Source organism: Numida meleagris, chromosome Z (assembly GCF_002078875.1).
Source record: "Numida meleagris isolate 19003 breed g44 Domestic line chromosome Z, NumMel1.0, whole genome shotgun sequence".
Lineage (NCBI taxonomy): Eukaryota > Metazoa > Chordata > Aves > Galliformes > Numididae > Numida > Numida meleagris.
The window spans coordinates 68,789,097-68,861,185 of NC_034438.1; the positions used below are offsets into that span (position 1 = coordinate 68,789,097).

At 37.7% G+C, this 72,089-nt stretch overlaps 1 long non-coding RNA gene across 3 annotated transcripts; it reads right to left on the minus strand.

Annotated features, from left to right (window-relative positions):
• Positions 5,130-32,185, minus strand: LOC110390046. Of its 3 annotated transcripts, none has more exons than XR_002433505.1 (5): positions 32,042-32,185; positions 11,397-11,511; positions 10,743-10,874; positions 5,255-5,351; positions 5,130-5,171 (listed from the first exon to the last, which is right to left on the minus strand). It is a non-coding gene; the product is annotated as an uncharacterized LOC110390046 (long non-coding RNA). The 3 variants fall into 3 exon arrangements; XR_002433504.1 differs by lacking the exon at positions 32,042-32,185 and adding an exon at positions 23,222-23,306; XR_002433503.1 differs by lacking the exon at positions 11,397-11,511.

Below are 72,089 nucleotides of genomic sequence, written 5' to 3' on the forward strand. Positions count from 1 at the left end.
AACAAAAGGTGGGTTTAATTAAATAGTGCAGGAAACACTAATTAACTGCTGCTCTGCTCTTTAGCAGCCTCTCCCACAATGGCAAGATGAGTTGAGAACAACATCAATATAGTTTGAAAATATTTGAATTTTGCCACTCATTTCTTGTCTGATCTATGATAGGACAATGCATCAGGCAGATAGAATCTTCCATTTAAAAAATGTGGAGTCAGCTGTCTATTACAAATTGTTGCAGATCTATTGAATTCATAGTATTCTGGATCTAAAAAACACACTCAAGAGTATGATCAGAATTTCACATTGTGACATTTTCTCCAACCCCATACGCATATACTGCATTTGGCTCTATGTCAGCTACATAATCAGTTATGGATAGTATAAACACTGGTAAATAATCATTCTGAGCCAAAAATATACCAAGTGCTTTACTCATGACATCTAGACTAAACCTGTAAATCACAAAGCACAGCAAAGTCAGATAGAAATTGTCCACATCAGCTGAAAAGATTATTCCAGATTCCTCTACTGTTCAAAAAAAAATGCTTAAGTTATTCTTTTTAACATATCCTATTATGAAAATAACTGGAAGATCAGTCTCGTTCTGTAAGTATGATGCTGAGTTTCACCTAAGTCTTGTAGAAACTTTCAAAGAAGTTAAAGTAACCTTCACCCTTTCATAAGAAAAAGTTATGGAGAAAGAAATGTTGTTTTTGCATAACAGTGAGATGTTATGATGCCAAAGAGGCACTGTGGAGCTCTATTAGAAGATAAATTCCTGCTTGCAGAATTGAAGATCTGCATTTTTGAGTAACAGCAGGAGATGTGTTAGTACAATTCATTTGTTTGGTTTGAGTGACGGCTAGAGGGGAAGGTTAACTATGAGAGGTTGTCCTAGCATACCATAATAAGTAATAACTAAACAAGAATAGGAGGAGAACAGGGAGAGGTTAACAAAGCTGTAAACAGAGACAGAACATCCGCTCAGGGAATTAAAAGTGCTGGATAGGCTGTAAACCCTGGAGTACTCAACCAATGAGAAACAGGAGGGAATTTGCACGAGGATGTAGGAAATATAGACTGTTGCATCTCTCTTTGGTCATGGTCACCTACTCTGAAGATAGCCAGCTCTTGCAAAAGTGTGAAATAAGTTGTGATTCATAGCAAATTCTGCCTGAGCCTGGACTGTTGGACATGAGCATTTCTCACAAAATAATTCCAGATTTATACAGTCAGCTTATCTGGGGCAACCTTATTCTTTTTTTTCTGAAATATGCTGCAATGTTTCTGGCCCTTTTCTTTCCTCTTCTACTTTTTTTCAGTTTTTATTTATTTATTTGTTATTCCATAGAATGTCCATGCAATATGAGTAGCTCTTCCCATTTCCTGCTCTGTTAGTTTGAATATCTCCATAATATCAATGTACCTTCCTATTAAAAAAAATGTTTTTGTTTCTTAACTTTTAGAGTCAGCCACTAACTTTTCCTTAATGCTTTCATCTTTCTAACATCAACGTTCTGTTTTTCACAGCTGATGTGTTCTAACTGTTTCACCTTTTTCTGTTTTCCCTAGGGATAACAAATAGAATATATATTTCTAATTGTGGCACCCTCCCACTGAATTAAGATGTGGTTGTACTATCTTGACCTTTCCTTTTTTACACTCAGATTTATCAGTTGCATTTTTCATTCAACCAGTTTAACTCCAGTTTTTGTTTAGAATTTATACCCCTGAACCTCTGAGATGTTACCTAATAATTCTTGTTCTTGCCAACAAGAAACGTTGTTGCGATTGTATCTGTAGGCATAGTTAAGTCCAAAGAAAGACCGTCTGAGGTGATCATAACTTTTTTTGTGTTGGAAAGTTATTAAACAACAACAAAATTATTTAAGACTCTGTACTTATATTGAAACACTGAAAACAAAATATATACAAGGTTCTATGCTCTGATGAGACGCTGCTGAGTACAAGAGAGAATGACACCTCAGAAATGAATCAATCTATAGGGTAGTTCTGCAGAGTCACCAATCTCATCACATTTACAGAATATGCAGGACAGAATATGCTCTTTCAGTGAAGAGTTTCAGGTAGCAGAAGGTTGTTGATGAGGTAGTGAGTTTTGGATAACAAATGATTTTGAAAGGAAAACTGATGAAAGATGTGAGAGATGGGAAGAACAATTATGTATTCTGTCAGAAGGAAAACAGTCCCCAGCTCTCTGACAGAAGACTCCTAGCCAGTGGTGCAAACCACACTGTGGTTGCTGTTTGCACGGAAAATTTCCAAAAAAACAAGCAGTAAAAAGCATAGAAGTTGAATGATAACAAATCTCAAGTAGCAGTAATTGACTCAATCTGCGTTCCAGTGAGAATCAGTTGTTGAGCACTGCTCTTGCCTCACTCCCCTACAAGGCACTTCATGATGACAATATGCACCCATGCCCAGCTGCACGAACCCTGCTATCTGAAATTTTAATTTTCCAAGCTTATTCCCTTCCCCCCATGCCAATCAAGACTGTTAAGGATGAGTTAAAAAGTAAATCTTGCATAGTGCAACTACTCTTTTACTTTTTATCTGCTTTTGAGAGTAAGGCCAGAACCACTGGGATAAGTGATGTATTCTACTAAATGGATATAGGCTTATACTACAGGATGTTTCTCTGCTACCTGCATGAAAAATGTGTTACAATAAACCAGGGCAATAGACTGTCACATTTTTCATTATTTATTCATTACATTTTTATAGCAAAAATCTTACACAGGTTGTCAGCAAAGCTCCAGCCTTCCGCATCATTCATCTCCCAGTGGGTCTGACTAATCTATGTTAGTAGCAGGCCTTTAAAGTCGAAACAAACCAGTGTATTATATTTCTGGAAGAATCACAGCTCTTCTTCTGTAAAACACTTCTGATACAGGTGCCAAAAATCTTCCTTTACCTTAACGATTTGTTTTAAATGACAGAATAAATAAAGAAGGTTTTTAAAAACATGTAAAGTAGAACTGGTGGAAAAATCCAAGGTCCAGATTTTTCAAATTATACTTCAAGTATACTTCAAGTAGTTCCTAATTACAGCTTTCTGTCCTACGAGCAGAAATCTCTGCATTAAAACTCTGTTCCTTGAATATTTTGGTTTTAGTTTGACTAAATGCATCCATAAAGAAAACACACATGCAAATCTAGACATATGTGCACAAATTTTGTGTTTGGCAATGATTTGCATATCTCAGATGTTCCTTAAGCAAAACCTTAAAAAGATAAAAAAGAAAATCATGGTAAAGACACAATACCTGAAAGAGAGGTAATGGGACAGAAATGTTATTTTTGATTTTGTGACTGGCCCCTCACTAAAAGTTAGGAAATTATGGGATCTTTCTTTAACCCCCTTTTTCATACTTTCTATGTTTAAGCTGTGCTTGGAGACAAAGAACCCAAGCACAACTTCTGCCAGTTAAGGAATTACTGACTCCGTGAACTCTGAAGCTAATTTTTTATGCCTGCTTAATTCTTTGAATTTGTATTAGAGTAAACTAAATCTACTTTAAAAGAGGATAAAGAATTTTATGGAAGCAGTAGAACCCAGCAGTAAATTAGATTGAGCAAAGACATTTTTTCTAGGTTACAGTTCTCATCCCCAAATAAATGTTGAGACTTTCTTCTGTCTGGAAAGAAAAAGCTGAAAGGAAAACTTTTATGGGGCACCATAAAAATAATCATCACTCTTAACTATTTTGAGGTTTAGTGAGAGACATGTGAAGGACAAAAAGGTGATTGGGAGTAGTTGTCATGGATTCAGAATGGTTCATCATGGTCAGCTAGGGGTGTTGGGCAAGATGACCTTGAGGGGTCCCTTCAAAACTCAAAACTCAACTATTCTCTGATTCTTTAATACTTGCCCATGAATCATAGATTCTTCTTAAATCTGAAACTGTGAAGAGCAGTTTGTAGCACCCAGACTCAAATAAAAGTAATCTTATATGTTCCTGGGAAGAAAAAAGAAAAAAGTCCAAGATCTTGGAAGTATCATAAGGCTCCCTGTAACTCTCAGACAGCAAATGTACAAACATCAATATTCAAAAGTATCAAGAAAATCTTGTTATTAAAGAACTAAAACTGACAACACTGATATCAGGAAGAAAAAAGAAGCAGCACAAGGTTTATGGTGCCATTCCAATGATACTGGAGCTGATGGATGAGACGACAGAATCAAGGAACGCAAAATAAAGTAGAGAATATGGATCTTTGAAACTCTTGTTGGAGATGAGATGTAAGATCTCAGACAGCTTCATTTACAAGTTTGCCATTTAGATGAAGACTAGAAGAGTTTTGCAAATGAATTCATATGTCTGCACTTCATTTTTAAGGTCTGTCAACGGTTTACGGGCGTTAGGCCCGGATCCGTGACGAAGGGGACAGGGGATCCACGGGTCCACACCCTGTGAAAAGGGAAAAGGGAAAAAGGGTAAGGAGATGGCCCTGAGAGCAAAGAACAGTGGCAACAATCTGAGGAGAAACAAACTAATTTACTAAATAAAATATCAGAATGCAAAACAACACACTATAATACAATATAATTACAATTTAAGCTGATAAATCCAATACAGAGAGAGAGAGAATGTCCCAAGATCAAGGTAGGCCTTACTCTACTACCGACGATAAGACGGCTGGAGATCGAGGTGCTGCCAAGACGAGAGACGGCGGAAAAAGGAACGAGGTCTCGTGATCTGCAAGTTTTTATACTGCGAGCTTTTATCTTTTCCCTCCGGCTGGAAAATGGTAACAGAGGAGCAAAGTACCGTGGGGAATGTAGTAGTCCTTCTCTTCTGAGGACCAGGTACATTCACTACATGATGTTATGATGTGGAATACCAATAACCGAAAATCATAAAACCATGACAAGGTCAGCTGCTCTTTTCCATCAAGATTTAAAAATGAATTTTAAAAAATCTTATTTCAGAGCTGAAGTACAGAAGGCAGAAGAATTAAGTATATTAAATAGTTTAAATAGTAAATCTTAGCACTTGAGAATACTTGTTGGTAAAGACAGCTGTCTCAAAATCTACCAGGTAAATGTTCATGACCTTGTACATTTATTATAAAATGCCCTTCTTTAATAATTGTAAACAAATACTGTTTGTCAGCTGCAGAGATTTATTTTTAAAGTCAGCTTGTATAGCCTGTATGAAAGGAAAATTTCAGTTATTATATCATCTTAAAAATATAAAGATCATCCAGAATTTTCTGTGTTTTGCAGTGTTACCCATTGTGGCATCTTCTGGACAGTTGGAAGAATCTGGTTTTGATGTTGAATTCCAACATGTGATTCATGGACAAGTCTTCTTTTCTCCCCCTATAATCTAAAAAAAAGAAGAACAAATAGAACTCTGGTAACATTCGAAATACCAAATTCAACATACAGTGTTTCACCAGGGAAATTGTACTGCTCTGTAGCCTCAAATTCATCTTTTACTTGCAGAGACTCCAAAATAGTGTAATACCTATAGTGCATCAAGAAATTACAAGCGTCTGTATGGGCTGTGTGATGACTGAGTGCTGTCTCTCTTGAAACACTTTTGCTTCAACAAGCTCTGTCTCTAGCATGGCAAATTGTTCCAGAGTGATCACTTTTCACAAGAAGCCAGTTCCATTAAGATGTGCTTGCCATACACATGTGATGTTACAGCTACAGTCTCTGTAGCAACCATCAGTGCTGAAAGTCTCAGAGATGTGAAACAGAAGTATATTTAATTGCCTTCTGAGCCATTACTGAAAGCATCAGGGAGAGAATTACATTTTCAGCATTATACAGACGAAAATTAAAGCAGTCTGTAGCGTATCGTCTTGAGTTGAGAAAAGAGGCAAGTCTTTAAAAACATTTTAACCCTGTTTGTCACCATTCTGCTAAAGAACATCCAGCACAAAACCAGGAGCTGAAATTGGATATCCTACAAGTATCTGATAACAAAAACTACCTGTGGAGTGCGGGTGTTCAAAGTCCTGCAGTCAGCAGAAGCATCAGATGCATTAATAGAAAGGAGATGACTACGCATATAACAGTGTTAGCATAGAATGGGTCATAATAATTTCTTTGCATGATGGGTATTTACTACCAGTTTTCTGTTTTCTAAGTGGGCTCACACCAAACCTGATATTTATCATACTTGCACAGATCCTGAGCACTCACTCAATTGAATAATGTTTTTGCAACTTAAAAGAAATGTTTGCTTTTTAAAAACTGCAGTCTTTACAGATAAGTGTTGTTTTCTCATTGTGATAAGGTTTTCTTTGCTATGACTTCCAGCATCCAAATTTTAACATTTTACTGAACCTTAGACAACAAAAAAATCCTTGTTGTGAAAAGTCAGAGGAGTCACCCAGAGTACAGATCTTGAAGTATAATGTGCCTGCATGTATTTATGCTCATTCATGATACACACGTCTGATGGACAACATTAAAAAACATGTTGATTTCTTGTCAGCAGTGTCATCATTCTTGGCTGACTAGTCAAAGCACTAAAAATGATTATAAAGCTCTAAAGGCTTTACTAAGGCTCACTTTAGCTTCCATGTGAAGGCCTTGATGCAGTTGATATCTTTTGGGCCTTAAACACCAATATGCATTACAAAGGACTACAGCGGAACAACAGGTACTGGCTTAAATTTGAGTTTCTAAATAGCCATATAACTTAAAGGAACTATAAGAACTTGCCAATATGCATAAGCAGCACTGCAGGTTCTGCAGACGGTTACCGTCCTGCTGTGATCAGAAGATGTGACAAACTTACTAAAAATATTTGACCATGTTATGGAAACTACAGTATTTCTTGACATTCTTATTAAAGGTCTTTGTTACGACATGCTGACTGAGGATGCCATTAGAATAAGTGTTTGTTAGTCTATGTAGATAATCAGTTATGTAACTTAACAGGATGCTACTTCACAAGATTGGGCTGGAAAACAAAAACCCTCCTGAGCTCTGAGACTGACTCACAGAGAGGACAACAGTGCTGACGATACCATCATACCTTTTGTGGGACAAAGCCCTCAAGTCCCAGCACAACATCATGATACTCTCTTGGGCAACCTTTTTGCCTCACTTTCCCTCTGAAGTGGAGTTACAGCCAATCAGTTAGTCAAACCTGAACTACAGACATTTGAAGAGCCAAGGCTGGACTGCAGAAGTAGGTCATACCTGAAGAAGGATGATCTCCAGCTTGATTTGCCATACCTCTGCTGTTTCCTAGCTTAAATTTTTTCAATCACCGTAGAGCACTTTCACAAATTATAACTCATATGGTAGAGTGCTGCAGCAGAATTGCCAGGTCACAGCCCGAACAAGTGGGTGAACACCAGGTGAGAAGGCATGACTAACCTAGGGAGCTTGGGTGCAGGCAATGCACCTGGGTGACAAGAAGGAGTGGAGACTGGATCCAACCCTCTTCACTCTCATTTAAGGGCTAGCAGCTGCGAAAGTACCGTCTCTCTGAATAGAGAATGGACTTCTCTTGAGCTGTCACCAGTTGTCAGAAGGGGTGAGCCAGTTTTTCTTTGTTATTTGCTATTGCTCTGTACTGTTTGTATCCCATTGGAACACACTATCATCGCCTTCTTTCACCACACAAGTACCTAAACTGAGTCTGGTTGTTGACCAAAAATATTCCTACAAAACTCCACAAAACATTTAATTTTTTGGGGTGTAGTGAATTCCAAAATATATGCATAAGTTTTTTTTTCTTTCTGTTTTTAAACATATTGTGAAAGCGTGTGAAATTACTGTGTATTCATGTTTTAAGCTTGAAGCTGAATACTTCTGAAATACTGAAGATTTGTCCCTCATAAATGGTTTTATATATATTTAGTGTCTCCTTTCATGTGCGTGCACACAAATATGTAATTGATTGTATGTATGTGTATGTACAACTTAGATGAATTAGACATATGAAGTTTCTGCATGTGTTCTTAAACTGCTCGGTGTGTAAATCAAAGACTGATTGCAAATTAAATGCCTGAGCTTGGCAGCAGTAGCTACACTTACAATTGTAGAAAAGTTTAATAAAGAGTTTGGAAGAGGTCTTATCTGCCTAAAATCACATAAAACGCATACTGCTGTTGTAACAAAGCAATCCAATTACAGCTTATTTTACTATGAAGCCTATTTTGCTTGGCTAGAATGAGGTGTTAGTGTTGTGGGTTGCCCAAAGATGCCTTTTATAGCCAGGGACAAACCTATGGATTTCAAGAGCACTGTGCTCTTCTGGGAGCTCAGGATTGTGGGCAGAAAGCTGGGAGAAGAAATTTTAATGTGATTCTGAAAAGCATTGAGTAGGACACTTCTGAGTGTGAATCTCACTAGAATGATGACCTTTCGGGCTCATGGAGAACAGATTTGCATCTTCTTTGTCCACTCTGACAGTCTTCAGTGAATATGTCCCCCCAGAAATGTTTGGGGAAGTGAGGGGGTAAATGCATCAAGAATGTACTTGTCTCACATCAATGACTTTTCCTGTCAATAAAGCTGTTTGAGTCAAAAGGGCAGTGCCATTAAGCTTCTCCTTGGCTTTCTGGGAGAAGCAAATTCAGTAGTAGTCCGTGAGTCACAAACATAACATTTTGTCTTGTTTAACTGTGGCCTGCAATGCTAGTAGATTAAAAACTGTAGGAATTGAATAATGTGTTTCTTAAATGATGAAAGATTGATTTCTCTGTTTTTGTTCCTCTACAGTGGAGGGAAGCAACTGGACTACTTTTAGCAAAGGTGTATATACATTATTCAAACTAGGCCACTCTTTGCATGAAACACTGAGTATGTTTATAGTATATACCACTCAGGCCTTTAGAAAACCCTCTGACAGAGAAGGGCTTTAATTCTGTGAAAATGTTTTCAAGTAATGTAGCTTTCCAAATAACCTCTGTCCTCAATGGTCATTTAACTATCCCCGCAGCCTTTAAAAACGTTACTGCCTATTTAAGAGATCTAAACCTCCATTTCAGTGTTCAAGAAACAATTTTAATGCTACTGCCCTGATCAGTGCTCAGTGTCACCATATCAAAATAAGTCCCTAAGCATTTTTAAGAAAATTAGACAGCACTCCAATACTGTCTCTGGTTCTTCAGATAGGTCTAGTGCATTTGGGCTGAAGTTTTGTCCCTTTCCTGTTCCTTTGGCTTAACCAAATGAGCAGGGAAAGTTGCTTAAGATTCTTGGGTGTTTTTCCTTGCAAATAATGGTATTCTTGCTGTCTGCTATGAAGAAGGGTTAGAAGAAGGTTATAGAGGATTAAATAGTTCATTGAGCATCTTAACACTTGAATCAAAGTGTTTTGACAAGTCTGCACTGACAAGAAGCAGAAGGGGGAAAATTAGGAGCTTTTTGTTAAGGAAATATCTTGGATGCAAAGACTCTTCCCTGCTTTGGGTTCCTGCTTTCTTTTCTTTGCTCTATAGTTCTGGTCAGGGAAATAGAAAAAGTCTGGTATGAAAAATTAGCAGTGTAGGCCATGTGTTCCTTCCACTCAACTTCAGATGAGCTCCCTGTGAGCGCTGCGTTTGGCAGATAAGTAATATCCAAAAGGTGAATTTGCCATTACTTACCTTTACTAATCCCATACATACATTTACTAATCCCATAGAAGAGAGATGCTTCCTTCCTCTACCTTGAAACCATGTTTAGCCAGCAGAAGCTGCACAGCTAGGATTGGAAGTCTTAATGAGAAAAGGCTGAGGGGTTTTACATGAAGTTACAGACATAGTCACTCTGAGGGATAAGTGAAACTCTGCTTCCTTCGCTGTTCCTCTCTGCAGAAGGGGAATGCAGCTGGGAGATCCACTGGAAAATTTTAGGTCTAAGTAAATATACCAAGTATTACAATAATAAAAATTATACTGATAGATAAGTACCTTGAAAGTGTCCCTGTCAGCAAGCTGTAACTCAGAAGTAAAATCTCTGGAACTTGATGCCATAGCAACACAATTGGCTCGATATAGTTAGGTCTTTCATGAATCTGATTAAAAACATTAAATATAAGCCACATTGTTTGATATCAGATCTCTGTTTTCAGTTCTGTGTTCAGATTTATTTGCCTGAAATTCACAGAAAGATGTTCACAATAACCAGAAATGACAATTACAGATATTCCTGAAAATAAGGTCAGTGATTTCAGGCGCACAGGCTTTCAAAGACTTTATAAAGAATTTTGCAATGTAAACTTTAGAGAATAATCTTCAAAGAGATCTGGATTCCGAAGACTGCTTCTGTAAAGTTGACAATGTGTCTGTATTTGGTTGTAAGAGTAACATCTGTATGGAGATGATAGTTAAATTAGGCTATAGGTAAGATGGAGAGGTTATAGAGACTGTCTTGTAATGAGCATCACCTACTTTTATTAGCATGAGAGATACTCCACACTTTTATTTCAGTGAATTCTGTTTGGCTTTTTCTTACTATTGTTTTTCTCCATTATTTTCCTTAGGAATTTCTGTTCCTTGGATTTAATGGAATGATTTTTCAAACAGCAACTGTTTAGACATTAGTATTTAGTCCTTCTGTGGCACACTGTTGCAGTCCTGTACCCAATCTTGTTAAGAGTGATGTTGCTCTGCACCAGCAGGAAGCCTGTGTAGACTGAGGGCTTGGCTCTAAAGTGGGTGAGGCAAATCACAACTGTGCTGCTCATATAAATTTAAGTTTCCCTATCAGGAAAACCCAACATTGAAACTTTCTCAGATTTATTCTGATGCCTATTACTTACTGCATTACAAATACTGTAGGTCTCCTGAGTACTGTAGTCAGTAAACTCCAACCAGAAGACAGCTCATTTACTCTATCAGTTGTGTTTCTTCTTGTCAGTGTCTCATGGTAAGGTGGTATGGTATTTTCACAACTGATGGCATGAAAAATAGAGAAGAAGGAGGGCGTAGATTAAGCATACTTGAATGGAGGCAATATTTCCAGTATGTTTCTTCACACCACTGTCTGTCAGAGAATAAAATCTGAAGTTCCCAAAGAGCTAATGTTACTGATTTTGTTGTAATCAGTTTGAGCTTGCAGTGACTTTTTTGTTTGACTGGAGCATTGTATTACTGGAATTGATTTTTTTGTATAAGACCCTCTTTTTCATGCTACATATTTTATCTAGTATATTTTTGTAGCTTCGTATTATCCTTTTTCATGGTATGTAATGTCTCCCCTACTTCACTGAAATCTGGTACGCTATGTAAGCAAGTAAGTGGCCAAAGTATGAGATTTTGCATCCTTCATTTTGAAATCCTTATACATTCTGAATAATAATCAAGAAATATGTTAGTGGAATTCATTGAAACAGTAGCATTAATACCATCATTTCACCACTGCATTCAGAGCTGCAATGGCAGTACAGATCTAGCTGTGAACTCCAAGAACTCACCTGGGGTCTCTGGGCAGATTTTTTGTGCACATGCTGCAATCCTTTTTTGTAGTCCAGTGTACATCTAGTTCATAACCCTGTCTTGCGATAGGTGTGGTTCTAACTGTATCTCAACCTAAGGTGATGGGGCAAACTGTTAAGGGCAGTAAACGCATACTATTTTTTCCTCAAAAATGTCATGCAAATTTACAGTGATATATGTATATTTCTCACTAAACAGTTCTTTTCAAATATGTCCATATGATGCATATGCCATTTGATTTTGATGTTCAAACAAGAGAAGCAATTTTATCTCATTGCTTTCCTCATCACTTCAGTTGAACTTCATCTTATTAAACTGACACAATTTAGCACTAATCCTCTTTTGAGAATATTTCATGATTAGAAGATAAAAATTTGTCAGTATTATGAAGATCCAGAAAGGCATAACAAGGGGAATAAGAAAAGAGGGAAAAAGAAAATATATGTGTGTAGAGTATTTTTGAATATACATACAAGATACCTAGACATCTGGCTTCTAAATTATTATTATTATAAATTATTCTAAATTACTTAATTTAGAATACCTGGCAGGAAATAAAATTTGATCTAGTTTCAAAATAGCAAACTAGATTTGATTGTTCAAGGAAACTTGTTCAAGACTTGGCATAACATTGCATTGCAAAAACACACATCAGCAGTCCTGAGATTATTGTTCCTATCTGGATGGAGCCAGTAGAAAGAGCTCAGAAGAATGCAAAAGTGTTCCATAAATAAACACACAGTAGTCAGTGTAACGAAGTAGTCAGTAGTAGTGTAACTATAGATCTCCTCAGCTCTATATAAAGTATTTCTCCACGGCTGAGGGCAAACCAGAGTAAAACAAATAGGCATATATGTATACATGAAGGTGATGCCAGTTTGTAGTTCTCCAGCTACTAAACGTAAATGCTATCTGTAGTATAATCCTATAATAATTTAGTATTTCTCTGCTTGTGCTTTTTGTGTATTAGTTTATTTTTTTTTTATTGTCATGTTTTGTTTTCTTTTTCTTTTGGAAACAAGTCAGAATACGTCTTGGTGAAGAGATGGCAGCTGGAGAATTTATGCTTCTCCTATGTGTAGAAATCAGAAAAACAGGACTCACTCCAGTTTCTATTGGCAGGATTTTTCTTGACATCCTAAAATGTTCACAGTTATCTGTGACATGTAGAATTTTGTATCTCCTTCTAAAATCTGCATTTCTATCCTGAAGTGAATTTGGGAAACACAGCCCAAATAAACACACTGTGCCCTCTTTAATACTCACTGTAGTCCCATAAATGTGTGGGTAACAATTACTTGGTCCATATAAATATATGATATGACATTTGAATCTAGGTTCCCATTCTCTTAGTGATTTGCTTGCCATGTGGATCTACAGCTATAGGGTAATGATAATTTGGTCATCTCTACACAGTGCTTCATGGCATAGTAGAGACATGCCTTTAGGCAGCAATACTTCTCCAGACCATATTTGAATGACGTTAGTGTCAGTCTGATTGAAACAACTTTGTCTTCTCACTTAAACTGCATTGCTGCAAAACACTACAAAGTTGCTAAGCATGAAATAAGACATGAGCTAATATATCAAAGCAAAACAAGATAGGAAAAAAAAACCAATACTCCAAAAAGCAGCCTCACAACCTTCTGCTTTTCTTTCCTCGTCAGACATAAGCTTTTGTGCCCTAGCCATTCATTTCAATTACTAAATGGAGACATGGTGCCCTGGTTCAAAAGTCTGAGAAGCTGTCAGTTCTGCTACATTTAAACATTCAGTAGTATATATGAAAAAGATAAAGGGGAAAAAAAAAAGGAAAAGTAAGCACTACTGTATCTGAAAAGTCAGAGAAGTAAGCCCTAAAATTCCTGAATTTCTTCAGAACTAGGAAGAAATAATTTCCTTTAAATACATTGCTGTATAGAGGTGTCCAGTTTTCTTGCCTTCCCATTTGTGACTTATTTTTCTTCCATTCTGTCTGCAGTAAATCAGAATACGAGAATGTGCTGTGTATGTTAGCTATGTGCAAGTTGTAAGTACAAAAATTGCAGTAAATCTGAATATTAAACATGCAATTAGAAAATAGCTGTAATTAATCCTATTGGTGACATACTAGAAGATATTTAGCAAGTTGAAGATGGTTCTGGTTAATGATTTGGATGATGCAAAATAATATGTGCCTGTAATGTGTATATATAACTTGTTTACACCAGGAAGAGTTACAAACAGTTTGAAAGAAAGGCTTAGATTTGAAGCGATTTTGATAAGTTGCCAAAGCACTCAAAAATTAATAATATGAAACTCAGTACAGACAAGTAAAAAAGGAGACAAACAGGAAGGAAAAATCAAATATTCAAATACAAAATGCAAAAGCTAGCTAACCACTTCTGTGGGAAACATGCTGTAGATTATGGAGGAGACAGAATGAATTTTAGATTACAGACCTGATTGTGATGCAAAAATTTGGGGCCATAGTATTGGGAGATCTTCATACTGGAAGGTATTTCTTCTGCTGTAGCATCTAACAGGAATTCTAATGTCAAGGCTATTGATTTATGCAATATAGACCTTTTTCTCTTTTGTGTTTTCCCAAGAAGTGAAGGGATGAGGGGAGAAAAAGACAGTCCAAAAGAGATATTCAGTTGATACAGACAGAAATAATATATGGAGAAAGTGTGAAGAAAGCCATAGGTTGGAGCTGCATGGACATAGCAAATCTGTCTGAAGTTGTGGGTGGTTTAGGGATATGAACATAAACATGGACATTCGTAACTTTTCATTCATCAAAACTTCCCTGTGCCCTGAATAATTCATGTTATGTTTCAAAATAAGGTGGGTTTTTTTTCCACATAAATTTAAACAAATGGCCAAATACTCAAACATTCGAACCTACTGATAAACATCTGCATATTGAAGATTTGAGAGCAAATATGCTATTTTCAGAGGTCCTGATCATGGATGGAACTATATTTTCAGTTTTCCACTTCTTATCCAACTTGAAAATTTAGGCCAGATCATCTTAGTCCATCATGACTTAAGCCAATTCTGAACTTGTGTTACCACCCAACATAATCTGCACAGCTCTTGAAGCATTAAAGGAAAGCTTTTCAGCTCTTTTCTACTTGTTTGAATTTTATTCTCTATTTCTCTTTTGATATCTCACTGCTCTCATTTTTAATGAAACAGTACTAGAAAATAATCACAGAATCATTTAAGTTAGACAAGACCTCTTAGATCACCTAGTCCAACTGTTAACCTAGCACTACCACTAAACCATGTCCTTAAGTACTCCATCTGCATGTCTTTAAAATACTTCCAGAGATGGTGACTTAACTACTTTACTGGGCAACCTGTTCCAATACTTCACAGCCCTCTCTGGGTTTCTGGAATTCCAAGGTGGTGTTTCTGCAGACTCCCCTCTTTTCCAAGAATCAAAGACTCTGTTAATGATTGGTATGCCCAAGATGACCTCCGACCTTCACGTCACCCATAAGTTCTCTGTTTGCAAGCAAAAGTCTATGGAGTTTCTTCCCTACTTAACTCACTTGCCAGCTGTGTCGGTGTCAACGGTTTACGGGCGTTAGGCCCGATTCCGTGACGAAGGGGACGGGGGACCCATGGGCCCACGCCCCGGGAAAAGGGGAAAAAGGGAGAAGGGTAAGGAGATGGCCCTGAGAGCAAAGAACAGCAGCAACAATCTGAGGAGAAACAAACTAATTTACTAAATAAGATATCGGAATGCAAAACAACACACTATAATACAATATAATTACAATTTGAGCTGATAAATCCAATACAGAGAGAGAGAGAATGTCCCAAGATCAAGGTAGGCCTTACTCTACTACCAACGATAAGACGGCTGGAGAGCGAGGTGCTGCCAAGATGAGAGACGGCGGAAAAAGAGATGAGGTCCCCTGATCTGCAAGTTTTTATACTGCAAGCTTTTATCTTTTCCCTCCGGCTGGAAAATGGTAACAGGAGAAAAGTACTGTGGGGACTGTAGTAGTCCTTCTCTTCTGAGAAACAGGTACTTCACTACATGATGTTATGATGTGGAGTTCCAATGACCGAAAATCATAAAACCATGACAGTCGGAAAGTTATCTTCCACACACTCCTGAAAAATCATAGGCTTATTCCCTCTCTGCCGTGTTGTAGTTACAGAAAGCATCAGGAAAGTTGAAGTCCTGCAGAAGAGAATGGTCTAGTGATCATGTTGTCCTAACAATTTGTGGAGGGACTATCAAAAACTGTTAGGACTACAATTATTAAAAACAAGAAAAAACCAACAAAGCTAAAACCCCACAAATGCTTCCATAAAAAACATTTTGTGAAGAATAAACAAGTAAATCCTTAACTTCATAAATACATTCCTACCTTTTGAGCTGTTGAATCTTTCAGTGGAAACAAGATATATAGTGGGGATTTTTGTGGGTTGTTCTTTTTTTTTCTTTTTTGAAGGGGAAAAAATGTAGTCCCCTTTTTATAATGGGACTAAATTGAAAGATTCCTGACAATCTAATCACATTAAGTTTTGGATTTTTCACATTAACAGTTTACTGTCATATAAAACAAATTAATCAGATTTATGAAATTATATGTTTTCACTAACACAAGCTGAATGTATAATCACATCATGTCTTTTCCTATTACAGAGAACAAAGAGCTAATGGTAATGTTATACTAACTCAATACAATAAAAAGTGGTAATAAAATCTAATGCTTAAATTGAGTTAGTGCTAGAATACACCGTACTTCCTGCTCATTTTAGCAGAACACGGAGCTAGTGTTTAATGGCAGTTTGAATTTGTGATAGTTATTTTACATGTTGTCAAAAAAGAATAGAATTAGCTACCTAGAATTCAGATCTCGTCACAGAAGTATTCCTAGGATGATGATGACAATGGCGTGTGAGTTACATACGCACACACATATATAATAAAACTACAACTTAGGTTAGGTAGAAAATGACAGAAAAAAAGATACTTGAGCATGCATACAAATATGTATATAGGTACTATTTTTGATGAAAATATATTGACTTTTTTTTTTCTATTGATTTTCTCCTTTCTCTGATGTTTACCCTGCAAAAAGTAATAAAAAATATTGGAATTTTCCTGTGATTTAGAAAAAAAAATTTCATAGCTAAATGGATGTTAAAAAAAAATAGACCGGTGGTAACTTCAACTCCTATATAGCACAATCAGAAGAACAGAAAACAAGGAAGGAACTTCCTTCTACCTTCTCCAAATGACATCCAATAAAAATGTACAGCTAGAGATGTTAGAATTATTAGATTATCACCATTGAGTGGGTTTCAGAGGTCCCCTGGAGAGGAGAGAAAGTAAGGAGAAAGAGAAGAAGGGAATGTCACTTGTAAAGAATCCAAAGGGAGAACACATCCTGACATGCACCCTTACTTTCCAGAGGGAAATATAATGCATTAACCTGTTAATTACCTTGATGGATACCACAGGGGAGTCTCACTGATCTTATCACATGTAGTGCAGACTGGTAGCTGTGGTTTGGGCTGGGGACAGGCTCCTAGTCTATCTGCTTTTCTGTTGCCTATACATACTTCCAATTGTATAAAGGGAGACAGATTTACATGGATAAAGTTAGTGGGATCACAGAATCGCAGAATTGCAGGGGTTCGAAGGGACCTCAAGATCACTGAGTCCAAACCCCATTGCTAAAATAGGTTCCCTACAATAGGTCGCAGAGGTAGGTGTCCAGCTGGATCTTGAATGTCTCCGTAGAAGGAGACTCCACAATTTCTGTTGGTAACTAGTTCCACTGCTCCATCACCCTTACCATAAAGAATTTCTTCTGTACGATAGTATGGAACTTCCTATGTATGAGTTTTAGGCCATTACTCTTTGTACTATCACTGCACACCACTGAGAAGAGCCTGGCCTCATCCATTTGCTTCTTCCTTCCCTTTAGATATTTATAAATATGTATCAGATCTCCTCCAGTCTTCTTTTCCCCAGGTTGAACAGTCCCATGTTACTCAGCCTCTTCTCATAAGGGAGATGCTCCAGGCCCTTCATCATCTTTGTGGCCCTCCGCTGGACTCCTGCTAGGAGATCCCTGTCTTTTGTGAATTGGGGAGCCCAGAACTGGACACAGTAATCTAAATGTGACCTCGCCAGGGCAGAGTAGAGGGGGAGGATAACTTCCCTCAACTTGCTGGCCAGGATCTGCAGCTGATGGTCGTAACCAACTGTAAAAACAGAAGGTAGTGTTGGAAAAAAATGGAGAAGGGAAAGGGGAGCCCCCCTGTTGTGGGCAGTGTGGCCCTGGATGAGAATCGCCTTGTGAGTGGATCTGCTTGGGAAAAATCTAGAAAAAATATTCCACGCATATTTCAGAAACAAAAATAACATCAAGCTATGCACAAAGATGCTGATTTTGAAGTAGTAAGCAAGAGAAGACAGTGGCTAGAAGAAAGCCTATGGTTTATATTTGGTTTTTGCTTCATTTTTGTTCTTTAGAAAAGCGTGATTCCACAGTGAAAAAAAACAAAAGCTTTTTGCTATGCAGCATCTGAATGGTGATTTTATGAACTGGCACCTTTGCTGATCTGATAACCATGGGTTTGTCTCCATCAACTGCTTGATGTGCAGCACAGAATATTGTAAAGCAAGAATGTCTTTTGTCATCCCATGAAGCTCAGTGTAGAACAGTAATGCCCATGAATATCACCATGATGCACACAAAATTGATGCTTTTTTTTCTTTGCTAGCTGTCTGTATTTGAGAGTGTAGTCTTTCCTACACCTCTGTTCCCATTTTTCCCTTCCTTTCTTCTTAGATTCTCTTTCATATTCCAAGAGAACTGTATTTTTTCTTTTTTTTTTAATTTTATAAACTATAATACAGTATCTCCCAGTTTAATGTTTTGTCCTTCCACGTATTTTATTATACCTGGCTAGAAGATACAAAACAGTATTAAACTTTGAAATACATCACGAATATTGCAGAAACCTGTAACTGTAACACAGTGATTTGATTAAATTGTGTTTATTCAATTACTTTAGCTTACTGCTATAGTCCTCCTCCAGCACACTGTTAAGCAGCATAAAATTATAGCAGACAAGCCATGCCACTCTTGGTTAATGGTCCTCCAGCACGATGATTACATTTATGGTATTTTGCCTGATTGAGGCTTCTATTTCACACTTAATTGAATGTAAAAATTCCCTTTGGTTTGAAACTTGTTATAAGAGACGATCTTGGCATTTGAAGAACTTCTGTCTCTGCATTTCTGAGTAGTAGGTAGAACAAATGTTCGAAATAGCTTCACTGTGGTAGGTGTTATTCTCCAATCAAACTCACAGCCTAAGACAGTTAGGTTATATGGTCATCCCAACAATGTACAGGGAAAGAAGCTGAAAAAAGCCTCAGTTTTGGTCCCTTTGGGCTGTAGCAGGAGATACCCAGCTCCAGGTAAGGGGACCCATCTCAGGGGGCCACCAGCACTGGTTTCTGGTAGTACCTCCCAAACCTGTGGGGTCACTGCATGGGGTAGGGAACATACTGTGTCACTAGGGCAATAGAGATTGGGGGCTGCACAGGGGTTATCATGGAATGTTTTGGAGAAGAACAGTAGGTGTGGAAAGGAAGGGATTTAGATTGTTTACGGGAGAAACAGGAAAATAGAAGGATAAGGATATGGCTAAAAAGTAAAATACTGCAGTCCAAGGACAGCTACTGGCAGACTGAATGTCTAAGCCTTGCTGCTAGAGGGATCTACCATATATGTACGCATATATTAATATGAGTCCCACCAGCAGACATCCGTCCTGCTTAGAAAGAGATGGGAACAGGATGAAGTTGATGGTGGTGTTTGTGTTTCTGTAGTGCTCTGCGTGCCTGCTCATTTTAGTCTGTGTGGATGGTTATGTGTACATATTTATGCATGTGTACATATGCATATATCTGTGTATATGTCTACTTTGTTCATGTACTTGTCTGTGTGCATACTGGAATGTATACTCAGCCTCACTGTTTTTTGGACCTGAGGATGTAGAGCCTCTGTTGGGCATCTGGATCCAGTACCTTCCTAGCCAAAAGCACCTATGAACAGAGATGGAGGTGAGATTACATGCTGCTCCCATACATCCCCTGCATTACATCTTGTAGTGATAGGGATGGGGGGATCTGTGAACACCTAAAATCTCATTGGCACCAGGAGTACTTCGGGCAACTTGGGAATCAAGGACAACCTGAAACAAACTTTAGTGACACTAAACGGGTAAGATCTGTCCTGCAAGACCTCTGGGACCTTGTTACAAATGAATGTCAAAGCTGGCTGATTTTAAGCAAAAAGACTACAAGAAAGCAAAGCAATGATTCCAGAAGAGACACTTCTCAGAGAGCTGAGTAGCCTGTATCACAGAACAGAAATACCATCTCATCTTCAGATTTCCTGAGGAAGCTGCTGAGTGGGTTTAAAGGGGAAAAAAGAAATAAACTTTGAAGCACACTCAGAAATGCTCAGAAGAGGAGTCAGGGATGAAATCTCAGTCTCACTCACCAGAAAAGCAGCCTTGAAAAGCAGTTCAGACTGACAGCATAGGAGTCTGAACAATTTGGGTCACAAGAAGGTTACTATAATAGGACATCAAAGCCAAACAGCCTTTCTGAAACTGGCAGCAAGATTAGATAAACATGGAAAGGATATTTAAGTGTTATTTCTTTTCCTGTTCTCATTTGTAACGTTAAGTATTAGATTTGTTTGAGGCCTGTCTAGTAACTGCGCTCACCAGGAAAGGGTGAGGCAGTTATTATGTCCTGAATAAGCAGAGTGGCTGGAGGGCAGACCCAGTACTATTGACTATGCCTGTGAACAGAGGGACTGCAGAACTTCAAGCCAAGTCTGATGTCTGGGGAACTTCTGTTAGGAGGGGAATATTAGACAGCTCTGGGAACGTAAAAGTTAGTTAATCTCATTAATATATTTTTATATATTGACCCTCTGATTTTCAAAAAGGTGGCATCTTCTCTGTAAGGGAAGATGACTTTATTCCACCTACGTCCATTTGTCTTGCCAGTAACTGTGAATCTGGAATTACTAGGGAGTCTGTGGGAACTTCACCTCTGGAGGAAAAAAAGAAGTTAGGAGAAACTCTGTGTGATTGCTATGGATTAAAATGCTCTAAATTTGGAAGAAAAATAAATTGGATGGGTTCACACATTCCCTATGGAGAAGGGAGGTATCTGTGGCTTTTCTTGAAATACAAAAGATTTTTTGTAAGTGCCTTTTTTTAATAGGGGTAGTCTATTATGACCTTATATTCAGACTTTCAGTAATATAGTAGTAAGTATTAGCAGAGTATTGGTTATCATGGCTAATCTTTGTCTCCTAGGAGGGACTGTTTTTTGTCACATCCAATGTCACATAGCTAAGTATGCTGTAAAATGTAATATTTCTACGATTTATCATTTTATTCCCTGATTTCCTTTTATATATTAAACCTTGAATTTCTTTTGAGCAATTGATCCTTACGTTTCACAAGTCACTGATTTTAAGATAGTATGTGTTCACAGAGAACAATGTAAAATGGTTTAAACATCAGTCACTTAAGAAGTTTCACTGTTGAATGACTATGTAGAATGCGTTTTGGATCTTAAACATTCCAGTGGTATGGAATGTTACATGATCACTAAATCTGCAGCAATAGGCAGTATTTTTTCACTGCTCGATTTTCAGGTAGTAATAATCATAAGCAGAAATTATACTTAACCATAAGGTCGAGAAAACTTTGATATGCACCCCTGTTTAAGAGTTACAAAAGAGTCCAGTACCAAACGTTTGTCTAGCTGTCTAACTAATAGAGCAGTATTAGTTTCTGTGAGTGAATCATAAAAAGGTGCTACTTCAGCTGGGTCATTCTGAAGTCTCATTTTCTTCTATTTTAGGACACTGTTCCAGACAGAGTCCTCTTATTGTTGCTCAAGAGTCACAGCTGCACATCAGTTCCTCATTTAACTTGACAGCAAAGCAGAAATGTTAAATCAATACATGTTAGATACTTGAAGTTCCAGGTAAGAGCTATGGACAACATTGCTTGAAGTGAACAGAATTTATGCTATTATCATAAAAAATTGTGTTAATTTTATCATGCCTTTTCCTTAAGCTATAAAGTGTGGCATTTATGTTATCTACCCTGTGTCACAGATAAAACTGATCAAGAAATACAAGTAAAAGTTTTTGAAAACTAGCACGAAACTGGTACTTATTAGAGAGTAAGTATCAACAGTTCAACAGAGGATGGTTAAAGAATGTCAAGTGAGCCCTCCAAACCTTTGTCTTGTATCTGACAATTGTTCTGTACAATTTAATGTTTTCAATATAACTTGGATGACTGAATATATTGTGTGCTAACAAAATTTGTGGGTGACACTGAGAATTGAGGAACTGAAAGCAAGTGGCTGCAGGAATGTATGGGGATGGAACTCAAAACTGGCTTAGTAAGAGAGAAAAAATGCCATGAAATAAAATATTGCAAGAAGATTTCATGTGTTCTTGAGAGGGAACGCTAACATGCACAAAGATGGAAAGAATTGTGAATGGAAAGCCATCTATACTGCAGGAGATCTGTGTGTCGTTTTGAAGTAGGAATGTAATGGCGATGTAATGCTCTTAACAAAATAGCTGGAGGCAGAGCAAGGCCAAGGTACATTTGGGGAGCAGGATTGTGGTGTACATCTGAGGGCAGTTTTGCTTTAAAGAGAAACTCTCTCAGCTGCTCTGAAGGGAAATTGTAATGTGGCAGATACTTCGCAATAAATGTCACATTTAGATATATATACATACCTGGATTTTGCAGGTAAAGATCTATTAATTAAATATTTAATTAAAGATTTAACTTCAATGAAGATCAAAAATAAACACTTGTCCTTAATTGTTTATCACTACTGAACCTAACTCCATCCTTTAATATATTGCAATCAGCATCTCATTTTGCAGTGATCTTCTTCTGATTTTCTTTAGCAATATTAGCTGAAAGAGGTGTTCTAGCTCATCATGAATAGACTTTGTTGCTTGTAAACATAAAATCAGTTTCAGATTGTCAAACCACTTCAGAAAAAGGTACGTTCCTTTTGATATCAGCATATTTAAAGGTCTGCAGAACAGATACTAAGTCCTTAAGTACTGATGATCCCACACTTTTATTTTTTTGTGATGAAGCAGACAGAAAGTCTACTAAAGAGCTCACATACAATGGACCTGAATCTAGAATCCCTTTATCTACATGCAAAACCCTTTCTCATAAATATGAGAAATTAATGGACTGAGAAGGATTTGAATGAAATAATACTAGTCTTATACTGATTCACTCAGTGTATAGTAGAGTACTTTCTAGAAAGTTAAAACCTGCACTTGACTGTGAAAGAATGAGAAAGTCTATGTTGGTAAGGTGCAATCACTATTATATTTAACTCGGATTAGCATAATAGTATTATTTTAATAGATTTCTAAAGAGTTCAGACCCCTGAATTTATGGTTACATGAATATTTTATCTGATACTATTTGAAGGTTTAAGTAGACAAAATGTCAGATCACAGAACAAAATAAAGGCATTAATCCGAGGAGAAGAAATCAATAAACCTGCTAATGTTGTCTTAGGATACTCTTATTTTGGAAATATTTAGAAATCTGATCTTCCATATTTAGCTGAAAACACTATTGTTTTATTGCATCCTCTTCAAGTTACATTGTCTAAGCACAATATTTTCGACAAGTTTAAGGAACTTCAAGCTTTTTATTAATTAGTTAAATCTAATTCAAAGGATACCATCAGAAACTTGTTTTTTCTCACAGATTTGCTATGAATATGGCTGGCGTCATTGCTTATTTTCTCAGGGAAAATGACTACATAGAATTTTCCTGTAATAAAAACAGTGGGGGAGATGGAGAAAGGAGAGAATTGATTCTGAGGAAGGAAAAATAACAAAAGCTCAAGTAATATGTACATTTGCTAAGAACGGATTAAATATTTATGATGGAATCAGCACACTTAAAAAAAAATAGTGATTACCTGAGTTGGATGGCGTAGCTTTCCTGGCACCAGCCATGTTTAAACTGCCTTCAGGCAATTTTAATAGTAATTTAAAAGTACTCAGTACTCATCATTTTATGGCAGGCACTCATTTGAAGACATTACATAAAATGATATGGAGCTCTTATATCCTCATCTCAAACTACATTAGTGATTTCTGCTTAAGCATTTGTAAAATACAGAGCTGAGATAAAAACAACTTATCCAAAGCCCCTTTCCTGTTATGGGTTACTTTTCTGTTTACCCCGTGGATACAGAAATACATTCCTCCATTTAATAAATAGTTTAATCATCATTTTACTTCCTTTCAACAACCAGTAAATTGCTGTAATGTAGGGTGATATGCGGAGATTGTGTATGAAAAGCAGCAGTTTAAAAAAATAACACACAAACTGATTCTAAAATGTCTGTTCAGATTTTTTAAAATAAAATAAATTAACAAATCGTGGTTTATTGGTAATGCTCACCATCTGCTTTAAGTCAGCGGAGTCCCAGGAATAAAAACCAAACTCATACAAACCCGCTGCTGAGATCTGAGCCCTAATGATTTTGAAAGGGGTTTAGAAAAGAAAATGAGCATCATCTCTTCCAGTACTTGGTGGGTGCAGCCGTACTGCAGGACTCACAGGAACCTTCAGAACCATTTAATTTTCTGTTATGACTTTCTCTGTGTCTGCACTTGCTTGGATTTCCTGATCTGTGTTTGGATACAGAAGTAAGGTTTACTGAGAAAGCAAAGCTATTCATGTTTCCACATAGAAACAGTTCACACTTTGCAATGAAGCAATTTTATCCACTTTTCTGAAGGTGCTTTCATGGATAATGTGGTTGCAATGTTTTAATCATAACAGATTATCAAAGGTATCTTTGATTCCAATTCCTATTCACACTGCCATTTTTCTTTCCCATACAGTTTTCTCTTTTTTTCTTTACCCATTCTTTTACTGTTTCTAATTAGTCTCGTAATGCACTCAATTAAAGCAATCAAAATTACATTATATATAATAGTCTTAGGAAGGTTGTTTATGGGAATGGAAATGAAAAAGGCCAAGAAAATATGTGGTTACAGGGAGAAGCTGTAAAGACAGTAATTTCTGACACCTATTTAATATTATCAAAGAGAGGGATTTTTTTTCCTTACTGAAAGCATTCCTACCTTCTGCTTTTTTTTTCTTTTTTTTTTTCTTTTTCTTTTTACTCCTGTAAATGCTTTTAAGACTATTTTGGAAAAGCTGTCATTTTCAAAGTACCCTTAAGAGCATCTATGCCTTACATAATTTGAAAAAAATTGCTCTCTGCTAAAATAATGGCAATTTTCTAGATAACTAGTTTACACAATAAGGAAATACCTCAGACTTACTTTGGAAAAGGTAATGCAGTACAGATGGATGGTTTATTCCATACTTTCGAGGGAGTATATTACCAGCAAGAGGAGAAATACCCAGACTAATGTGCCTTAGTGAGTAATCAATACTCTTATCTGTAAAGAAAAGAGGTAGAAATCTTCCCAGTATCTGTGGTTTGAATACTGTTGGCAGGAAAGTGTAACAGTATATCTCAAGACTTTAGAAAGGCTTTTCAAAATAACTGATATGAGAGAGCTAACACTCAATGACTGTTTTCAAAACCCACAAAATTATGAGAGGAACAAAAAGAAAAGAGATTTCTTATTTCCATAAGTTAATTCCTTGGAGTCCACGATCATATGGATTGGAAAGAATCAAATTAACATTACTTAGCACCAGGTTTTCAACCTTCCTTAGCAATTTGCTGGACTTCTTACCATTTTGATACAGAATTATGGAATTGTCAATCATAGAAAATTCATGTTGGGCAGTTGGTGAACAAAAATTTTTGTATAATTATATTTTATGGGAAAAAAAAAAAAAAAAGTTTTCCGTAAGGAAGGGAGTGCAGAAATTAAAAAAAAGCGATGTCAGACTGTGAGATAACATAAATAGCAGGCCAAAAAAAAAAAAAAAAAAGAGAAAACATAGAGAATGAAGATAACCTGGAGGGACATTCAGGTATGTCTAGTAGCCTCTTTTTGTTGTCTTATTGTTGTAGTCCTCCTACTTGCCAAAGTTTGCATTCTCTTCCAGGCTGTGACACACTGAGACATGCTGTGGCCATTCCAGGTTAAATCCTGAATTATTATTTCTGGTTGGAAAACCTTGCAACGTACCTGCTTGTGATGTATGTAAATAAAAAACCTCCTGGATTTGAAATAAAGTTACAATTAAAACCAATAAAATAATGTATTTTTATGGTAAATAAAAGCCAGGGAAAGGTGATTGGAGTTTCCAGCTGAAAATTCTGTAACAACTACATTATAATTAATGTAGCTGGGAGAAAAATAACCACAGAACAGAACTAGAAATAAGCATTCGCATATGATTTTGGCATCTACTATTTTATTTAAAATCTATTTTATAGATTTTCAAGGCAGACACTGAGCTCTGCATAATACATGCAAAAAATACCATGTCCTATAACAGGAGAAGCGTTATGTTTTTCTGGTGGATGTGTTTTTTTTTTGTTGTTTTGTTTAGATAAATGTGTTGGCAATCAGAGGCATACCAGTAGTTTCTCCTATCTAGCTGATCATATCTGTACATACAGTTTATTGTTGTTAATTTGATACATTTTCTTTTCTACAGGAAGAGAGTAAGAGCAAACTAAACAACAATGTCCCAGTCTAAAACTACAGGTATGCAAAAAATGAAAAATAGACCTCTTTTGTTTTAAAGGAAATATTACAGGGTGGTTGTTTTTTTTTCAAAATTATTTTATAAAATTACGCTGAAGGTGGTCATTCGAAAAATGAAATAATTAAAAATAGAAATAAATTGGTGGAAAAAAGTGTTTTCTATTCACTCAGAACTATTTCATCCTATTTTCTATTTGAAATATGCAACGTACATTATCTAATGTATATGAGCATAAATTGAATGATACTTTGAGAAAACTATTTTTAAAAGTGCGAGGCATAGTTAGATAGCCAAATCTCAGATTATTTTTCTATTTATTTTTCTAAATATTTTTCTATTTATTTTTCTAATTTACTTTTCTTAATAAACATTTATTTAGAATGGGCTTGAAAAGATGGCATAAAATTAAGATTTAAGATACAAGGACTATTTTCCTTACGCTGACAAAGTGGTTTGTCTCCATGGGATTATGATTCATTACAGTAAAATATTTAAATTTGAAATCTTTGGAAGCATTGTCTTTTACGTTATGATTATTTTTTAAGATTGGCCATTAATGTTCACAGGAAGCTAGAAAACAAAGTAGGAGAAAGAGCTTTTATCAATTTTCAAGAATAAGTGAAGTTTATTTAATGAATACTTATAATGTTTAAAATAACATGATTGGATTAAAAAAACAAGCGTCTTTCCCCTGTAGTCTCAAAAACACTTGAAAGTTTTCTACTTTTCAGAAGGCTTTTAGCTGCTACTACTGCTGTTATTATCGTTATTAGCAAGTATTTTGGAGGAAGTCTTTTAGCGAATGCATTTGTGCAATTATTGCTTTTTCTAAACAGAGCAAAGTGAAGGATAATCAATGTTTATATATCACTTTGAAACACCTGCAATACACTCTTACATGGGACTCAGAGCTAGTGATGAAAAAATTAAGAAAAAAGATTTCTAGGAAAAACTATGATCTTTGTCTTCTCTCCTGTATATTTCATTAAAGATGAAGTAACAAGAGCTGGGAAAGTATATTATTCTGCATATAATTTGGCAAAATTGTCTGGCAATTTGACTATTTACCTTCAGTATACTTTTGATTTAAATTCAAGCCTTCCTATCTGGCAACATGTAAACAGTGTTCTAGCTTTCGATGAAGAAACTTCAATACAAGAGGCTGTGATAGTCTCTGAATATGTATATCTTTCTGGATGTTCCTGTCTCAGCAGGAACACCTATAACACGTGCAGGCTGTTGTTTTGATGGATGGTATCGTTCCATCTTGCATACTGTCAGGGGAAATGTGGTACTCCAGCGAAGATGATTCCTTCATGTGTCCATGTATCTCCTTTCCCTCTCCCTCTCCTCTCGCTCTCCTCTCCTCCTCTCAACTTTATATTAATCCTTAGTCTTTTCAACTGTAAGCACAAGATAAACCTCTTTGCATTTGAGTAATAATTGTTGCACTAATATTTTCTGACACAAGTATCCCATACATCCATATATATCAGAATGTTACTCCTTTTATTTAGAGGTCACTTATAAGAAAGACTGATTTACTGACATTTGTTAATTTCATCACTGGAAGATAACATGATGCTATCAACAGATTTGATTGTATCCATGGAAACAAATGGATTGTAGCGAAAGAATCCTATTCAGAAGCTCAATAAAATTGCATGAGATTTTGAGATAGGTATGAAATTGGCACAGGTCAATACAGTTTAATTTGCAATGTTACAAACACATTTCCTACTTTCTGTATTATTAGGGATAATAATAATAAGCTACCCATAATTATTCCTTAAAATCAGTTTAAAAAAATGGAATAACTTAACAATACTCATTAACTCTAATTTCTTTCATTTCTTCAGTCCAGAAGTTTCTGTAAAACTTTGTTTTTTCTTTCTTTTGTGGCTGCTTCGAGACAGAAAACCTCCCTTCCATTTCCCTTTCCTTTTCCCCTTTCCCTTCCCCTTCCCCTTCTGCCCGTTCCCCTTTCCCTTCTTCTCCTTCCCCTTTCTCTTTCCCCTTCCCTTCCCCCTTCCCTCTTCCCTATTCCCTTTCCGCTTCCCCTTTTGCCTTCCCCTTCTCCTTAATTTTCCCACACAACATGATTTGAAAATATCTTCCACAATCCAGAGTTGTTCTGTTTCACATTTGTTGCAATATTGAAAGGAACTGGGGAAAATTCAGTGGAAGGATGAAAGATATAATACTCTCTTGTGCATGCTATTAAACTCACATATTGCAAGTTTTATTTTTCATTGCTATTGGTCTCCACTTACGAGTCATTTAAAATGGACATATTCTGTTATTTTTATGATAACCTCAGCAAACAGTTCACATTCCAAAATTTATTGCTAGCGATGTTAAATAAAGTTCAATAACTGGAAGGTTATAATCAACAAGGGAGAAATGATGCACTGATAACAGTGTTAAATGCTTGTAATGTAACTGTTCTATAATGCCTCATTCATCCTCTTTTGGTAATACAGTAAACAATCTGCTCTAACAGACCAGGAGAAATAAAGTGTCATCAGCTGAAGAGTGAGCAGCTGCAGGCAGTCTTTACATGAGTGAAGAAGGGAAAGTTTCGAGATCTCTAGGTGTCCTTACACCTGAAGTGTTAAGCTCAAGAGAGTCACTGCCTCTAGCAGAAGGGGACATTTGCTTTCCAAGTGGGAGCAGAGAGCTGCTCCCCTGCTTGGCCCTACCCAGGGACCTGATGTACATCTGCCTCTTTGCTGAGTCCTCCAGCAGCGATGTGGATGTTCCGTATTGACAGAAAAGAGGTAATGAGTTTTGTTGTTTCTTTGGTACAACCGTGATGGGGTGAAAATTGACCAGTTCTCTTTGGTTATACTTCATATGACAGTGGCTGCTTGTAGCTGTGACAAGGATAGGAATGAGACAATGTCAATGAGAAAAGGCAATATGTTTTATCAGAAATATTAATATACCTATAAAAACATTGGACAAAGGAAGCAAAGAAAAACAAACAAAAACAGCTTTGATCCTGAATGCTAGCTAAGAACACTTAGAACAATTCTAATTTCAACTTGAATATTTCTGTGTGTTGCTTTGTTTTGTTTTCCAATACGGGGAAAGACTCTCTATTCCCAGTGATGGGCTATCTCGTTAATCCACATTTTGTGGTCTAATGGGATGCGATATCAGTGCTAGGACTATAACTCAGGTGGAAATGGCTGCTAGACACAATTGCCTACAAAATACCAGATAAGTAGCAGAGACATTTTGGGGTACAATAGTGGACATTCTAGATGTAGATATTTTTCTTTGAAATATTCACTACAGCTGGAATGAAATACAGTGTAATACTAAACATTCATTTGATACATTCTAGGGGAGCCAGACATGCCTTTCCAAAATAAATAAATGAATGAATAAATAAAATTATAGAACATAAAAATAAATCCAACAGAACAAAGTAGGAGGCATGACATCCTGTGCAATCAGTAAGATGTCTCCTTTTTCTTTCTAGGATTTTCTGAAGCCTAAGTCTTCCTTCAAATACAGCCTGACACCTCTGATATTTAGGAACGCTGAGTGAAGTCTGCCCAGAAGAGGCAGATCAGGATTCACTTATCTTGGCTTGAAGTGATGAAGTTAATTTTCTCAAGCTGGTAACGTATTTGGGAAGAGAGAGCAGAGGGGACCAGAGAGAATGGTAGCACTAGTAACTCATAGCACCACAGTTTCAGAGCAAGATCTTTCAGTAGAAGTCTCAATCCATAAAGCTGTCCCTATCCTATTTAGTAAAAACCCGCACTGAGGGTGATGTGGTTCTGCCCTTGCAGCTTTGTCTGTCAAAACATCTGAAGCATGGTGGTGAGTCTCTTTGGATGGATAGAATGAGATGTGCTGTGCATTTGGGTACATCTTTGTGGAACCACCGTCACTGCTCAGATTGCTGCTGGATCAGACCAGAATAACCCAGAGCAGAATTTGTCCTGATGTGTTTGAAGGATCATTTCTGGGACAGTGATAATAATGAACTGTAAATCGAAGAGAGATTTTCACAGGTCAGATAGTGATTTTCCTAGCTGTGGAGGCACAGAAAATCAAACTTTCTGAACAGAGTAACAAAAGCACAAACATATCTGCTAAGTACAGAGAATAGCAAAAATCACCTCTTAAAATCTTTGAGCTTGGATTATTGTATATCAAACATTAGTGGTAAAGCAATTACTGTGGATAAATAATTTTTGAGCTATTATGAGTGCCCCTGGACTCAGTATATAAACCAAGGAGAAGCAGACAGTGTCTCCTCCTCATTGGTGTAAATACCAGCCTGTGTTTTGATCCTCGTTACAGTTATCAAATAAGACTGCCATGCTTGTTTATCCTCATCAAAATGGTGCTTGAGCCAGGTCCAGACTAGTTCTATTAAATTATAAAATCTGCCTGTCATTCTGTCATCTTTTTACCACCAGAGCTTTTTGTATGTTATTGGCACAAAGTGCCAATTTGGGATCACAACTGAAGCACAAACAACCTCAAAACCACTTTGACAGTTTTGCATTGATGCAGTAAATAAATATAAAAGTAACATGATTTTAAATAATTTGACCAATAATTTTATGTAGTGTATATATGAAAAATGTCACTTCCTCTTGTAATCATTTCTGAGTCTGAAAATATTAGAGAAATTTTGATTTATAACTATTTTTTGTCCTTTTTACTAACTAGGAAAACCAAAAGCAAGAGACTTTCCCAGTCACACTGTGTATTAGCTATGGTTTAGAGAGGAACAATGGCTTTCTTTCTTTCTTTTGTTTTTCTTTCTTTCTTTCTTTCTTTCTTTCTTTCTTTCTTTCTTTCTTTCTGAGAAGAAAGAAAAAATATTAAATGATTCTTTTTTTTTCTTTTTTTTTTTCGTTGACAGTGGATAGAGGGATTAATTATAGTTCTTCACTCTAAAGCAGCTGTGTTAGTATCATGCATGCTAAATACGTTTACAGTTGTGTAATATCATAATTGGAATTTAGTAAGCTTTGAACTACCCACGCTTGAATTGAGCTCTGTGAGCCTCAAGCAAAGCTTTTGATAGTTTAACTGCTATAATGGAAAACTGTGAGAGAATTACAATATTCAGAGTCTCCTAGATCCCTTTCTGCTCTTCCTCTGACACTACAAGTTATCTCCAGTATGAGAAGACAAGGCTGTGGTGTGGGTCATGCCACTGCATCCCATGAAATCTTCATTGCTTGTCTTTCACAGCTTATAACCACTGGAAAATTTACCATGCTAGCTAGAAGTACCCAGTAGCCTAAAATTAGCACATTGCAGTCAACTAGGATTCTACAGTGGATAGTTATACAATGAAAAACATGTTTTTGTTGTTGATGAAGATTGATAACAAATTAGAAGGCTATGGAGGGTTGGGAACTGTGTGGTTTATACTAGAGTGTGCCTTTTCTGTAAATGTGTGGGAGAACAAGCAAGTTTGAACTTCCATTTTGAAGGAGATCTGTCTGGAGGCGATAATATTCATCCCATCTCAGATTACAGAATAGCTTGGTATGGAATGGTCCTTAAAGATCATCTAGTTTCAATCCTCCTGCTGTGGGCAGGGTTGCCAGAAACAAGATCAGGTTGCCTAGGTCCCCATTAAACCTGATGTTGAATTCCTCCAGGGCATCCACAGCTTTTCTGGGAAATCTGTTGGAGTACCTCAGCGCTCTCTGAGTGATTTTTTTTTTCTTTAAATCCAATCTAAATCTCCCCTCTTTTAGTTTAAAACCATTCTCCCCTTGTCCTATCTACCCCGTGACATACCTACTTTTAGGAAGGATAGTAAGAACGACACAGAGAACTACCAATCTGTTAGACTCACCTCTGTGCTGGGGAAGATCATGAAACAGGTCCTCCTGAAAGCTATGATAACACACATGGAAGAAGTGGAGGTGGTAAAAGCAGATCAGCATGGCTTCATCAAGGTTGCCTGACCAACCTAGTGGCCTTCTATGATGTCATAACTGCATCAGTAGACAAGGTAATAGCCACTGATATCATCTATCTGGACTTTAAAGTAAGGCCTTTGACATGGTCCCCCACAAAATCCTTCTCTACAAATTTGAAAGATTTGATGGGTAGACTGCTTGATGAACAAGGAACTGGTTGGAAGATCATACTCAGAGAATCTTGGTCAATGGCTCAATATTTGGATAGAGATCAGTGATGAAAGGTGTCTCTCAGGGGTCAGTACTGAGACCAATGCTGTTTAATATCTTTATCACTGCCATTGTCAGAGGTATCAAGTGCACCCTCAGCAAGTTTTTGTGTGACACCAAGCTGTGGGGTGCAGTCAACATGCCCGAGGGATGGGATGCCATCCAGAGAGACCTGGACAGGCTGAGCAGTGGGCCCAGGAGAACCTCTGAGATTCAACAAAGCCAAGTGCAAGGTCTTGCACCTGGGTTGAGGGACTCCCCACTATCAATACCAGCTGGGGGATGTAAGCATAAAGGATCACCCTGCCGAAAAGGACTTGTATCGGTGGATGGCAAGCTGAATATGAGCCAGCAATGTGCTCTTATGGCCCAGAAAGCCTACCATATCCTGGGCCACATCAAAAGAAGCATGGCCAGCCGGTTGAGGGAGTGATCCTGCCCCTCTACTCTGCACTGGTGAGACCTCACCTGGGTAGTGCATCCAGATGTGGAGTCCTCAAGTACAAGAGAGTCACTCTGTTGTAGCATATGCACAAGAGGGCCAAAAAATGATCCCAGGGATGGAACATCTCCATGAGTCAGCTGAGAGAGCTGGGGCTGTTCAGCCTGAAGAAGTCTCCAGAGAGACCTGACAGTGGTCTTTTAGTATGTAAAGGGAGACTTTAAGAAATATGGGAATAGACTTTAGTTGGATCTGTTGTGTTAGGTCAAGGGGAAATGCTTTCAAATGAAAAGGAGAAATTACTTTGGATGTAAGAGTTTTGGATATAAAGTTTATTATGATGAGGGTGGTGAAACACTGGCACAGGTTGCCCAGAGATATGGTGGCTGCCTCGTCTCAGGAGACATTCAAGGTCAGACAGGATCGAGCTCTGAGCACCCTGATCTAGCTGTAGGTGTCTCTGCTTATTGCTGGGGAGCTGGACTGGATGACCTTTAAAAGGTCACATCCAACTCAGAACTTTCTTTGATTCTATGATTCTAAAAGATTTGTCTTACTCTTGAGCACTTAAAGTCCGCAATGAGGTCTCCCCAAAGCCTTCTTTTCTCAAGACTAAACATCCCTGTCTGCTTCGGCCATTTTTCATAATAAAAATTTCACAACTCCTCTTTCAAATCACCTGTATTTTTTAGTAATTCAACAAAAATTTATTTTAATTCATTAGAAGTATTCACAGTTTAGGCAAATTAGAAATAACAAACACTTCTCAGACATGTACCTTATGCTGTCTTGTAGTGAAGTGAATCAGTGCTTCACCTGAAGTTTGGGGCTACTTTTCAGAATAGAAAAGTAGAAAAATAGAATCATGGAATCACCAAGGTTAGAAAAGACCTCCAGTGTCATGCAGTCTATCCATCCACTTATCACCTCACAAAACCATGTCCTTCAGTGCCACATTCACAAGTCTCTTGAACACCTCCAGGGATGGTGACTCAACCACCACCATGGGCAGGCTGTTCCAGCGCCTGACCACTCTTTTGGAGAATAAATTTCTCCTAATATCCAATCTGAACATTGGTGGTGGAAATTCAGGCCATTCCCATTCATTTATGTCTTTAAGATAGGCAAGTGTAATCCAATACTTTTCTTTCAGAAAATGCTTTCAAATTCAATTTAATAGATTGAGAGATCAGATGGATAACATCCAATAGTACAAAAGTGAGAAAAGCAAATGAGATAAACGTGTCCATTTATTTACTGGAATGAAGTGACTTCATGTACTTTTACACCATATCAGATATTATCTGAAAAAGGTGACAAAAATAATTGAATTTAGAAGTGTTTTTGTAAGACAGGAATTTCCCAAATCTGTGATTTCAAAAAACTATTTAAATTCAATCGCGTTGAATGAAAGATAAACAACAATACTCTAGAAACTGAAATTTCCCTTTTTCCTTACTAAATGGACAAATTATTTGTAGTTGAAAAACTAAATTACTCTAGAATTCATTACAATATTATTCTTTTTATTTATTTATTTATTTTTTTGCTTATTCTCATTTTTTTCTTTAACTATTCTCTATTGGCTGTTTTTAGAGATACTGAGTTAGACAGACATTAATTTCACCAAAATTGCATTTTCACTTTAAAATGCCAGGAACTTTCACTGCAGAATAGCTCTTCTCACATGCAACCCTATAACTCTTCCAGTGTTTGGTCTGTAACACTTCTTTGCTTTGCATAAAATGTGGTTAGCAGTGATTGGACTCTAAGAAGAAGCTGTTTCCTATCAATTCAATAAATCAGAAGGACATATTTTAGTTTAATCAATATGTATTTGATTTTAATAAACCAGTATTAAGAATAGTTTAGTCCTGAAAAATAAAAATTGATGAAAATTTTGTGGCTATTTTCAGAATTCAGGCTTTTATTATAAATGTATGAAAAAAGCTTAAACTGCCAAATTTTAATTTTCCCACTCCTAATTGAAACATACATTTTTAAAACTTTTTTTTTTATGTGTCATTGTAGATTTGCAGTAAATAAAAATCTGAAGGAATCTGTGGTAATGGTTTTTTCTTTTGCAATACATTTCTCTATTAATCATAAATGCAATTACTTATTTTTTAACTGAAAAAATGGATTGGGAAGCATCTGAGTTTGATTAACTGTTATGATTATATTTGTCTATTTAAAATATAGTGATAAATGTTATGTTATCTATTTCTGTTCAAAGTTGAAACAACAGAATAGTACATTGCAGCAGAAGAAAAATGGGATGAAAGATTTGCAAGATTATATGCGGTAACATCTTGTCATACATTACAATTCAGCTCAACAATTTTATGCACAGGCAGATTTAATTGTGGGAATATCAACTCCAGTATTTTACTCAGTTAAATTTCAGATTAAATCTATGATATAAATGTCAATAAAATTGGTGGTTTGAGGTATAATGTTACTGGTTTTGCCTTACACAGAAGAAAATATTGAATATTTGTCTTTTTATTTTTTATAAATCATCATACCTCTAATTTACAGGAAAAACCACCCACAATATCGAGATTTATAGCCTTTTTTTTTTATAAATATAAGTCTCCTTCCCTTTAAATCTCACAGAGTATCAGATATGTCATCTACCTCCCTGCTATACAGGTTGCTCCAAAAATAATGCTTTTTATTTATTTACATGGAAACTACAACAAAGAGCACAGTAACACAGTTTGATAGAGCAAATTCTCATCTACAAAACACTTTTTCAGCAGTCACTACCATTAGCTCTGCATTTTCACCAGTGATGAACAAGGGCCTGCATGTCATGCTCATAAAAATCTACACCAATGGAGGAGACCACTGTCACTGTTGCCACTGCTGAAACGCAGCACCCACTGCCTCACAGTACTCACATCAACCGTTTGCTCTCCATAAATGTTCACCATGCATCAGTGAGTGTCAGTGGGTGCTATTTTTTCCATGCAGAGGAATTCAGTTCCACACTTTTGCTCCATACACACTTCCATGTCAGACACCGTTCTGTCAGAGTGCCCTAATGCTGCCATCTGTCTTGCAGGAACAAAATAGAACAGGATATTGGTGGGAAGGTTCATCCCCTACTGCCATACCACGAACATCCACCTCTGATATTGTGGGCTGATGTCATAAAATAGGAGGCATTACTTTTGGGGCAGCCCTCATATATTCAAGCACAGCAAGGAGATAGCTTATATTAAAGGTTGCTTAGAATAGAGCTTGATCTCTGCTACCTGTAACAGTCCTTCAAACGTTATTTTTTGTATGTTCTCATGCTATGCAAGGATATGCAACATTTATTTTTATTGTCAAGCTCCACCACTCCAACAGCATGAGTCATCCATTCTAATTATTTCAGAAGCTATAAGGTCAGTTGCTTTAAAGAAATATGCCTTAGTAATATAAAGGGACAGTTTGCCCCAGGGAAAACCAAAGTTACTTGAGACATATGAATGCAAAATTTATTCCGTACCACTGGCATAAGAAATGTGGCCTTGAGACCACACTTCATCAGCGTCAATAGTAGTAACTTATCTATTAGCTTAACTTCCTTGCAAGAAAAGAATGAAGTACATCATTTTTAGCATTTGGTATTCATCACATAGAACATGAAGCTACAAGACTGTGAAAAATAATGGCTATCTCTGAATATGTTAGTAATTTTTGTGAGCTCAGATTCCATTCATTCATTCATTACACACATTTTCTTTATCACAAATATGTATTTCATTTCTACAGTATATCAAGCTATGTAACATACAGATCTTTAAAACAGGAGCTTAATAGAGTCTGTATGATTCATATACATTCAAGTGTGCTGTTTGTCATTTCATGTCACACACAGCTACATACAAAAAATGCATACACTAAAATTGCTGTTTTTTTCCTTCTTCACTCATTTTCTTTAAGATCATTCTTATCTCCAATATGATAAGAAACAAAAACAATTCCCAAATGTTTTTTGAATAACTTCAGATTCCTTCTGAAGGTAAAAATCTGGGAAAATCCATGTGCAAACAGAACTCTCAGATTTAGCAAGATTTTTTTTTAACAATAGTACCTTTTATTACATTAAAAAAATCACCAAATGCTAGCAAAGGAAATCAATTTTATATGTTTCTGCATGCACTCTTTTTCAGAATCATCCAACAGCTAACTACCCAGATCTTCCTCAACGTTTTCCTCTTCTTTTTAATCCTACATCAGAGAACTGCATGCTATGCTCAGCCCACAGAACTGCAGAAGCTTTGCAAACATTTATGAAAAATTGTACTTTGTCTCTGCAGTGGATAAGGCTAAGACATCAAATGGAACAAGTTTCTCAAATTTGGAAATCTGGAAAACTCTAGAGTTCAGTTGTAACTGTCTAAAACAGAAATGACTTTTTCTGTTTGTTTCTACTTCTGAACCACTGCTGTTCTGCTACTCATTTTCAGGGAAAAAGATACCAGGATATTTTTTAGAAGCTGAGAAAATGCTATCGAAGTCAAGCACAGTGAAATTAGATTTTTGATCCCATGTCAGTATCAAAGAGAAAATATTTCTTATCAAGTCCCTCCTATGATCGGTACCAAGAATGTTATATTAGTTCTAAAGCACTCAGTGATTTGGAAAGTAACAGGCTACTCCTTTTCCTTCCTTAACCAGATGCTTTCTTCTGGTTTTGTGTCTCTTTTCTGATTGCTGCTGTTGTGACTTAATCCTTTCATAAATTTCTATTATGATGTCTCAGCTTGATTTCATAAAACCTGATATCTGCTTCTCAAAATGAATACTGTGCAAACTCATAGCTTATTGAAAATGCTGACCTTTTCAGCTATGAAATTAATTTTTGCAAACTTGCATTTATTTTTTTCAATTTTATTTCTTCCCTGCAGTGAGAATTGCATCAAAGCAAATGATATGGGCTCAACTTTGCATATGCATATATATTTTTTCTGTTTATTACTGGCAAAACCTCTCCTTTTTATTGCATTAGCATCAGGTATGAGATTAGCCCTATCTTTACTCACACTTCCAATGATTAGTACATCTTGAGCAAATTTCCACAGAAGAGGTGTGAAGGTGCACCAGACTCCCTAGCAGAAAAGCACCTGTGTCTGTTTTGAGGGTGGCTTATGCCTTCAAAGGAGTGCTCTGCCTCTCCTATAATCCCTGTTCACATAAAGGCATTCCCATTTATCTGCCCTTCTGACTCTCCCTTGATCTGTAACTATACTGGGTGTAAAGGGCATAAAAAGAAAAATTACTTTATACCTCTAAAATGTACCCAGAAAAAGCCTTAAAGATTTAAAGAGTATCTCCTCCTTATGAGTGAACAATAACATGCTGAAAGTCAGTGTTAAAAAAAGGTATAATTTAATTTTCCTGCTTGTTGAGTATTTCAAAACGCAGCTGTAACCTCGACGTGGATAGAAGGGTTTACTCCTTCATGGCTCTAAGTAAATACTGATGGGAAAACCGCAGTCTGGAGGAACAGTTTGGGAAAATATGCAAATTTTAGATGCCTGTGCTTTCATCTGCAGAATATGCAGTGATAAGTTGGCAAAGTAAAGACATCACTCACTAGAACTGTCCTCCTATGATACTACCATAAGAGAAAACTTGTTCTTAGAAGAGAAACCCTGTTCATGAAAATCATTTTTACCTGAACAGCATAAAGATAGGACATATTTTCAGTTCTCTTTTTTCTGTTTTTGATATTTATGAAATATTTTTTGAAATCATATAGCAATGGAACTCCCGCAGCTAAAAACCTTGCACATCATGCACGTTCTTCCAGATGTGGGTCCTAATTGTACATTTTAACATGGAATGTAATTGCCAGAGGTATTATTTTATTGTATTTATTTAATTTTACTTTATTGTTTTATTTTTGAAAACCAGAGATGTATCCTATATGGTTATGTCCACGCTCTCAGAATTTGTGTCTCATAAGTGCAGAACATCCTATAATTAAGGGCAACCATTATCATATCCTTTCTTAGTTAAAGTTGATGACTTTCAGTTTCTTTAGTGAAAAACTGCAACATCTTCAATAGAAAAACTATCTCTGATTATGAGTTTGCTTAGCTCTGAGGAAAACAAAACATTGACCTTCCTTGGTGTCCAGAATCATATGACAGTACAAATGTTCAATTGTTAATGTTATTGTGGGCAATACAGTTCTGGAAAATGCCCCAGATTGACACTTAATTGACTGATGCTTAATTTATAATGTGAAAATCTGGGCCAAATTTGAGTCCATTGATAAAAGTTTGCTCAAAAGTCCTGACTGCGCAGATATATGCCTGAACTAGTGCAATGCCTGCACTAGTAAATTAGGCCATGCCAGGAAGTACTCCAAACATTGTATTTCTCAATTGTAACTATGCTTTATGGCAGGTTCTCTGTCTAGGTCAAAAAAGAATCTTCCAGACCATCCCTTGTCACTTCTCAGGGGTTTGAGGCCATCCCTGGCTAAGTGGGACCCTTTCTCAGAAGCAAGAAGGATTTAATCATACAGATTCTGGCCTTTTTGCACCAATTGAGTTCAATGCCTGCAAACACTCCCTAGTACCATTTTACTGTGGCATTATACATTGCCACAGGGGCCAGATATCAGTATTATTGCTTACAACATTGTCAACAACAGAGTCATCTGGAATTTTGTCACAGCTCTGGAATGTACTTACCATTTTGTTTAACTTTGATTTATATTTCAGTGTAAAACATTCAGTGTCTTCAACTGCTTCTGTTCTTGTACATGGCCAGATTGCAAACAGCAGGGAAAAAAACTATCATCCATAAGCAAGCATTTCATTTCTTAGCTGATAATTTCACAGAGAAGTCTCTAGTTTTTACGCTAGCAAATGCACTTACAGCTGAGATACCATCACAAAATGGGCTGCTAGTTATGAGAATAAATTTGCACATGACTGAACAAGTCCAAGCCACTTGCATTTGAATTATCTAAAACAAATAGTCCAATTTCTGCTGTCCCTCAGTCTGTGCTTGTCATTGTATTGTTGCAAAGCTTCAAACCACCATAAATTTGTGTCAGTTGTTTTACTGCCTAAGCAGATTTTTCTTAAGTTTTCTTACTAACCACAGGTATTTCTCAGAAAAAAAGAAAACAAAAAAAAACCCCAACAACCCACAAAGAATAAAACAAACCAAACCCAAAGCCTGGGAACTCCTTCCTGATTAGCTCAACTATTGAACAACTATGAGTAATAATAACAATGGATGAATCTCCAAATGCATATTGTTTGTCTCGAACAACTCCTCTGCTCTCATTCCAAATAGTAATGTGGTAATGGATGCCTAGAAGTCAGAATTTCAAGGCCAGATTGGATGGGTCACTGGGCAACCAGATTTAGTAGAAGGTGTCCGCGCTTAAGGCAGGATAATTGGATCTAGATGATCTTTAAGGTCCCTTCCACTTCAAACCTTTCTATGATTCTGTGGTTCTGTGATTCTATGGATATCTATATGGAGCTTCTCTGAAGCCTCATAGTGAGCTAGTGAACGATGCAGGCAACAGTTTTTTCCAAGGCACATCAAGCCATAGAAGGTAGATGGCTTTGAGAGCTTCTGAATGAAGTTTAAGTAAACGTAAACTGCAAAGTCTGTTTTGAGATTAGAGTACTGGATAAGTATATATTAGTATGGGCCAGGGACAACCACAACAGGTTGACTACAACCCAACAGGGTGCCCTTGTGGCCAAGAAGGTCAGTGGTATCCTGAGTGCAATAAAAGTGTGTGGCCAGCATGTTGAGGGAGGTGATCCTCCCCCTCTAGTCTGCCCTTGGGAGGCCACACTGTCTATTTCTGTGCTTCTCAGTTCACAAAAGGCAGGGAACCGCTAGAGTCTAGTGGAGGGCCACAAAGATTATTAAGGTCCTGGAGCATCTCCTGTACAAGGAAAGGCTGAGAGAGCTGGGGCTGTTCAGTCTGGAGAAGAGAAGGCTGAAGAAGAACTGTTTATAAATATCAACATGTGGGTGTCAAGTTGACCTGAATGGACTCTTGTTAGTGGTGTGCAGTGTCAGAACAACAGGCAGTGATCAGAAATAGGCAGTTCCATATTAACATGAAAAAGAACTTCTTTAAGTGTGGTGGAACACTGGAACAGGCTGCCCAGAGAGTCTGTGAGGAGTCCTTTTCTGGAGGTATGCAAGACCTATCTGGATGCCTTCCTGTGTTACCTGCTGTAGGAAACCTGCTTTACCAGAGGGGTTGGACTGGGCAATCTCTAGAGGTCCCTTTCAACTCCTAAAATTCTGTGATTTTATATGATAAAATTTATTGGAAATTTTCCCTTTATGCCAGATAAATTCCATAATAACAAAGAAAACTTACTTTTTCTGTGTTTCAGAAAAGCAAATTAGAATCTCCTTCCCACACTGAATGCAAGTTTTTGAATGCTTAAATTTAGAAGCTACTCCAGGCAAAAGTGTTGTGTCTCGACACATCATGTGCACCTACCAGTACAGCTGACTCTGATCTACATTAACAGAACACACTGTAAACAACTCAGATATTATGAGGTCTGACATTAATGTTAAAGCTCATGTAGTACTTATTTAAACGGAGTAGACCCTATTCTGCAGAGAAAACTTTGGTTTAAGAAGAAAATTTCAGTCATAGTCTAATGTTTGCTTCCTTCTTAGGTTTGTACTTATTTTTGACCCAGATTTTTGACTTATTTTTTTGAGGATGTATAATTTTGCACTAGAGGCTGAATTAGCACAATGTTAGCTCTGACCTTTAGCTACTGCTGCGATGAAGCCAGCAAGAGTAAGTGGAAATAACTTCTCCCTCTTGGATGGATTGATAAATGAAGGGCAAATGAAATCTGTTGTCAGTCACCAGATGGTGCAGTTTTCAACAGTCTGACTTTTATCTTTTTTTAACTATATGTACAATTTCATTAGGGGAAATGGATTTTGTTAGTCATATAATTTTTTATCACAGAAGATGCTGCAACTCATAAGCAATGACTCTGATTGGAATATTTTCCTAAGTGCAGAAATGATGCTTGTATTTTATTGTGATGATAAAATATGTTTTTTTTTTGTATCAGTCTCCAAAATGCAGCCTTCAATAAAACAACTATTTTGAAGCCGTGAATTTATATTCATAGCTTCATAATTCATGCAGTTCACGTTCATCTAGTAATGCCATTCTTCATTCTACATACTACTGTGCAATTTAATGTATTCAGCATGAATACTTTACTTAATATCTGTAGGTACAGAAAATGAAAGTTCAGCAAGAATGTAACAGTACCTTATATTGCTCCGTATTTCACTGGAGCTAAAGTGATTATGATCCTTGAATACACAGTAATAAATTTAGGAAGAAATATTTAACATAATCAAATATGATAAAGTATTTGGGAAAGAGGTTAACAAAAACCCGGCTACTACTGCATTTATTCTTTACCATGCAAAATGTGTCAGCACTTGAGATATAGAGTACTTTGAAACTTGAGTCAGTAAATCTAGATTTTAAAATTCTACTTCAGAACATTTGCCCTTACAAGAACAGATCCAGGTATGAATTAAACCATTGCTGTTGCAGTACAAAAGTATGTCTTGAAAATCAATCTTCAGATATAGCAAGTCCATTCAAAATTTTTGCATCCATTGCGTCTCACTACAAGCAATCTTTTCATAACACATGCTTGTAAAGCAAAAGTTACATTGCCTTATAATGGTCTTGAACATGGATGGGGCAAAAAAGTAAACTCTAAAGTAGATTTATTGATGAGACATGGTGTTTTCTCGTAAGTAAGGGAATGCACATTCAAATTTATTTTGAATACAGATCCCTAGTCTCAGAAAAGAAATTGCAACTCTTGCTGAAATATACAGAAGTTAACTATAAATATATAAAGTCAGAGTTCAAACAGCAGTTAGTAAAATTACAAGTTCTAGTTTCAAAGGAAGACATAGTATGTGGGTTATGATTTAATTACTCAAGTGACCATAACATTTTTAATTAATAAAGCAAAAAGCACAGAACTAAAAGCGTGACTGAATCACCTTTATACTGACTTGAAAACAAACAGGAAAAAGCCTTCATTTTTCTGTCCTTGAAACCCTGCTGTGGTTTTCTTCCTTCTCTGTGTAGGTCAACAGTTAGACTGCTCAAACAAATGAATTTCTGTGAGATAGGAACTTTCCAAATTTGTGGCTGTGCCTGTCAGTGGAGGAAGAGAAACAGAGACGTGATGATGAATTTAGGTCACTCAAGTTGCTTGCCATGCCGTATCTGGGCTAATGTAACTTTATAACTGCTGCGCAGTGCTGGTGAGTGTAAAGAATCAGGAACTTAAGAGTGGGCAGGAACTAATTTCAAGTCAATAAAAATTTAGACTCTTTTAATAGTTGAATCATTATAAATGGATAAGAAAGAAAATGACAAATTATTACCTGTCTCAAAGTCAAGCAGCAGTGAAATATGCTGTACTGTTTTATTTCAGAAATATTTCCTCATTATACAGTCAAAATTTAAAATGAAAAATACCTGCTGTTTAACTTAGTATATGAGTGTGTCTCTCTCGTCCCTCCCTGCAACAAACAACAGACAAAACAAAAAAATTGAATTAAAATCAGTACTTCATATACATATCCAGAAGATGCCTGTGACATTGCCAGCAATTGTAGCATATTATCATGAGTTATTTTAGACTGAAAAGTTTGAGCTTAAAGTAAAAATAGCTGTAGCCAGAGGGGAGAAAAGGAAATAAAGAGAACAAATAAGCTTACTAGACATTGGACAAAAATCGTATAACAATTTGATTCATTTTTTTTCTTTCTTCTTAGTATCCTAAGTAGACAGCTGCCTTAATTATGTGTGTATGATTTTCCTTATAAGCTGTACATTGTTTGAAAAGAATACCCATACCAAAATATTTTCCACTTCACCTGAGATCATGAATATTAATGTGATTTTCTAGTATTAGTACTGTTTTTTCTTTAGTAATCCTGCATTCCTCTGAGCATATCCATTTCTAGAAAACTAAAGGAAGCCACACCGATGGACCTAAAGTATCCAGTTTTTCCCACTGTTTTGCTTTGGAGTTGATTGAATATACCAAAATATTGCAATACATTTCATAACATGTTTTTTTGGCAGTCCAGATGTTGATTAGGTCCCATTATAGACAGCATTGTAGAGAGAGCAGGGAGCACAGGTATAGGGTGATACAGGGTAGAAATGCATGTTTTTATCCTGAAAAATCATAGAATTGCAGAATCATAGAATGGCTTGGGTTAGAAGGGACCTCAAGGATCATCAGGTTCCAAGCCCTCTACCACAGACAGGGTTGCCAGCCCCTAGACCAAGTACTAGATCAGGTTGCCCAGGACCCCATCCAACCTGGCCTTGAATACCTCCAGGGCTGGGGCATCCACAGCCTCTCTGGGCAGCTTGTGCCAGCACCTCACCATTCTCTCAGTGAAAACTTCCCCCTGATATCCAGTCTAAGTCTCCTCTCCTTTAGTTTAAAACCATTCTTCCGTGTCCTATCACAATCTACCCATGTAAAAAGTTGACTCCCCTCATGCTTATAAACTTACTTTAAATATTGGAAGGCCACAATGAGATCTCCCCACAGACTTCTCTTTTCTAGGCTGAACAAGCCCAGTTCCTTTGTAGGAGAGGTGCTCCAGACCTCTGATAATCCTCATGGTCCTCTTCTGGACTGTCTCCAAAAGCTTCGCATCTTTCTTGTGCTGGGGACCCCAGAGTTGGATGCAATACAACTCTGTACTCTTGTGACTCCCATCTACAAGAAGGGTCATAAGGAGGATCCGAGGAACTACAGGCCTGTCAGCCTGACCTCGGTGCCAGGGAAGGTTATGGAGCAGATTGTCCTGAGGGAGATCACGCAGAGTTTGCAGGACAACCGGGAGATCAGGCCCAGCCAGCATGGGTTTGTGAAGGGCAGGTCCTGCTTGACCAACCTGATCTCCTTCTATGATCGAGTGACCCGCCTGGTGGATGAGGGAAAGGCTGTTGATGTGGTCTACCTAGACTTCAGCAAAGCCTTTGACACTGTCTCCCACAGTATTCTCCTGGAGAAACTGGCAGCCTGTGGCTTGGACAGGTAAACTCTTTGCTGGGTAAGGAACTGGCTGGAGGGCCAGGCCCAGAGAGTGGTGGTGAATGGAGTTAAATCCAGCTGGCGACCGGTCACGAGTGGTGTTCCCCAGGGGTCGGTGCTGGGGCCTGTCTTCTTCAGTATCTTTATTGATGACCTGGATGAGGACATTGAGAGCACTCTCAGTAAGTTTGCAGATGACACCAAGCTGGCAGGAAGTGCCAATCTACCTGGGGGTAGAGAGGCCCTACAGAGAGATCTGGACAGGCTGGATCTCTGGGCTGAAGCCAATGGGATGAGGTTCAACAAGACCAAGTGCCGGGTCCTGCACTTTGGCCACAACAACCCCAGGCAACGCTACAGGCTTGGGGCAGAGTGGCTGGAAGGTTGTGTGGAGGAAATGGACCTGGGGGTATTGGTCAATGCTCGGCTGAGCATGAGCCAGCAGTGTGCCCAGGTGGCCAAGAAGGCCAATGGTATCCTGGCTTGTATCAGAAATAGTGTTGCCAGTAGGAGTAGGGAAGTCATTCTCCCTCTGTACTCAGCCCTGGTGAGGCCCCACCTTGATTACTGTGTCCAGTTTTGGGCCCCTCACTGCAAAAAAGACATTGAGGCCCTGGAGCGTGTTCAGAGAAGGGCGACGAAGCTGGTGAGGGGTCTGGAGCACAGGCCTGATGAGGAGCGGCTGAGGGAGCTGGGATTGTTCAGTCTGGAGAAGAGGAGGCTCAGGGGAGACCTTATCGCTCTCTTTAACTACATGAAGGGAGGTTGTAGTGAGCTGGGGGTTGGCCTCTTCTCTCCTGTAATTAGTGACAGGATGAGGGGGAATGACCTGAAGTTGTGCCAGGGGAGATTTAGGCTGGACATTAGGAAATTCTACTTTTCTGAAAGAGTGGTGAGGCGCTGGAATGGGCTGCACAGGGAGGTGGTTGAGTCACTGTCCCTGGAGGTTTTCAAGAAACATTTAGATATAGCGTTGAGAGACATGGTCTAGTGGGGTTATTGGTGGTAGGTGGATGGTTGGACTGGATGATCTTGTAGGTCTTTTCCAACCTAGCTAATTCTATGATTCTATGATTTATGATTCTATGAATACTCCAGCTGGGGCGTCATGAGGGCAAAATAGAGGGAGACAATCACCTCCCTTACCCTGTTGGCCACCCCTCTTCTGATGGAACCCAGGATACCATTGGCTTTCTGGGCAGCAAGCTCACACTACTGACTGATGTCAAATTTTTCATCAACCAGAACCCCTAAGCCATTCTCAGCAGGGTTTCTATCAAGGATTTCTTCTTGCAGTTTGCATACATATCTGGGATTACCTCATTCTGAGTGCAAAACCTTGCACTTTGCTTTGTTGAACCTCATTAGATTCACAAGGGCCCACCTTCTGAATTTATCAAGGTCCCTCTGGATGGCATCCCTTCCTTCTGCTCTACCAACCACACAACTCAGCTTGGTGTCATTAGCAAACTTGCTGAGGGTGCACTCAATCCCATCACCTATATCATTGATAGAGATGTTAAAGAGTACCAGACCAAAGACAGATCCCTGGAGAACACCTGTCATTACTGGGCTCCACTTGGACATAGTGCCATTGACCACAACCCTCTGGCTACAGCTGTCCAACCAATTCCATATTCACTGAATAGTCCACCCTTCTAATCCATATCTCTTCAATTTAGATGTAAGAGTTTGGTGGGGGACCATGTCAAAGACTTTCACAAGTCCAGGTAGATGACATCAGTTGCCTTCCTTTTGTTCACTGATGCCGTCCTTCCATCATAGAAGGCCACCAGATTGGTCAGGCATGATCTGCCCTTGGTGACACCATGCTGGCTGTCTCAGATCACCGGTAAGTCGAAAAGATTTATTTGCCTGGAAGGCCCATTGCTATCAGCTCAGCTGCTGTCCTTGTGCTGAGCTATGCGTAGTTTCATATTTTTGCAGTTAAGAGAAAACAATTTGAGTCTTGTTCTCCAAAGCCCTAACCACTACTTTAAACAATTAGTTCCAGTTTTAGAAGTTATCTCCAGGGCTGAACATTGCCTGTACATTTCTGTGGCATGGCTCAATACAGATTTCACTTGATCAATTTCACTTTCATAACTTCCTTTCCCTTGTCCTTTTTGTGTAAGGAGTGTGCAGCTAAGGAAAGTACAGTAAGGAAGTTCAGTTAAATCCACCATGCAATGGGGACAAGCCCAGCGAAGCATCTTCCTCCTTGCTTTGTAGTCCATGCTAGGTGGTCCCGAGCCTCATGGTACAGCAGGACACCACCATTAAATTTCCTGGACCTGTACCTTCCTTTCCGGCTACATCAATGGCTGAGGCTGTGCAATGTGGTTTGGATTGCTGTGAATTTGTCTAGGGGACCTTGCTAAGGATAAAGAGACTGGGCACTTCCATTTTAGACTGCATTTTTGGAGCAGCAAGTGAAAATCTATGGAGAAAATGTGAAAAGCAGTCTATTTTGTGAACCGATTTTCTCCTTTGTTCTGTGGGCAGGAACGTGGTTCTCTACTTTTATCAAAAACGATACCAACACAGGAATTGCCAAACTGGTAACCTCTGGTGGATTTGCTGTTCATTTTACATTATGTAGTGTAGAGTCTTGGACTTCAAGCCTCTAAAAAGTCAGTCTATTGTTTAAAGATGCTCATTGAAATATGCAAGCAGTTTGAGGCTGCAAATCATATACATAAACTAAAAAACTTTTGTGCCTTCCAGGTAACTGGATTCTGGATATGTGAACATACTGAAAATCCTTAGTAATACATGAAGCATTTGAACAAAGCAGCCATGCTTTGCAGTATCTGATATTTGTGTTTAATATTTAAACATGATAGAATTGCATCTCTTTTTCAGTATTTCTTACACAACAGCTTTCTTTTTCTTGTTCTTTAGCTGAAAGAACTGGGTGACTTCTGAGATTTAGATGATTGTCTAAGGCAAGAAAGTGAGGTAGGCTAGTCTGCATTTCCTCACCTCTGCCACAAGCTGAGAGTACTGACATGAACTGGTACCACAGTTCAGCTCACACCCGATGAAACGTGAAGAAGTGACAGCTCCATCGAGTGGGCCTGCACTCTGATGGATTTTTTTAAAAATAAGCACTGCTCTGTTGCACAGCGGAAGAAATGAAGGTTATTTTTGTTTTGTTTTGTTTTGTTTTAATTTAGAAAATAGTAAGTTTCAGGTTTCAAATGTTAAAATCATTTCATTTCTATTCTTCTGGATATCTTAGTGTTTCTGAAAGATTTCCAAGCCTTGCTGCTACAGTGGGATTTGGGCAATAATACTTTAAAGGCTTTGTATCGTGTAACTGCAGCATGAGATAATGAAGTCTAATGAACAGAAGCACTTTGGTTTCCCTATCTCAAGTTTTCTGAGCACTTCAAGTTCACTTGAAATGGGATTGGATCATAGTGCATGAGTAAAAAAGGAGAATATTTATATTGCATAATAACTTTGCGTCCAACACCAAATCAGACTGAGCCATCTGGAAGGAGGGATTAATGACATCTAAATATCTCTGGGTCAGCCAAAAATGCTGGGCTGGAAGTACCTTCTGGAGCATGAAGTAAACTTGTGAGGCAGGAAAGCAAGTGGACACACAGCATGCCGCAGTGAGCAGGAAGAGGAGGCTCTTACAAATCTGTTCATAGCAGAGTAAGCTCAAATTGCTGTCCTGGAGATGTGAAAAGGAAACTTTCCTGATGTTTACACAGAGGGTATTTCTATAGCAGGAAGCTATAGAAAGTTACTTAGCAGTAAGGGCAGAAGGGAGAAAGAGCAAAAATCTTTCCTTCTTTTTCTCTCCATTTCTTCCCTTTGCACAATGAGGCCGAGGGCAAAAAACAGTTTTCTTCTTTGATTTGCTTGGATTCACTCCAAGCACATCATGTGCTAAGATTTTCCTCATCTGGCTTGTTTTTTTTTAATGAAACGTTATTTTGAGACTGAAGATTTTTTTTCAGTGTTGGTATTCTTGATTCAAAGAAAACGTTGGAGTATCTCCCTTTCAAGGTTCTGGGATCTTGCCACAAAGATTTTTTAAAAGATTTTGTCTTTCCTGACAAAAGGCACCTGCCCTCTCCAGTACATAGCACTGATACTAGTAACTAAATTCAAATAGTAAGCATCCTGTGAAAATTTGCCAACGAGATTAGATTCATGTTAATTGCAGATGCCATGGTTCAACATATTTATAAAGGAATTGCTTTAACTGCACAACCACTGTACTTGTAAGAAGTCAGAAAAATCTAAACATTCTTTTGGGTTAATTAATTACAAATAGGAGATTGACAACCAAGAATCTGGCATTACTAGAAATCAACAGAAATTACTGCATTACTGGCACAATCACTTTGTGTTTGGTGGAGACATGTAAGAAAGCATTAACAATTATGAAAGGTTTATTTGCTTTGAAAGAACATATTCTTAGGGGAAGCAACAAGCTGTGGCCAAGGTCTTCCTCAACCTGTTTTTTTATGTAGTATTTATGTAATCCATGAAATATCTGCATGGCAGAGTAAGCACTATTGTAAGTCCTTTCCTTCAGACTTGATCAGAGAAAACAGTATCTATATACAGTGCATGGAAATATAATCCACTGAAAAAGATGCCTGCTTTTCCAAGGTTTCTAATCTGAAATCTAAGTGTTTTCAAAATGTTTAATTTCAGTGTATTCTCACATTTGACTTAGTAGCGTTCTGTTAGTAACACTAGGGGAAGATATTAATATGTTTCAGCACAAGGGACCTCAATGGAAGTACTATGACAGCAATAATAACCTGCTTGTAGTTCAGTCCATAGGAGATTTCCAAAGACACTAAAAGAACCAGACTGGAATCTGTGCTACACAAACCTCATTTAAACCCAAGAGGAACTAGTTTTATTGACTTCTATAAATACGAAGATACTGTTTTTGGTATTTTTTTTCGCAGTACCCAGCTCTTTTAATTGGAGAAAGGCAGGAGAACAAATATTTACTTTCAACATTCATTTAATCATTACCTCTAAGTAATAATAATAATAATAATAAAACTATTCAAAAGTTTAAGAGTCTTCAAGATTTTTGTATTAGAAACATAGAAACAGTTATAGACTAAACTCATCATACAGGTGTACCTGTATCCTACTTATGATTAAATTAAGCAGATGAATTCCTGCCAGTTCAGTCAGAATCTCATCATTCACTGTAATGCATTTTCCAAAACTTAAAGATAATTAATTGAAGAAAGAATACTTACAGCATCAGCAATCCATTAACATGCCACTGTGCGTAAGACCCCTGTGGACATTGTCAAACAGGCAATAACATATTCTTCCAATAATCTGACTCAAATAGCTCCACTATCAGTATTTAAAAACATTGTTATTAGCAAAGAGTATATGCCAAAGTAAACATCCTATGCTCTGTTCTTGCCAAAAAGCATCTAAAGAGCACAAAAGCTCGACAAATCAGGTTATTGTTAGTCATGTAAAGGTATTTAGAGAATTATTTCAGCTTCATGAAACACAAGCTGACTTTTGGCATCTTTGATTATGTACTTAAGTGTTTCTAAACTATTGAACTATTGTCTAAATTCAGAGGAGTCACTAATGCAGCATGTCTTTAGGAATTAGTTATATGCAACTACTTTGCCATTTTCAGTTTTTCCTATATCATAAATCATGAAGAGACTATAGGATTACCTGAGGGTAAACATAAATTTAATTAGCTGATCTGTGGTTTTTCTTAACCATGTTTAAATAAATTTTGACTTCCAAGTGGAAAGTCTCATTGAATACAATGGAATTGTGAAAATGTGTGTTCTGAAGCATTTTATTTCCGTGATATTCCTAAAAGCCATGAAATTCATAGAATAATAGAATCATGGAATGATTTGGGTTGGAAGAGACCTTTAAGGTCATCTAGTTGCAACCCCCTGCTACAGGCAGGGACACCTCCCTCTAGACCTGGTTGCTCACAGCTCCATCCAGCCTGGCCTTGAATACCTCCAGGGAGGGGCATCCACAACCACCCTCATCACCACCCCCACAGTAAAGAATTTCTTCCTATCATCTAGTCTAAATTGACCTTCTTCCAGTTCCCATATAACCAACTGTAGGTACTCATAATTTCATGAACAGTAAAAAACACTGGTTATTAGGCATAGACAATATGAGTTCACAATCAGAATGTTGTATATGGAAAATACAAGGGAGGTTCAGGTTGAATATTAGGAAAAACTTCTCTGAAAGAATGGTTGGGCATGGGAACAGGCTTCCCAGGGAGGTCACTGTCACTGGGAGTGTTCTAGAAATTTGTAGGTGTGGTACTTAGGGACAAGGTTTAGAGGGCAGTGTTGGTGGTAGGTGTGGAAGACAACTGTTTTTTCTTTTGCCTCAAAGCTTGCTTCATGAGGCCTTTTTGGTTATAAGAGTCTAACTGACAACTGCGAATTATCTAGGGAGGTGAATGGTGGGTGTCACCGTGCCAGGGTACTTCTGCTTATGATTGATAAGCAGAAGCGGAACAAGCAGTCTTTTTCAGGGGTGCGGCTTGAAGGAGCTGACCACTGCAAAAGGTGATAATGCTTGTGCATGGCAACGAAGGCACCACTCCCTGCTGGCTTATCTGTTGGGCCAGGGTGTATCATGTTAACAGAGAGAAAAGCAGCAGAAGAAAAAAGACTGTGAAATGGGGGATAAAAGGTCCCCACTAGACTAAGAACTTTGGAGAAGAACTCTGAAAGAAATGAAACCTTTGGGGGAGAAGAACTCCCAAAAGAAAATAAACCTTTGACGGTGGAAAGAACCTGCTGGGGCCTGCTTGCTGCAAAGCTTCCTGGCTTTCTCCCATCCCCTGTGGTGACTGAACGAGTTCCTGAGATCAATGGAGGCATTACAAACAATGCTGGAACCACAATGGTGACTATCTCTCTCTTGCTTTCTACAAGGACTCCTTGCTTTTTCCTACCCCTTTTCTATTGCCTGTCTTCCCTTCCCCATCTCCCTAAGCTACTAGGATTTATAATAAACTGGTCGGGCTAACATTTGACCTGTTGTGTCTTAATCTTGCCGTCGGGTATATATATATTAAAAGAACTTCCTCTCCCTCCTATAAATTGGAGCGAGACAGTAGGTGGACAGTTGGACTAGATAAACTTAGACGTCTTCTCAAACCGTAACAATCCTACAATTTAATGATATAACATACAAAAGAGTATTTCTTACTACTCTTCATCTTTTCAGCCCCAAAGTCCTTGGACATACAGGTTTTTGGACGTAATGAGTTTCCTTTTTCACTACACTATTGTTCTTAGCCTGAGTTCTGGCTTTCTTTATTATATTCATCCTTAGTAAAGACATGAGACATCAATTTACACAGGAAGTCCTTATATTTTTGTGTAATCAGTAAAAGATCTCCTTAGATCTGGCCGCTAAAGTGATAGATCTTATTTCTAACAATAAGCAACATAAAAGGTGTATAAAATACATGTTAATTTATAAATGCACCTTCGGGTGAAGGTGTATTTATAAATACCTGAAGGTGTATTTATAAATAAAGTCAGGACCCTGAACTTCAGGAGAGCAAACTGCGGGCTGCTCAAGGAACTGCTGGGTGGGATCCCCTGGGAAACTGTCCTTAAGGGCACAGAAACAGAACAGAGCTGGCAGCTCTTGAAGGACACCCTCCTGAGAGCGCAAGAGCTCTCCATCCCCCAGCAAAAGAAATCGAGCAGAGGAGGCAGGCGACCGGCATGGCTGAGCAAGGACCTGCAGCTTAACCTGAGGGAAAAGGGAGAAATGTACACAAAGTGGAAGCAGGGTTGTGTAGCCTGGGAGGAATACGGGGGTGTTGTCCGCATATGTAGAGATAAGATGAGGAAAGCCAAGGCACAGATAGAGCTTAACTTGGCTAGGGATGTGAAAAATAGCAGGAACGGGTTCTACAGGTACATAGGCAGGAGGAGACAGGCCAAGGAGAGTGTTCCCCCCTCTGATAAATGAGGATGGAGAATTGGCTTCCTCAGACATGGAAGAAGCTGAGGTGCTCAATAAGTGCTTTGCCTTGGTCTTCACTGGTGGTCAGGCTCCCCATGTCTGCCAGGACCCTGAACCTTGATGTGTGGGTGAGCGGAGCAGACTCCATCCCACTGTGACGGTGGAGCAAGTCTGAGACCTCCTCATGAAACTGAATGTATGGAAGTCCATGGGGCCAGATGATATCCATCCTAGGGTTCTGAGAGAGATGGCTGATGTGGTCGCCAAGCTGCACTCCATCATATTTAAAAAATCACGGGTGTCCAGTGAAGTCCCTGGTGACTGGAGAAAGGAAACATTACTCCCATTTTTAAGAAAGGGAGAAAGGATGATCCGGAGAACTACAGGCTGGTAAGCCTCACCTCTGTGCCTGGGAAGATCATGGAGCAGATCCTCCTAGAAGACATGTTAAGGCATGTACGAGACAAGTGATCCGAGACAGGCAGCATGGCTTCACCAAGGGCAGATCTTGCCTGACAGCACTGGTGGATGGGAGAAGGGCTATGGATGTCATCTACCTGGACTTCTCCAAAGCCTTTGACATGGTCCCTCATCACATCCTTCTCTCCTAATTGGAGAGGTATGGATTTGAAGGATGGACTGTTTGGTGGATTAAGAACTGGTTGGCTGGTTGCAGCCAAAGGGTTGTGATTAATGGTTCTATGTCAGAGTGGAGGCTGGTCATGAGTGGTGACCCCAGGGCTCAGTCTTGGGACTGGTGCTCTTCAACATCTTTATCAATGACATTGATGATGGAATCGAGTGCACCCTCAGCAAGTTTGCAGATGACACCAAGCTGAGTGGTGCAGTCAGTACATTGGAGGGAAGGGAAGCCATCCAGAGGGACCTGGACTGGCTGGAGAAGTGGGCCCATGTGAACCTAATGATGTTCAACAAGGCCAATGCAAGGTGCTGGACTTGGGCCGGGGCAATCCCAGGTATTTATACAGACCGGAGGAAGAACTCCTTGAGAGCAGCCCTGCGTAGAAGGACTTGGGGGTCCTGGTGGACGAGAAACTGGACATGGGCCAGCAGTGTGCGCTGGCAGCCTAGAAGGCCAACAGTGTTGTGGGCTGCATTTAAAGAGGAGCGGCCAGCAGGGAAAGGGAGGGGATTGTCCCCCTCTACTCAGCTCTTGTGAGGCCCCCATCTGGAGTGCTGTGTCCAGGCATGGGGCCTCCAGCACAAGAAAGATGCAGAGCTCTTAGAACGGGTCCAGAGGGCCACTAAGATGATCAGAGGGCTGGAGCACCTCTCCTGTGAAGAAAGGTGGAGGGACCTGGGCTTGTTTCACTTGGAGAAGAGAAGGCTCTGAGGAGACCTCATGGTGGCCTTCCAATACTTGAAGGGAGTATATAAACAGGAGGGGGAATGATTGTTCACGAGGGTGGATAGCGATAGGACAAGGGGGAGTGGTTTTAAACTGAGACGGGAGATCTAGGCTAGATGTCAGGAGGAAGCTTTTCACTCAGAGGGTGGTGACGTGCTGGAACAGGTTGCCCATGGAGGTTGTGGATGCCCCATCCCTGGAGGCATTCAAAGCCAGGCTGGACGTGGCTCTGGGCAGCCTGGTCTAGGGGTTGGCAACCCTGCACATAGCGGGGGGCAGTTGAAACTAGATGATCATTATGGTCCTTTTCAACCCAGGCCATTCTATGATTCTGTTATTCTATGATTCTATGAAAATTGCAGGATTAGAAGTAGAAAAGCCCCAAATTAGTCATCAGCTGCTCACAAGTAAAGATAATTTTCTTTGTATTTCTAGGTAGTCTGATGCTAATTATGTTTGTGGCTCAAGACTGATTTGTAAAGTACATAGAGAAAAACCTTGGAACTGCTTCAATTAAGCTGAATAAAAAGAAAATGTAATCTCCTATGCCTAAATGAGAAATTACAAGTTATATTCTACAATCAGTACTGCCATACTCTTTGACCTCACTATAATAACATACTCCAAACAATTTTCATAGACATCTATTTCTGTTACCAAAGCTAACATCTGAATTTTCTCCCATTTCTTGCTTTTTTCCTTTTCATACTATACCCATGGGAAAAGAGGAAAACATCTTAAGCTGGGTAAAGTATTACAAAATGAAATATCTTCTCCTGTAACCAAATGACTCGGAAAACCTCCCAACAGACATCTTGATTCTGAAATGGTACAGCACATATGCAAAGGCAAAGACACAACTTGAAGAGGTAAGGACTGTTACAGAACTCTTGTAATAACGATTGCCAGTGTCTTTGGGTTTATGTTTCCTGACCTTGATTGAAATATTCTGTGCCCTCTTCCTCCCTCAGAGTGAAATAAAATTAAAAGGTAGCCAACTTTTCCAGTGATATTATCGTAGATTTGTTTCAAGATGTCAGGTGTCATAACATCTGCATTTTACACTAAAAAAAATCTTTGAGGTTGTCCTCTCCACTTGGCAGGCTTTCAAATTTGCAATCACCCAAAACACAGAAATGATCTCTCAACAAAGTGAATTGGAAAGGTTTGAGAGTGCTCTGAGCTGCAGTCCCAGAAAGGAGAGAGGTACAATGTGGTTCCCACTGCTGTTATCCAAAGAAATATTTTAAGGGACATGAGGCTAGAGGGCACCAAGGCAGACTCCACCCCGTGGAGATTCCTTTCAAGAGCACTAGAAAAAGGACATAATCTCTCTTGCATCTGCATCTCACAGACATTTCAATCACATAGGTTTGTTGTGTGATTAACTTTTTCTGACCGCTGTGTATTACCAGCTAAATTATAAAGATACCTCAGGATGGAGAGTTGATTTCTCAAGAATGTAGACCAAATGGCTGAAGTATATGTACTTGTGTATATGTATGTGTACGTCTGTGTCTATGTCTATGTCTATGTCTATGTCTATGTCTATGTCTATGTCTATGTCTATGTCTATGATGTCTATGTCTATGTCTATGTCTATGTCTATGTCTATGTCTATATGTGATATGCATAGGTTGTTCCAAAAGTAATGCATTGTATTTATTTCCATGAAAATTATAACAGACACAAAGAGGACAATAACACTATTTGATAGAGCAAATTCTCAGCTACAAAATATTATTTTCAATATAGTCACTACCATTACCTCTGCATTGTTGCCAGCAATGAACAAGAGCCTGCATGCCACGTTCATAAAAATCTGCACCATCGATGGTGATCACTGCTGCTGCCAACACTGCTGAAATGCACCACCCACTGCCTCACTGTGCTCACATCCACTGTTTGGTCTCCATAAACATTCACCAAGTGTCGATGAATATCATTGGGTGGCATTTTTTCCACGTGGAGGAATTCAGTGGCGCATCTTTGTTCCACCCACACTTTCATGTTAGACACTATTCTGTCAGACTTCTCTGCTGACATCTATTGCAGAGCAACAAAATGTAACAGAATATTGGCTGGAAGGTTAAACCTCTCCTGTCATACCACAGCCATCCACCTCTGACATTGTGGGCCAATGTCACAAAATAGGAGGCATTACATTTGGAGCAACTCTTGGATGCGCATATGTAGATTATGTATGTATATGACAAATAGGTACATGTAAATAAATTATTTATGCATACATTTGGTTAAGCTATGCAATAAAAAATTATTTCAGAAGTATTTTCTCTGTCAAACGCTTTGCAATTAAGACTACTTTGATAAATTTCCCACGAACTTCACAAAATGGACTTTTTCAGGTCTGAATTCTGGTTCTTCAAATGTGAAAGGGAAATGAAAACTAAAATCAAGCACTGTTAAGTTATAACTGTTCCTGAAGTAGTACACTTTTTTTTACAATTTTCAAAGTAGAAGCAACAATAGCTGTTTCAGTCTTTGATGGCCAGGCTTTATGCACTTTCCGATAAGAGAAGATAGAGAAATTATATAAAGTAATGCATCAGGATTATAATTTATCCTTCCTTTCCCTAACACATTTCATTAAAATATATCTGCTACTATGTGTAAACCATCACATAATATAAATTAATTGAAGACACCACTTCATAGAAAATATTCTGTCTTGATGTAAAGAATGGCAGTATTCTTCATGTCAGACTATTCCTAAAATAATATGTACCTAAGCAGAGTGACAATAATAACAGCTGGGAGGCTGAATGTGAGCAGCAGGATGCAGTGTTTAGTTATTACCTGAGTAAGTTACAAAATGCAATGAAAGCACCTCAATACGATAACATTGTTCCAAGTAAATTGTTTATGTTAGAGATGAATTGAAGTGCTAACCTGCTCCTCTGGAAAGGCTTTGAGATCCACGTGGTATTGTGCGATTACAGTACGAGAAAAATTATCATTTAACCACTGTATAACTATTAATCTGCATAAATGCCTTGTGGAACTCATTTGCATTGTTCTATGTGGAAATATAAAAGGGCTTTTTGAAAAGAAAATCAAATGCCTTTTCTTATTGTGGTAACTTCTTTTAGCAAAAAAAAAGAGTGTAGAGAGATCTATACAGAGAACATACTGCATATTTGATAGTGTGAACCAGTGTGTTGCACCTCTTGTGCTGGTTTGGCTCAAAAACAGTCTTACAGAGATATACAGACATATACACTGACCTACTGCCTTGGCATAAGATGATTTTATGCCAGTGGAATTCCAGGGTTCTGGAAAGCTGCCTCTTTAATTTCTCTAAATTCTGCAATAAAATGCAAGAGTACTCATGCCATAGATTTCCTGGTGTAGAAAGCACAACTCTTCAAACACATTCTACCAGGAGGTAACTCTTGAAACTTAAATGAAACTTAGATATTCAATTTATTTCAGGAGTTGACTAATAAATCTTTCACGTATCATATATTGTTGCAGCTTTCTGTAACAAGAACTTGATCCCTCTCACTTTCCTCCAGTCTGTTCTTAAACAAAGTCTTCTGAAATCCTTTACAAAACCATTAATGTTTTTAATTTGCACACGATTTCTCTTTACTGTTATAACCATTCCATGTCACTGTTGATTTTCACAGAGCTCTCAGAAAAGGTAAACATCATCTTTGGGAACTTGAAACCTGCTAGGAAGTTTTGTTAACATGTTGTGCACTATGGATCATCTGTGTTTCAGGGACTGAACAAGAATGCCTCTATCACAGTCTGTGGCTGGAGAACTTCCTGCTTTAGGAGAAATATATTTGCACCAATTTTGCATCCAAATTTTACCGCAGTCAGGATTTATGTTAATACGGAAAGCTGCCTGACTTTGCAAAGAGAATCTGCTGCAAACTCCTGAACATTCCCAAAATACAGCTAATGCAGGAATTTAAACCACAGTAGCTGCCCCTCCATAACCTCACTGCACCTGGCAGTAGCAGATGCTTTCAGCAGCTTAGTGAAGGAACAATAAAAAGGCCATAGCTCTTTGGAAAACTTGTGCTCTCTTTCAGCAGTTTAACTGCTTACAGATGTATGTACTGAATCGGCATCTTTAACTTGCAATGGCAAATGAAAACTCCAGATGCTGTTGTAGTTGTATCTTCCTGTTTTCTGAGAGCATCTTGGGACCTTGGCAAATGAGGACAGGTGTTACAAACAAGTATAATTTTATTTCTACTCAGTGTTGCTACTCAAATGTCACCACACATGAAAACTCCTCTACCAGCTGGTAATGATGTCAAAATGAAGCACAAACAGACCTTTAATAATTTAGAAAAGATAACGAACATTTATTTGTTTCCCTTGTCCTATCAAGTGTTTTCCTCTCCTCTCCTTGCCCGTGCCAAAACACTGTCAGTCCTTGCTGACAGGTCATGTCCCAGTTCATCCCAAAAGATGTACAAATCCACCCCAAACTTCTGCTTGTGATCTATGTTCCCATTAATACTTCAGGACTAGTCAGGTAGGTTCAAGTACTGTTACTGTACATCTATGAAACAACACAATGTGTATTACACCCTTTTCCATTCTGGAAACTGCCGGCTCATGTTGGATCTTTCACCAGCGAACACCCCCAAATCCTCCTCAGGGCTGCTCTCAAGCCATTCTCCACCCAGCCTGTATCTGTGTTTGAGATTGCCCCAACCCTAATAGCTTCGTACATATGGTGATGATGATTAATACTGAAGTTTCAGCAAAAATTGATTTGTTAATGAATCAATTTTAAAGCTTAAACTGAACAAACCTGTCTTTTAAACACTCCTACCCCAGTAATTTCTGACTCTGATAATTTATGAACCTAAATATTGATGTTCATTATATAAATATATATATGCAGGTATATATACATTTACAAATATGTTCCATCACTTCAGCATAGTAATAATAATTCTGTTATATTTCAGTGACTTCTATAAATAAGTCATGTACTTCATGTACTGAATTGTCTATTGTTAGTCCTTATAAAACAGAGTTAAAATAAACATCTCAAGCAGTATACTTATTTAAATCATAGGTATAATTTATAAAACATACTCATAACAGCTTCTTTCTGAAAGTTTAGTGAAAGATGAAATGTTATGACAGCTGTCAGTTTTAAGAGTGTCAAAACATTAGACTATCAATCTTAAAAATATCTTCAAATACATAATAAGGCAATTTCTCAGGTACTTCACAAGAGAATGAAAGTCAATTTTCTATTACAGTTCATTTCCCAAGAACCAATTATGCAAAGAAAATTATTTATAATAACCCATAGAATCCAAAGTCTGGCCATTTTGGAATCAGAGATAATGTTTTCACCATTTTCTATGACTCTTTCTCCCTATCAACAAAGCTGTGGAACCATAAGACAATGTATCTAGAGGAAGATAATGAAAATAGTTTTTTTCAGGGAGAGATAAATAATAATTTATTAGGGAGAAATTTAATGGGAAACAGTTTTTAAGCTTTAAACTATAGTTCACACTTGTGAAGAGAAATTTTACCTTTTAAAATGTAAATGTTGCATTATATAACGTTCATTATACTTTTTTCATTTCAAGTAACATATGTATCAGTCTATGAACATTAAAAATAGTGAAAAGGTAATTCTATTTCCCATTTGTTCCCTTTTACATTTTGTCTACTTACAGTTTCCATTTAAAAAATAAAAATAAAAAATTCTCGTTATACCATATGGTAAAAAGATTAATGTATTTTAAGATAGTCAAACGAAAAGTAATTATTAAAAGTATCCTTTATCAAGAAGACAAAACCTTAACAAGAACAAATGCAAGAAGGTTTAGATGCAGCTAAGTTAATTAAAAATAAAGTGACACTTTTACCATAGTATCATAGAACAGGGTGGAATGAAGTGGACGCTTCTGGAATCCATGTGGTCCAATCCCCTGCTCAGTTATGGACACCTAGAATAGGTTGCCCAGGAACACATCCAGGCAGTTTTTGAAGCTATTGGAGGAGGAAACTCCACAGCCTCCCTGGGCAACCTCTGTCAGTGTTATGTCACCCTCACGGTAAAGAAGAGCTGCCTGATGTTCAGAGAGAATTCTCCTGTGCTTCAGTTTGTGCACTTCCTCTTGCTCTGTTTCTGGGCACCATGGGAAAGAGCCAGGCTCTGTCTTTGCACCCTTCTGTCAGGTATTTATATATTTTGATAAAGTTCACTCGTGCCTGCTCTTCTATAGCTTGAAGAGTACCATAGCAGCCTTTCCTCATCGGGGCAGTGTTCCCAACTTTCATCATCTCTGAGGCCCTGCATTGCATCCTCTACATTACGTCCATGAATCTCTTGTACTGTGGGGCTCAGACCTAGACATAATACTGCTGTATGACCTCACCAGTGCTGAGTAGTTTTGGGGAAACATCACTATCCTTGGCCTGCTGGCAGTACTCTGCCCTCTGCAGCCAGGAATACTGTTAGCCTTTGTAGTGAAAAGGGCACAGTGCTTGCTCATGTTCAACTTGGTGCTGACCCCCAGATTCTTCTCTGTCAAGCTGCTTTCCAGCTGGATGTCTCCACCGAGAATGACAAACCACTCTTAAAAGTAGTGCCCTTTTGGATTACAGAACTCTACAAATTATAACCATTTCTACCTAAGACTCAGTTGAAAAATACCCATATGCGAGTTATGTAGAATAGCAGGCTGTGCGTGTGACTCATCTTAATCTTTAGGAATCTTTAGAGAGCCAATGACTGCAATAACTAGACAATTTCTGTTTTCAGAGTTTCTAAAAACAATTACTCTTCTAAAAGTAGGAAGAGTCTTGCAACTTCAGTCAATATTTCATGAAACAGTGTGCAAATTATTTTATAGACACTCTAAATATAAACTTCTCTCTCCCCTCCCTCCCCCCCTAAAAAAAGAAAAAGAAAATCCCTAAACCAATAAACACCACTAGAGATACATAAAAATAAGGTTCTGGGAGAGAACTTGGTTTCAAGACAGTCTTCATGATGTTATCATTTTCCATTTTAATGCTGATATTGATACAGATTTTTAATAGTTTCAAATGTTTATGTAGCTTTACCATATGAAAAATGAGCTGTCACATGGAGGGAAACAGGGCCCAGAACAATTTAAGCTTTTCAAATAAATAAATTCTAAAAATGGCACTAAAGAAGATAAGTTCAAAGTCTTTTTTTTCGTGGAATTCCACGCTATGTTGAAAATATTACCATTAATTTATTATTGAAGTGATTATTATGAAATACCCAAGTAAAACCAATCAAAAAGATATCCACATTTGCATGTATATTTTGTATTTTGCATGTACTTGTTCCCTTATATATCGTCTTTTTTCTTCCTAAAGAAAACCAAGAAAATCTCTTCCTCAAAAGGCCTAAAAGCTTCACATCTTTTTCAAAACCTACATCACAGTAATATTTTTTATTTTCAACAAAAGACAAAACAGATCATTTCTCAAAACCTAGAGTGTGTATCTAAAGAAGATTCAGCTTCTGCTTTTGAATACAGATTTGTAAGTGTTGATGGAGTACAACAATTATCTTCCAAACTCACCAGTTTTGACAAAGAGTTATTGCTACTGCTATTAACGTTTTGGTGGAGGCGTCTCAGCTCTTCCTTGATCCAACTTTAGTCCACAGCTTCAGGACTATGTACACTGAAATAATACTGACATAAAGAATGAGGCTGTTATTTTCCAGTCTGAACGCCTGAACAAAATAAAATCCAGTCAGCACAGGAGAAATCATCTCTTCCTCTTATTGACTGAATTCACCTGCACACAAAAAAATGCTAGCCTGAATGCACAGATTCCCTCTGATATGCTTTTCACATCTCAACATGCCAAAGGAAATAATAAACAAAAAACACCACGAAGAAAGTGCTTTGTGAACTTCTGGCTAGTTTTCATACTGAAAGGTTATTCATCTGTGGAGGGATAGTTTATAATTTTTCACTGAGAAGAACTGTGGTGAAGCCCACCCTCAATATTTTAAGAGGAGATCATTTAAGAATCACAACAGCTTAACTAGAAAAGAATCATTTGTTATTGCAGAATTGAGGTTTTAATGCAAATTGTAAAGGAACTGAATAAGCAGATACACCATTGGTAACACAGGTAGCAATTTCTCTGCCTTCTGGTTATGTATTCTAATGTACCTGCATGCACTTATCACCAAGAACAGAAATTGTTCTGGCAGTGTTCCATGAAGTTATTACAGCCTAGCTTGATGTTTAGAGCACAGAGATTGGAGAATGTAGGATCAGAGCACATGCGTACAAGGCCGGATTTTTCTAGTGCAGACACTATAACAGATTATTTGTCAGATGGGCAAACCAAGCACAGTTTCCTGTTCTTGTTTCTTCTTGTTTCATATACAAGAAGAGAAGAGAGGGAAAAAATAACTCTTCTATTGCAACGTCCAAATGACATTTCCTGGTTGTGAGGGCTTGCTCTTTATGTCAGATTGGTGATGTAGCCTCACACTGTTGATAGTTGCAAAAATTTAATATCAAAGCAAGATCAGAGCGCCAGCTGATTCAGCAGAGCATTGTGGTGATGTATGGAGTAGGAAAGCAGTCTTGCAAGCTTCTATTATTGAATGCCTACAGACATTGCAATTTTAGAGTCCTCAGTAGGGAAACCAAATAGCTGTAGCTAACTTTCCTTGCAATGTCCAGAATTTCATTGCTGTTGGGGCTTCAACAAGCCAATGCAACTGTAGATTCAAAGTGCCTGTAGCTCTGGGGACAGCTGGATCACAAGCAATATAAACATTTATACTAAAAATCAAACCAGGTAGAAACAAAAGAGATATCTGATTATTTTTATACTGGTAATGTTTCTTCTTCAGGTGACATACTATTTCATTTTTCTAAAACAGAATTTAGCCATTTTCAATCAAGGGATTTGTTGCTTGGTCATTATTATACTCACTGTACATTAATTAAAGCATAACATAAAATCTGCCTAATTTGCAGCTGTGCAATTTTTAACTCAACTGTTTCTCAGTAATTTTTATAGGAATTGTTCCATTTGTTAACTAGTTTTTTGAACAACATCATAGAGTCACAACATTGTGGAATAATTAAGCATGGGAGAGACCTCCAACCATTGGCCAGACCAACCTTGGCTCTCTCCAAAACTACTTATCTTCCATACGCCTTAACATGGTTTATAGTAGCAAGTTCTCCAAGATCTTACTGGGCACTGAGGTGAGGATGACTGATGTGTAGTTCCCTGGGTCTTTTTTTTCCCCTATTTAAAAATGTTGTGTTTCCCCTTTCCCTGTCACTGTAAACTGGACTGCCATGGCTTTTGAAATAAAATGGAGAATGACTTAGCAAGTTCATCTGACTGTTCCCTCAGGACCCGGGGATGCATCTCACTGGGTCCCATTGTGCACATTCAGGTTCATGAGATGTTCTTAATATGCTCCTACAATGGAGAATCAGAGCTTCTCATCTTTTAACTTATGTATATTGACTCTTGTCCTACTGCCACACATCACTGAGAAAAGCGTAGCACCATTTTCTCTGTAAATGCCCAGCACTGCAAAAAAAGCAGTGAGGTATACATCCTGGCAACTTGCTGCCCTCCATGATTCCCAGGAAACTTCTGCAGAGCTGATGCTGATCATTGGCCCAAGCTTGTCCTGCTCTGGGGATGAGTTCAGCTTTCTCCAGTACCTTTGTCTCCAACAGCCAGTTTTATATGAGATCTTGCCAAGCAAGTCTTCGAGCAGACTCTGCTCTTCTAAAATTCACAACATGCATCTTTGTGAAATCCTGTTGTTTGTCTTGATCATGTATCTCAGGATCTTAAGATCAGGAGTCTCACAGTGTATCCACAGCATTTGCACTTGAGTGTTTGAGATGGATCCCCAGTTGTGCTGCTTTTGCAGGTGAAAAGTCAGAGCCCCTCTGGTCACACTGTCCCCTGGACACCTTAGCTCCTATGTGTCCTTCCTTCTTGTTTCCATGCTCGTCCATGTGTTTCCAGCTTCTCTAACAAAGCTAACAAGCTTGTTTATGAGCACACTTTCCACACTTTGCCAGGGATATTTATTTCTGCTCAGTAGCTTTTTGTGGGAAGAAAACTTTTTTCAATTAGTAAGAGCAGAGACTTAGACAAATTGCAATATTGGCCTTTTAAACCATAATCTCCCTGTCAGTGTCATTTGTGGACTTCCACATGTGTGTTCTTACCAAGTCTGCATCTTTTCTGCAACAAACCAAATGCTTTAAGCAAAAAGAAAACCTGCTTATGCCTGAATTATTTTCAGAGCTCCAAATCCCTTTATGGACCTAATCCGTGACTTCCAGGTTTCTTTTCTATAAGCCAATTCTCCATTTGAAAACTAGCAGTAAGAGCACTTCCATCTCAAACTGTTGCAGGGACATATTATTTCATTATTCTGATGTGGTCACAGTGGGAGAAGAGCAACATGAGCAAAACCAAGTATTTTCAAGAGAAAGAGATGAGAAAAATCTATTGATTGAACAAGATTGATCAAACTTTGAATTACATTTCATTATAAGGGCATTCAGTATTTCAATTAAAATAATCATCTCCCTTCCCGCTGTTCATCTGACTGTTTATGGGTATGCCATTATCACTGTTTACGGCATAGCTTCCTTTGTTTTTTTTCTATCAAGACCACAGGTAGGCCTCATAATCTGTTCCTAAAAAGAACAAATTACTTTCTGCATTTGCTTCCAGATCTCATGTCCTTGAAAAATATCATAATTGCAAAAAACACACACACAAAAAAAACATAAATATCAAACAGGAGGTACAGAAATACCAAATGCACAACTAACTGTGTTTACAAGATAAACTCATCTAACAAATAACAGCTGTACTAAGTTTTGAGCCTTTTGTTTGGGTTTATTTGCATTGGCATATGTCCACATTATATATGCATATCACTTTTACTACCTAACTAGAAAAAAGTATGTTCCTTAATCACTGAACAGATTAGAGAGGTAGCTTTTCACCAAAGGAGACTTGAGTTCAGCTGCTGATTTGAGTCACAATAAAAGATTTTCCTACTCTTCAGTATTCCTGCATGAACAGATTTTAATATCTGCCTAAGTCTCTGCTTAAAACTTCAAATAGCCTAAATAGCACAGCTGATAATGAGGACGAACTGGCAGATACACACCTAGTAAAAGGTTATTGTTTGAAGCTTCTTTCAAACAACAGATAGTATTTTCTCAATTCCCAGAAGAACAGTTTCTCTGAGCTCTAACATATATTATATTCCTGAAAAAGGGATCATGTATTTCAACACAGAAAGCCTGTTGATTCCCTACAGGCATATATATGCACTCCAAAGTTTCACTAGCAGTGTCTTCTCCATCCCTGCTGCAGATGCCTGCACAGAGAAAAACATGCCATTTGGTAGAGAAGCAGATGACAGCACTCCTTTGCAATAATAAACACTTTCAAAACAGCTAAGATGCCTGCAAATCAAAGGTGTTTGAAATTGCCTTCAAACGTATCATTTTGGTATGTTTGCAACAACAAAAAAAAAAAGCTTGAGTGACGATAAGAATTGTGTGGTATAGCACAAGCCTATGACGGAGGAAGGGTTTGCCTGCTTGCCCTCTCAAAGCCTGCCCCTTCAGTGACCATAAACTCTTACCCAGCTCGAATAGGAATTTATGACTATATGACATGAACATATACTCACTGTGTCTGCTTTAAGGACGCCAGTGAGAAACTGCAGAAATACACAAGGAACTTTAATATACCCATACTTCAGATGATTTTGTCAGTGCTTCCTCAACTAACACCATTGTTTTCAGGTTAGCACTACAAATTCATTCCTTTTTAATTACTCAATTTGTACTGCTATATACTGAGGCATATCATTTGAAACTCAGTAGTGAACTAGAATTTGAATATACTCTTCACTGGTACATAGCTTCATATGGACAATTTTTTTTTCTCTGAGTCACCATTCTTTTGTTTTTATTTCTTTTCACAGCTTCATGAATTCAGATTGTTTAGAGAATTCTGTAAAGGGGAGGAAAATTTTGTTCTCATCTGGTATTACTGCTGCTACTGAGGATACCCTGGGATCAACTATTAGCATGAGATGGCAGAAAACATCTGAGGATCCAGAAAAACATCTTCTATTAAAATTTTTCACAGACAAAAGGAAGAATGGGGGACATGCCCTTTTGACCCTTCACCATCTGCGCGGCCATTCTTTGGACACTAATATTTTTATGTTCTGCTTATATTGTGGCACCCAAATGTGCGCATGGTACTCAAGGTGAAGCTGCTCCAGTGGGTAGTAGAGGGTGACAACCACTTTCCTTGACCATTCAACTGGTCAAAGGATATTTGGGTAAGTAATTATGCACTTATATTAACCACTTTTTCATAGAACCTTCTGAGACCAACTAAAGGAGTTTAAAATTGACCTCTGTAGTCGGAGACTGCAGTTTCTATCATTTCTGTGGTGGAGCACAGCAGGAAGGACAAGCATCACCCAAGAAAACATCCTTGACTGGCTCTGTAATTTATTCCCAGAGGTTTCTCAGTCACATTTCTCTGTGAGAGGGTTTAAACCTTTCTTGCATAATTGCCAACTACTTTTATTATTTGAAGAACATATTACAATACTAGAGAAAATAAAACATAGTTGCTGTTCAAGTACGAATATTTATAGTTGCTTACATTTCAACTTACTCTTTTCAAGTATGTGGATCACTGTGAAATAAATGTTTGGTTTTTGGTTGTGTTTTTTTTTCCCATGTTTCTCTAAGTTTCTCTTTCCTTTAGAAAATCTAATCTTATAGAAACAAATTCAGCAATGACTCATCAGAATGTAAAACCCAGAATGCAAGTTCCAGGTCCCCAAACTCCAAATTACAGAATTAGGAAAGCTTCTGAAAAGCAATTAATGAAATAATCGCTCTAATCTGTCAATTAAAGAATTGCTATGAAGAGGTTTAGGAAATATCTAGTGGCTCACAGCAGCTGATTGTTCGTACCGTATGGGCCACTTAGTTCAGAATTTCTCTCCCTAAGCTTATAATACATGTACCTTTAGGGACTTTCTCAGAATCTTAGAAAAATACGCATGGATTTGAAGATAATCTTTTTATTAATAAATCTTTTTTTAATGAACATGGACCACAAGAAAAGAATGATTACAGGAAACAATGATATATTGGGAATCAAATTAATTAACATGATGAAAACATAATCCTTTAATCTCCAACACTCATTTGAGTTTTATTTACTTACTAAAACACACAGACTTGTTTTAAACCTGATGTGAAATCCAAAAAACAGAAACACACAGCTTGAAACGAATCTATCTGTAATTGGCAGAATTCAGTATGAGTCATCCTACAGAACAGACCCCAAATTAAAAGCGACCTCTCATTTTCTTTAAGATTTAGATAATTCATTAAGAAATACTGGCCTTCATATTTGGAGAAAAAATGTTATATATAAAGATCGAGTTAACAATCTACTTGTAGACTGGCTTGTATACCAGTCTTCACACCAACATTTCTTAAGTGTAGCAGAAGATAGAATGCATACTCAGGAATTTTAAGATCTGATTTCTGAGATGCTCTTTTACAAACTATTCATACTATTGTAAATAAAATATAGGCACACAAAGTGAAATACCCACAAACATATGGCACCATTAATATGGCAGTGAGTGCCAGGGAATATTTTCTTTTTCTCAGCAGGGCTTGTTATCTTGGCTAATCATCAGGCCAACAGCTGATACTGGGCTTGGAGTACTGACAAAGTAAATAAATCTCATCCTGCCTAGAGCACTGTCAGAGTCTGTGGACAAACTCTGAGCATCTTACTATAGACCCTTACGTTCTTTCTTTCTCTATTTTTCGTATCATTTTGTGGATTTTCATGGCAATCTCCTTAACTTTCCACCACCTTTTTAAAGTTGTGTTTGCCAGGTCTGGGTGTTCATTTTCTGTTCTAGCCCTATCATGCCACAGCTAACTCCAACCACTCCTATCATCTTTAATCACAGTAGCAGTAGCAAAGAATGCCTTTGATCCCATTTGCTTCTGCTTTGCTGGGTAGATTGCAATGTACAATTGTGTTAAGTATTTATGATTCTGTGAAATTTTGCATCATTGTAGATATTTCAGGCTTGCATTTATTTTCAGACCATTGATAAAGAAACTGAACTGCACCAAAACCTAGCACTGAGCCCTGCAGTGTTGCACTTGAGCAAGTGAACTATGCTGATATATATTGCTTACATTCTCTGTTTTAATACATTTACATTAAAATATTAATGCTTAAAAATAGACTACTACATTGTATTAAACCAAATGTCTCAAGAAATCTAAGCCTCTACTTTCTCTATACTTAGATCAATCAACAAAAATGATCACATACTTTTGTCCAATATTGGGCAATTGTATTTCTTGGACTAAATTCATTCTCCTTTAGACAACATTCATTTTTTGTTCTTCCTTCTTATTCCTTTGTCTTTGCACAGATTAGAAAATGTAGACTTGCATCTTATAAGAATCTGTGAATGGATTTGGGTATTTAAGATAACCATAAATTATTTAGAAAAGAGGGTAAGAAAATGAAGGAGCAAATATTGCTGACTTCTTGAATTCAAATAAACAAGGAACAGGATTTGTTGTGAAGTGTAATAGAAAGAACTCATGAAGTTGTGACAGTCTAGTAAAAGGGCAACTGAAATTCAGAGCAAATTAATTAACACTGAATCACGTCGTTCATCTGGTTTGTCCCCATAATAAAACTTCGGATTTTACATAATGATGAGATCTTCATGACTACTCAAGAATGGGATCTTGTCATTAGAGCTGGTAATTCTAAAAAAAACCCCTACGTATATAATTCAGTAGTACTGACAAATATTAGGGATTATTATGGAAGGAAGAAAGGAAAAGCAACAACAACAAAAAACAGGAGATACCTTTATCCTGAAGCAGAACTCCATGTACTTTCATGTCTTACACACTCTTAAAAGGACATCATATACTTGGAAAAAGAAAATAAGCGAGGTGGAAAGAATGATCAAAATACAGAAGGCCAATCAGAAAAAAAAAAAAATTAAAAATATTAAGTCTGTCTAGCCTTTAAAATTATGAACAAGAGAATATATTTGCTAATAAAATGCCACACAGCATTCAGAAGACAGTCAGTGAAGGATTGCTCATTGCCATTTTCTATGCCAGAACAGGAAGTACAGCTAATAGTCTTTGGAGGTTCCATGTTTGAAGTAAATTTAAGAAAGTGGTTCTTGCAACGAGAATATGTTAATCTCTAGAACTGTTGACTCCAGGATGTCTGTGATACTGAAAATATTATTGGTTCAGAAAACAGTTGGATGACTTATGAAGTAAAAGACCCTCTCTTGACTTTGTCTTAGAAAATCAAAGAAAACCACTAGGCAGTTTGGAGAGCATTGTGAGGAAATTTACTTTTCCCTTGTTCTTATGCTCTTCATTACACACACTTACAGAGAGAGAGGATATTAGTCTTGATGGACATTTTTCTGGACTTGAATACCTCTCATATACTTAGTATGGAAATAATTGCTCTGTATCTTCACTGTAATCTGTCTTTAAAAAATGATGAAAAAGAGAAATTATTTTATGAACAGCTGGTGATGTTTGTGTTTCTTCTGTTTAACGCATGTCATCTCTTCCATTCTTTTTTCACTCAGTTTGTGAGCAGACCTATTGCCCCTGTCACAAACAAAGTCAATCAGATTGCCTTTAACGTTAAACTATGGCTATACAAAAACAATGTTAAAATATATTTAAATATTTAACAGTTCATTTCTCATTTCTTCTTATTTCTGACTCTCTTTCCTTGTGAGTGGTTAAGAAACAAAAATGAAAGTTAATTTTTACCTTATTTTCATGTTAGGTGGTTGCATTTTCATCAACTTCAGGAGTGATTTTGACTTTGAATAGCTGAAAATAATGTTATATATTTTCATGAGACAATGTCTTATACACTATCTGTTTCCTCTAAATAAAACAAACATATAGAGAGGTCAACAGACTCTGTATTGTGTGTGTTTTGGGTCAGACCTAGGAATTACAGGAGAATCTTGGAAAAATAAGTACATAACATTCTCCCTTTAAATACAGTCATCAGAGAGGAGTACTGCAGCAAAGATGCTTGTAATTTTTTTCCCAGTCTGTGTGCGGGAGCAGACCTGGTTTTCCCCTACTCTTTTGAACTGCGTTGTGCAATTTGCTAAACTGAATCTTGTCTCCTACAGCATCTTGATTACCCCTAACTTCACAGCCTCATTTGAATCACCAAACGTATGCATTCCCCTTCAAACTCTACAGATACCTCAGTGAAAAAGTAAATGGCCGGTTTATCACTTACGTATGAGAAAATACAATGTATGGAGAGAAAACAGAGGCTAGTTCAATCCAGCATCTTTTTGTTCTTTTATTTCACTCAGCCTTTCCAGCATATGAGTTTTCTAGAAGTAGCACAAAAAGGGTAAAAAGAGAAGGCTATATATATGACAAGATATTTTTATTCAGAATGTGCATTCTCACCAGGGTGGTTCTCACTGCTATTGACTTTCAACTAACGCTAGTAACAATGATATCATTAAGGTTAATCTACCTGCATAAAATAATAATAAAAAAATCAGAGATAAAATAATTCAAGTTGACAACTCTAGGAAACAGTTTAAAAACTGATTTCAAGTGTCACAGACAAGAAAAAAAGTCATATTTCAATAACTCATTATATGAGTAGTCAGTATCTAAACTTCAAAGCAGACTGCCTCTGGACTGGGGATATTTCAGGTTCTAAAATGCAGTCTGAACATTTTTCACTTAGAACCATATCACTTTTAATAGCTCATCAATTTCACAACGTGAAAATAATTACTTACATTATTTCTTGAAATAAGTCACTATTACTGTAATGTGTGGATGAAATAATGGAAGTTAACAGACATTTTTTTCTTATAACAGCATCTATTTCTCATTTTCAGACTTTTAGTTTTCCTCTATCTCCTTTGCTAAGTTTCTGAGGAAAGCAGATTTTCTTTAATCCTATTGGCAAATGTCTGAGGTCTCCGAGGATATTTTGTCAGCTGTCCAAATTTAATTTGTATCTAAGATAACCCGGCTTGCTGGAAAGCAGTTTTTTTCCCAGTTTCCTATAAATATCACAGGAAGTATATTGCATTTGAATTTTCATAAGAACATGAGATATGATTTCACTCAGGTTTCTTTGGGAAATAAAAAAAGGTTGCTTTGGATTCAGAAGAGTCTGTGGCAAATTTAATGGAGGAGAAAAAAAAGACATAATAAAGAAAAATCTGTTGTATTTACACAATTTTTTTCCAATGGTAGTTTCTGCTTTCATGTTATAATGTATTTCTAGGACTTAAGACACAATGTACACACCATAGTAGACAACAGGAACCCCTGAATGAAGACGCCTGTAAAAAAACCTGTGTACTCACACATAAAGGTAAAATCTGATCCAGTTGCTTTATAAAGTAATTAATTTATACTTGTGGTCAGATCGATACACTGCCTTAGCAAACCCATTAGTATGACAAAAAAGCTTTTCAGAATGACAGTCAAGTCCTATAATGCAGGGATGTGTATTTGCACGCATCACACTGAGCTGCCCTACAGCTTAACTGTCTGAAACAGTGCTTTAGATGTGATTTTTTAATGTTCACTTAAGATAAGTATCCAAAGATAGCTGGAAAATTATTTCCTGCT